The sequence below is a fragment of the Magnolia sinica genome, chromosome 2 (assembly GCF_029962835.1).
Source record: "Magnolia sinica isolate HGM2019 chromosome 2, MsV1, whole genome shotgun sequence".
Classification (NCBI taxonomy): domain Eukaryota; kingdom Viridiplantae; phylum Streptophyta; class Magnoliopsida; order Magnoliales; family Magnoliaceae; genus Magnolia; species Magnolia sinica.
The window spans coordinates 131,970,798-132,042,886 of NC_080574.1; the positions used below are offsets into that span (position 1 = coordinate 131,970,798).

A 72,089-nucleotide genomic window follows, 5' to 3' on the forward strand; every position below is an offset into this window, starting at 1 on the left:
TTTGGTTTTGGTTTTGATTTAGGTTATAGGTTACAGGTTTAGGTTAAGGTTTAGGGGAAGGTTATAGGTTTTGATTTAGGTTATAAGTTATATGTTTAGGTTTAGGTTATATGTTTAGGTTTAGGTTTTGATTTTGATTTAGGTTATAGGTTATAGGTTTAGGTTAAGGTTTAGGTTTAGGTTTAGGTTATAGGTTTTGGGATTTGAGAATGGGTTCGGGTTTAGGTTATAGGTTTTGGTTATAGGTTATAGGTTTAGGTTAAAGTTTAGGTTTAGGTTTAGGTTATAGGTTTTGGGATTTAAGAATGGGTTGGGGTGTAGGTTATAGGTTTTGGTTTTGGTTTAGGTTATAGGTTTTGGGATTTGAGAATGGGTTCGGATTTAGGTTATAAGTTTTAGTTTTGGTTTAGGTTTAGGTTATAGGTTTTTGGATTTGAGAATGAGTTATGGTTTAGGTTTAGGAAATCGGGTTCAAGTTCGGGATTGGGTTTAAGTTTGGGTTTTCAAGTTTGGGTTTAAGTTTAGGTTAGGGATTTGAGATTAGGATTAGATGTAGGTTTAGCTTTAGGGAATTGAGTTTAGGTTATAGGTTTAGGGAAATGTTAGGTTTAGGTTATAGGTTTTGGGATTTGGGAATAGTTTTAGGTTATAAGTATAGGTTTAGGTTAGGTTATAGGTTAAGGTTTAGGAATTTGAGTTTAGGCTATAAGTTTAGGTTTAGGTCTAGCTTTAGGTTTAGGGAATTGAGTTTAGGTTATAGGTTTAGGGAAGTGTTAGATTTAGGTTATAGGTTTTGGGATTTGAGAATAGTTTTAGGTTATAAGTATACGTTTAGGTTAGGTTATAAGTTAACGTTTAGGTATTTGAGTTTAGGTTATAGGATTAGGTTTAGGTTTAGGTTTAGGGATTTAAGTTTAGGTTATAGGTTTAGGTTTAGGTTTTAGGTTTAGGTTTAGGTTTATGTTTGGATTTTGGGATTTGAGAATGGGTTTGGGTTTAGGTTATAGGTTTTGGTTTTGGTTTAGGTTATAGGTTTTGGGATTTGATAATGGGTTCGGGTTTAAGTTATAGGTTTTGATTTAGGTTATCGGTTAATGGTTTAAGTTAAGGTTTAGGTTTAGGTTATAGGTTTTTGGATTTGAGAATGGGTTCGGGTTTAGGCTATAGGTTTTGGCTTTGGTTTAGGTTATAGGTTTTGGTTTAGGTTTATGTTATAGGTTATAGGTTTAGGTTTAGGTTTAAGTTAAGGTTATAGGATTTGAGAATGGGTTCGGGTTTAGGATATAGGTTTTGGTTTTGGTTTAGGTTATATGTTTTGATTTAGGTTATAGGTTATAGGTTTAGGTTTTAGGTTTTGGTTTTGGTTTTGATTTAGGTTATAGATTATAGGTTTAGGGAAAGGTAATAGGTTTTGATTTAGGTTATAGGTTATAGGTTTAGGTTTTAGGTTTAGGTTTTGGTTTTGATTTAGGTTATAGGTTATAGGTTTAGGTTAAGGTTTAGGTTTAGGTTATAGGTTTTGGGATTTGAGAATGGGTTCGGGTTTAGGTTATAGGTTATAGGTTTAGGTTAAGGTTTAGGTTTAGGTTATAGATTTTGGGATTTGAGAATGAGTTCGGGTTTAGGTTATAAGTTTTGGTTTTGGTTTAGGTTATAGGTTTTGGGATTTGAGAATGGGTTCAAGTTTCGGTTATAAGTTTTGGTTTTAATTTAGGTTTAAGTTATAGGTTTTTGGATTTGAGAATGAGTTATGGTTTAGGTTTAGGAAATCGGGTTCAAGTTCGGGATTGGGTTTAAGTTTGGGTTTTCAAGTTTAGGTTTAGGTTTAGGTTAGGAAGTTGAGATTATCATTAGGTGTAGGTTTAGCTTTAGGGAATTGAGTTTAGGTTATGGGTTTAGGGAAAGGTTAGGTTTAGGTTATAGGTTTTGGTTTCGGTTTAAGTTATAGGTTTTGGGATTTGATAATGGGTTCGGGTTTAGGTTATAGGTTTTAGTTTTGGTTTAGGTTATAGGTTTTGATTTAGGTTATAGGTTAACGGTTTAGGTTAAGGTTTAGGTTTAGGTTATAGGTTTTTGGATTTGAGAATGAGTTCGGATTTAGGTTATAGGTTTTGGTTTTGGTTTAGGTTTTAAGTTTTAGGTTTATGTTTAGGTTATAGGTTATAGGATTTGAGAATGGGTTCGGGTTTAGGATATAGGTTTTGACTAAATGGAGCCTAAGACTATAAATACGTTCAAATATAGAGTACAAAATTCATTCAATATTTTAAAAAATAAAAAAATAAGTGCCAACTTAGTTCAAAATTAGTTCACATAATCAAGACTCAACTTTGTAATGATCTTCTTCGCTTGATAGGTATTAGTTGGGGCCTTATTACCGGAAGGTAACACCTTCTTTAGTAGTTGAAGGAGCTTTGTAAACATTTTTTCACTCCATCCATGATTCACCTTTAATTTGAAAAGCTGTACAATGAAAGTCAGCATGGTGAAATCTTGGGCCCCAGGGTATAGCTCAGCTATTGCGTCTCATAGATTTGCTTCAAACTCATTAATTTTATTTTCTCCAAAGACGCCTTCAATTATAGGGGTCACGTTGGGCTCATCCTATACAACTTCATATAGGTTATTACCACCAAGTTCTTGAACGATCGCGTTATGAACCTCATTTAAGTTGAAGACACTATGGTATTGTTGGGAACTTGATTCACGTATAGTACACTTAGGTGATACATGCTCCCCATGCATGTTCCAAACCCTATAGCTTGGGTCGAATCCATTTTTCATTAGATGTATTTCCATATCATCATAAGAAACCGGAAAACGTGCACGTCTACAAGTGGTGCATGGATAAGGAATGAATTCTTTACCAGGAAGGTTTTCTTGTGCAAACTTTGAAAAACTTCTGATTCCAGAAAGAAAACGTGGGTCTGAGAAACTTAGTGTCATCCACTCCCTATTCATTATAGCCAAATCTTGATTAACCAACGGGTCCATTTTCAACCTGCACCTTACCAAAAATTAAAGTTAAAAATTAACCTAATGCACCATCCTCCTCAAAAGTTGGAAATGAAGTGTTATCAGATGATTGGACCCATACAGATATTATCTACCAAATATAATGTATTAAGGAGTTTGCAATCATTGTATTTTTACAATAAATTAATAATATAATTTATAAGTAAAATCTTAAACCACTTGCATAGATGAAAAGTCTCACATGCAATTCTAATATATCAAGCTAAATGATGGATCGTACCAGTTAAAGACTTCACCACACAAGAGCAATGAAATGCTTACAAAGACCTAGGATGAAGAAACCACATAAATATTAGCTCTATCCAAAATTTCTTCAACTCACATTAAGTTTTAATGGTGAATTACCACTGTTTCCTGTGCATCCAATCCATTCATATAATATTGACTCATCATGATGAAAAAAACTACCCAAAAATTGTATTATTCCGAGACTGAAGTAGACCATACGGTGTATATTTAGAATTTTTAGGTATAATTTTATAAGTGGCCAGACTAGGAGTTGAAACAGCCTAATTTTTCGAATAAAAGCTAAAAATATTTACCTCCAAGCTAGTAAAAGAAACCCAAGGTACCCAGGCGGGGTACCTAGGTATGTTCCAATTTTCTCTCTTCTTCCTTTCTCTTGCATCACACCCTTCTTTTCTTTTTCTTTTTTATATCAAGACTCATTATAACAGGCCAATAGTCTTACCATCTAGCGCAAACAAAAAATAAATCATCCGCAGTTATAGACACTGAGAGAGATTTCTTTTGAGGATTTTCATTTAAAAGGTTTATAACTCTGTAGGGGCCGTTTGGATGCCTTTTACTTCTGTAAAATGTAAAAAAGTCAAAGTAGGGCTGAAAGTCGGGTCAGATTGGTCAGGTGGATGCATCCTAATATTTTTGTTATTAAATTAATCCGTTATATTTCAATACCTGTCTTATTTTTTATACTTATGATTTTATTAATTATATATTCATTTATTTAAGTAAAAAAGCTTCATTTTTTCAAAACAAACAAGGTAAAATACAGGACAACTACTCCTTTAGAAGTTTTATTGTTTAGCATGCAATTTATTTGGGAGAGAGAAATCTGACATACTTTGTTAGCTCAAGTCATCTGAAATGGCATGGACCAATGAGACCCTATAAGGTCAAGAAGGGCTCATATATTTATAGATCGCCATTACAAGTAATTGGAAGACGGAGAGACTCAATATAATTACAGCACGCCTGAAGCCAAATCATTTTATATAACTGGTGATACAAGGAAGAAATCCGGATAGAAAATATTTAGAGTGGAGAATTATCAAAAAAATAAAATTCTTCCTATTAAGAATATCAATATTGAGACATAAGAATTTCATGTGCCTTCAAGAAAGACAATCCGCACTCAATTATAATTTATATATCAATCGGGTTCGGGCAACCTGATACCTCAACCTGAGCCAGACCCAGGTTTTATCAGGTTGGTGTTTATATACCCAAACTTGAGACCAAACCCAATACATCTTTCCCGAGCCCAACCTAATGTCAGGACTTTCAGCCCTTGTTACAAGAAAGTGAGTTAGGATGATGCAGCAGCCAATAAGTTCTCCGGCTACACTAAAGGGATGCCCTAAAACCCTCTCTTCATCGTTTTTTTTATATAATGTATTTTATATCTGGCAAGGCTTTAAATGGCACTGGTATAACCACGTGGCGGCTACTGGTTAGTGCCCTGTGAGGCAGACCATCTTGTACGTGTTTTGGACCACACCATAGGGAAACAGTAGTAATTGAATGTCCACCATTAAAAACCTCCAGCCCACTGTAATGTTAGGTTGACATCCGACTTGTTGATTAGGTCATAAGGATTTGATGAAGGGAAAAAACAAATATCAATTTGATCCAAAACTTTCAAGGCAGCCAAGTTTAATTATAATGGTGGGCATTCAATTAACATTGTTTCATGTCATATGGGTCACTTGAGATTTACACCAGTGTTTAAAAATCAGTTTTCAGGGCATCCTATTTGCAATGCATTTCTGGTATTATATTAGGTTTATACGGTTTCGCATTGGCCAATATGAACCATACTAGATAGGCCAATACGGTTCGCATTGGCCCTCAGCAGTAACCATCAACCCATTAGACGGGCCATACCTAAAAATCCCCTCAATACAAGCCCTCCCATTGCAGCAGTGGTCTGTATGCAGCTTTAATGGTGGGCATTCAATCACCACAGTGGTGAAATCCCGCGGCGTGCGTGTGTAGGGTGTGTGTGCGTGTGGCATGAGTGTGTGGGGGTGTGTGTGCGTATGTAAAAAAAAAATCACCACAGATTTCAGAAACACACACACACACACACACACAGAGAGAGAAACTTACCGTCCTTCTTTTTCTTCTCCTTCTTCTTCTCCTTCTTGCGGTGAAAGGGGGTTTTGACAATAGAGATAGGGGAATGCGGCCAATAGACAGGGAGAGAGGGTGAGGGAGAGCGGGAGATTGAGAGAGGACAAGGGAAAGAGAGAGGCTGAGTGCGAGAGAGAGATGGAGAGAGAGATGTAGAGATGGGTTTTCGTCTGCCTGCGCACGGGAGAAAATGACGGATGGAAGGTTTGGGGAGGGCGTTTTGGAAGCGGATTGTGTACCTAGTAACTCAATACGCTTAGCGTACTGACTAAACTCTGTGGGTCCCACAGTGATTCGTGAATTTTATCCACTTCGTCCATACATTTTAAAAGATAATTTTAGGTCTTTAGCCAAAAAATGAAGCATATCCAAAGCTCAAATGGACCACACCATCGAAAATAGTGTGAATTTAACATCTACCATTGAAAATTTCGTGGGGGCCACAGAAGTTTTAGATCAATATGATATTTGTGCTTTCACTTCTTCCATGTCTTTATGATATTATGAACAGGTTGGATGACAAATGAACATCACTGCGGGCCATAGAAATGTTTCAACGGTGGAAATCATTATTCCCACGGTTTCCTATGGTATGTATCCACTTGAGTTTTAGATATACCTCAATTTTCGTATCAACCACTAAAATGATCTGAAAAAATGGATGGACGGAGTGGATAAGACAATTGCATTCACAGTGGGCCCAATTGAGATTACTCAGTACGATAAGAGCGTACTACTCAGTACGCAATGCCATTTAGTCGTTTCTGAAGGGGCGCGTGATGGACGGCCCCTTTGGAGTTGAGTTTTAGGACCGTGGGGCCCACTGGATATGTATTTTATGTATCCACTCCGTCCATTAATTTTAAATTATTATTTTAAATGCTGATACAAAACATCAGTCAGATTGAATCTTTAAGGAAACCAAACAACATATTAACAGTAGATATTTAATTTTTATTATTTCTTATGGTGTGGTCCACTTAGACATTTAATTTATATAATTTTTCAGCTCACCTATTAAAATTATATATCAGAATTAATGGGTGGCTTAGATGACCCCATGGAGCCCCATAAGCACCATCTATGTTTAATACCGTTTAGGAGAGGAGTTACGCGTTAGCTACAGATCAGCTAGGATTTAGCTACGGATTAAATCCGTAGCTAAATTTGCTACGGATTTAATCTGTAGCTAAATGCTTTCAACTTCCATAGCCTTTGTTCGATTTTTTGGTAATGAAGCAGAGTATATAGCTTGTCATGAAGCCATGAGTCAGGCAATCTAGCTTCAGAGTTTTTTCTCTGGTTTACAGGTTGTGTAGATGATCCTGAAACCATTGAAAATCTATTGTGATAGTTCAGTTGCACTTAACATTCCCAACAACAACAAGTATTTATCGAAGTCAAAACATATTGACATTAAGTATCTTATTGTGAAGGAGAGAGTTCAGAATCGTCAGGTGTCTGTAGAACTCATCGGCACGAGACAGATGATAGCTGATCATCTCACTAAATGTCTTCCTATTTCACTCTTTAAGAAATATGTGACGTCTATGGAAGTCGTAGATCCCAGGGATGTATTTGAGTAGTGAGAGTTTTTAGTTTTGATCCGATTATGTACAAACATTTTAGATATCTCTTTTATATGCATTGATGATTCTGTTATTCAGTTTATATCTTCTTTCTCCTTCAGTGTGCACTTTCAGTTTTGAGTAAAGTAAGAATTTGGTTTATGTCTTGGTGACACGTTCAAATGGACCACTTGAAGATAGGTACGTGTGATCAAATTAGACGTACAATCTTCATACCACACCCCATATCCTTGATTCATATCGTTAAGGCTATTGGTATTCGTGACCGTGATTCATCGCACTTCGAAATATATAAATGTTGTGTTGACTACCATGATTCATTATTTGTAGTATTGATAGACCGGATCTAACAAGCGTTATTCATAATCATCTAACGGTATTGTTTTGAAATTCAGTAGGGCGCCCATTCAGAACTTTCAAAAGCAAATGCATTTTTAAAAATTGTTTTCACAATTAAAATAAAATGTTTCGTTTTCTTTTAAAGATCAGTATAGCCCAAGAAGGAGAATGTAAGACTCCTATCAGGTGAGTCACACATGATTATCGGTTCAGATCTAATCGTTGGATTATTCAGATTGAGCGATTCAGTGGACCCCATTTCAATTGTGATCATTGTAAATAGGTTTGAGGTGGGATGCTTAAATTGCGGTCTATATACTGAAACCTACAGTGTGGAGACCCTAGAAGGAGAAGTGCGATGGGTAAGCTTTTAACCCTCTTTCTTATAAATAGCTGTCTTGGTCCCCTCATCAACACAAGTGAGAAAATACTAGTCCCATTAAAGGTTTTCCTAAAGGTGTGAGATGCGGAAGATCAAGATTCCTGTTGGCGGAATGTCTTCCCAATTAGGTACGCTTTTAGATTATGGTTTTGAATTTCCATCGTTGATGCATATACGATCCGTCAATTACGCAGTACAAATATAACAATTTACACCCCGACTCATATCATTTTCTCACTCACTGGTCCATTTTGAAGAGGGAGGCTTGCTAGAATATGTTCAAACGAATTATTACAGGATATGTATGATGGCCCTTGGACTGGGGTCATGTTTCGTGTCTTCCCAAACAGTCCATCCAATAAGATGTGAAAACTATATGCCCACAAGTTCCAACATCAAACTCATGCATGGATTATAGCAAGTATGAATCTCAAAATGTAGATTTAATATTATTAAGCCTGTATCACCATCCAACGATACGGGTATGACATAAGAGATTTGATTGAATGGGACGGCAAGTTTCTACGAGAGATAGAATTAATTAATAAAAAATCATCCAATCAAATTCTACATAAGCCAACATCCAATCTACCTCCCAAACCTCAACGCATGAGTGATATCGAAACTTATTCATCCAATAGAAATAATAACATATCAATATCCCATCCGTACAAAAAATGGCCAACCAAGCTATTTATATATTTATCTACACTCAACAACGATTTCATAAAATGTGAGAACAAATGCTTTTGGCCAACTCAATCAAATGAAACATGATCATGACCGTCGATGTGGGGACACTCAATCCAACAAATGCCACCATCCCAATAGCCAAGCTTGGCCTAGTATTCATCAGCAGTGTCTGCAATAGCCCGACTGCCTCGCACACGTCCGAATCATAACACGTGTAATATCTCTTCTCCCACTCCATCCAATGGACAGGCGGCTCGTTATTCTTCTCCGCCATCTTCATCTCGTGTATTCGCTTCCGCAGAACGATCATGTCCTCATCCACCAATCTTCCTCCAAAACCCCAATCGTGACCGTTCTTTCGTGCAGCTGATGCTACGATGCGTAATCTCTTGGGGCAGGAAGGCCGAATAGGAGGAAGCTGGGGAAGGAAGGGCTGGTGGAGAAGCTTCTCAGAATAAAAGAAAGAAGTATTCATTATTAGAGAGAAGAAAGTGAGAAAGATAGATCAGATATCAAATTACGCAAGATTAGCTGATTGAGTTCCCTTTTATAAGGGGGTAGCGTGATCTGATAAAGAAACTTAAGAGAGAAGGATCGTTGCAAGAACGTGTTGTGCCACGTGTCATTTCTAACGCGGTTCTGTCATTTGGAACTCTTCCACTTCCACGTATCTTTCTCTGACAAAATACATTTATTAACTACCTTGAAACGCGACGCAACGGCAACTTGTCCCATGTGGTCGGTTCATATTATATTAGGTTTGCTGGCAGATGTGGACCTTTACACGCACCACACGTGCCAAGTGGCAATTGAGTGATTATCTTTTTCGGAAGCGGATTGGCTGGTGTACCGCACACCAGATATAGCTGGTGTAGGTACGCGTCATGCGAAGACGAGCCCTCGAGCTCCCAGTTGTACGAACGGTTCAAAGGAGATCAAAGTTACATGGGCGCTACAGTAATGTATTTATTATATCCACACCGTTCATCCATTTTTTGAGATCATTTTAGAGCATTATTCAAAAAATGAATTATATCCAAAAATCAACTGGACCACACCACATATAGCAGCGGGGATGATGATTGTCACTGTTAAATAATTCGTAGGGCTCACCGTAACTTTTATTTTCCATCTAATCTGTTTATAAGGTCACAAAGACTTGAATGAAGAGGAAAATTTTTTCATATTAATCAAACTTTTGCAACCCCTAAAAGGGTTTCATTGGTAGACCTTCGCTACCCCACTGCTTTTTGCAGTGTGGTCCAGTTGATAGTTAGATCTGTCTTATTTTTAAGATGTGCTTGCTGGGCGGTTTGGATATAACACATATCTCATGGGACTTACAGAACTTGCTGACGTGAATATATCAGTTATATATAGCTGGTTTGTGCTATACCACCTAATCTGCTTCCGGACGCGGATTTCCTGCGAAAGGCTATCGCAGCAAGTTCCTGTGCAAGGAAACTGGGTGGGGCCCACTGTGATGTTTTTGATCAATCCACCCCATCCAAACGTTTTTATAGCTCATTATAGGGTGTCTGATGAAAAATGAGTTAGATCCACAACTCAACTGAGTCACACAAGAGGGAAAATTGGGTAAAGAAATTTGTACCGTTGAAACCTTCCTGGGCACCATTCTGATGTCTATGGACCATCCAAACCGTTTATAAGGTCACTCTCGAGAGGATAAAGTGAAAGAACCAAAAAAAAATCTGATACAAAACTTTCATGTCCATAAGAATGTTTCAGCAGTGCTCACCGAATCCCCATTGTTTCCTCTCTTGTGGCTCACTTGAGTTTTGGATCCACCTAATTTTTGGTCACGTGTCCTAAAATGATTTACTAAAACGGATGAATGGAGTGTATTTCTCCAAAACATCACGGTGGCCCCACCTAGCATTCTTGCGCAGGAAGTTCCTGCGAAAGCCTTTCGCCGGAAATCCACGTCCTCCGCTACCTTATCTTACCGGCCTAAGGTGGTCCCACCAGTCTTCCGATAGGGTAGTTGAAATCTGTGTGGTTCCACACGTGTAAACGATCTGGTCATTGATGGAGTGCGCCCACTTAAAACATCTCTTTGCCCATAAAAGCAAAAAAGGGTAACGGATTGGCTACCGCCAGCACGGTGGCTGGTGGTTGGTGCTCTGTGGGCTCCACCCTGACATATGTGTTTCATCCATGCCGTTCATTCACTTTTACGGTCATTTTAATAGCTGATCTAAAATATGAGAGAGATAAAAATCTCAGGTGGACCACACCATAGGATAGCAGCAGTGATTGGATATCCACCATTAAAATCCTCCTAAGGCCCACTGTACTGTTTATTTGACATCCAATATGTTAATTAGGTCATACAGACCTAGATGAAGGTAAAAAACAAAGATTAGCTTGATCCAAAACTTTTGTGGCCCATAAAAAGCTTTTAATGATTGACGTTCATTCAACACTTTTTCCCGTCACGTGGTCTACTTGAGATAGGAATATAACTCATTTTTAGTCTCATATCATAAAATGATCTAGAAAACTAGATGGACGGAATAGATGAAATACATACATCATGTTGGGGCTCACAGAACACAGACCATCAGCCAGTGGCCAGAGGCAGGGGAGTTGCCAATACGTTTCCAGCAAAAACGCTCATTATACACACATAGCTAGCCTACATATAGCCTATATATATATATATATATATATATATGGGAAAAGGTACTATACGCTCGACCTTACCATGGCCTTCCGTAAGGTCGAGCGCTGTCCTATTGCTGGCCGTTAGATGGAGGTGGTTTGCATCCAACGGCTGTTGCTTTAACGCCTAATGAAGGAGAGAAACCGGTATCACCGGTTTCTTTGTAGCCGAATACGTACACGGCCATGTAAATAGGGCTTTTTTACCCCTTCGACGCAACCATCTCTCTCTCCCTGGATTTGGTCGAGCAACTACATCCCTGTGCAGCCGCCTTCACCCCTCTCTCTCTCCCTCTCTCTCTCCCCCTTTCTCTCTCTCTCCCTCAATCCCTACCATCACGCAGTGCAGACCTCAGATTGAGTGTTAAAGGTAAGGTCTCGGAATGGATCATGCACTGGCTCTGGATTCGGATCCGAGTTTGGTTCAAGTTCTGGGTCTGGGCATGGATCAAGCTCTGGTTCTGGCTTTGGCTCTGGATCCCGGCTTTGGACAGTGATTTGGGATGGATTTTTCTTACATTCCTCTTTTTCTTTTCTTTTCACTACAAGTGTTTGGCATGATGTTCTTGATAATCTCTTGTTGATAGTTTAAATGGTTGTCATTTACAATGTTTGTAGTCTCTGTTAAGATTTGTAATTCTTCATTGTATTAATGATGCTGATTATTAGATTTCTTTGATTTAGTTCTTTCTTGTCGATGATTCCATAATAGCTGAGAGGGATAGTGTTTATTATCATTTATGTCATGTTGATGTCAGCACCATTATAAAGACATATAAAAAAAGATGATCTTCATGTTGGGGCCCACCCTGTGCATGGATCAGATGATCTACAAGTGTGGCATGATGGTAGAAAAGATGGAGCTGCATGCCAGGCTACCATGAGGCTGGCTAGATGTAGGTGATCAGTTCTGGTAGTGGGGTTTTTTCTCTGGTAATAAGTGAAGCTGTGCTAGTATAGCATTGGCCATCTCTGTTTTACCAGCTGGAGTTATTTCAAGTCATTTCAATTGGCCATCCAAACGCACTACACATCTCGAATGCTAAGATATATGCCGTTTGTGTGATGTATATGTTTCTATGCTTAGTGGTTGGACGCAAGCACGAGTAATGTGCATTGTTGTAGCTGAGTATTGTGCACGATTAGCCAAGTAGGGCTAGGTCACACTAGGCCACTTTGCTGGACGGACTTAAAAGGCAAGACGGTCATGTTGATTTCTAGATTCCACTCAAGACAGGGATGGAAAACCAGTGCTCAGTGACCTGAATGACAAGCAACCTCGACTCCATGACTTGTTGATTGAAGCACGCTTACATATTTTTTTATAGGAAAAAAAAACTCTCTCAACATAAAGTTGAATTGCTCTGGCCTTGCATTAGAATTGAAGCAAGCAGCTTAGGCAGCGTTCAAACAGCGGAACATCCATGGGAGGGTAAATGCCTACAAAAAATAAGGTGTTACTTGTCAAAGGTTCACTGAGGGAAAACACAAGGCCAAAAACAAATAAAGCGCGAGAAGGAAACTGACCTGCGAAGATTACATCAATCATCCAGGTAGTAATAAGAGCCAGCAGATTTCTACTCCCTGTCCTTAGTGGAGTCCAACTTGTTAATTCATGGCCTATAATTAGTTGGGTCCCGCCTGAATGTAATATTCAGATGCTACACAAAACATGGGAGCAAGCGGTTAAAGCTCTTAAGCACGGTAGCGCAAGCACATGCATGCAAGTGTAACCAAGGAAACCCACGCTATCTATCCAAACCAATTACACAACATCTGTAAATAACCTTTGCATTTCCAGGCAACTCTGTCTAGAATTCAAGCCTGTGGCCTGATTCACTAAAACAAGAAAAGGCAAAAGCCTCATAGGACTCAAACTTAAATTGTCCTCATTTTATACTATTTAACACTATTTAAGATTCCAAAAAAGTATGAATATTGAGTATTTTTTTTCTAGGCCTATTTGGATTAGTACCTTGGATTTTCCGTTCTAATTTCTAACTTCGTGAATCTGGTCTTTTGTTGCAGGTTTCAAGTAAGAAACCATAGCACTCGGTTAATTAGCTTTGAGTTTTCATTTTCTTTTATGTAGTTGAACAGACATGTTTGTTATGTAGTATCGTCATTGTCTTTAGCCATTCTAGCCCGAGGACACTGACTATATCACCATCATTTGACTTGTAGAATACAAATGACCATATCGCTTGGGACTGGGAGTGATGAAGTGCAAGTGTAATTGATTGATAAACAACCCAATGGCAGTAGTGGAGGTGATTTGTGTGGGAGCCAGGATCTTGAAACACAACTCAAGCTTTATGGTACGGAGGCCAAAGAACTCAAGTGGGTTTTTCTTTTCTTCTTTTTTTCATTTTTTTCCTTTCTTTCTAGAAGACTCTGAAATGGCATTTGGTTGTTTTGTTTCTTTGAATTTGGCTCTCCAATGCTAGAAAACGCTAACTTTCATTTTGTGTTTTTAAATTCCTAGGGCCTCAACTGCAGAAATTCAAAGAACATACTTGTTGGAAGGTATATCTTCAAATTAACAATTCATCTCTTGTAATTGACAAGAATTTTGTTCTTTTAATTGGTTGGAAGTATCTAAATTTTAATTGGTTGGTTATTTGTTCCAATGCAAACTATGCAAAATTCCAAAAAATTCCAAAGAACACCCAATTCCACCAACAAATCCATCTCACCATTCAGCATTCTTGCCGGACATAGCATCAAGCCTTGTGTCACCCCATTTGCACACGTGCCACGTCCATGAGTGTAGGGAGACAGTTGCATTGCCTTAGCATGTAAGGCGTTGGCACATGTATCATTCAATTATAAGATAATTAACTGACACTCACCTGCCTCTATTTAGTAGTTGACTATGGTTGGACTATTCCAATTATCTGATCAGTTTGATGCAGCTGGATAAATTAATCTTTTATGCTGCTTATTGTTTTTGTAACTTATTATCTAGTTGTAATTTTGGAATGACAACAATCTATAATTTGTATCTGAATTGGGTTTTCTTTGGAATTTTTCATTGGAATTCTGATTTCATTTGGAATTTTAATTTCATTGTTGTATATTTTTTTAGTCTATTGATTGGGTTTTCTTCTATCTTCATTACTTCCGTTTTCTCTATCCCTTCTTCTTTCTTTTGGCAGATTAAACAGAGAAGAAAGGAAGGAAGAGTTAAAAAAGAATAAAAATAAACACTAAGTTGTCTACTCCCTATTTTTTGTTGTGGTTTTTCTTTCTTTTTTTTTGTGGATTATTTCCCTTTTTCTCAAGACCATCCTTACTGTCATGGGTTTGTAAGCCATGAAGTCTTTATATGTGTTAGCTTAGATGAGTTGATCAATCAGGGCATTTACTAGCAATGGTAAGAGACGTCACATTCTTATAATTTTTTTTCTTTTAAAAGCAGGAAATAGCTACGGATATTAGCCGTAGCCTTATTTCTAGACTCTGAACTATTACTAGCTTCAGCATATTGCTACGGATTTCGTTATACTTTTAGCTACACATATTATCCGTAGCTATGTACATTTCGCTACATGATACGTTGGGGGCCACCACTTTAAATTCCTAAACCATACATATTTTTAGAAATTTGATATTTTACCTCTGCTAAAATGGGTCCCATGTGATCGGGAATCAAATCCCAAAATTGGACAAGTTAAAGTTGTGCACAAAAGTTCTGTGCAAAAATTTATACATGCACATTAAGCATGCCCTACCTTACAGATTTTGGAGTGCATACATAGGACTACCAAGGTCACTTGACGAAACATCCAAAAGTTTCCCCATACGATCAGGAGGTACGCCCAAAAATGGTCGGACCCATTTCTCCACTGCACTTCCAGCACAGTTTCTCAAAAATTATTGTACAACTTTATAATATAAATTATATATTTTTACAACAATAAGTTTACAATGGTCTGAATACATTAAAAATAAATAAATAAATCCTCTATGCTCCACTCCTTGTTTAAGCATGCATGATGCATGGCGCAGACCACAGAGCATGTCATGATGCATGACCAAGCAATAGAACTGGGATCTTTGGCTTGTTGAGAGAGGCAAAGCGTTTTGTAAGTTTGAGGTTTCTTTGCTTGAATTACTTTGAGAGAGTCCACTCCCTATCTGCTCCAGATAACCTGATGGAAGTGAACAAAATAAAATCTCATTATTTCAGTACCAAATAAATCTAGGCATCAAACTAAAATGCACAAATCACATTTTGCAGTATGAAACTTTAAATTGCAACAGTCAAGTATACCTGCAAAATCCATGAAACAGTTTAAAAGTACCAAGTCTAACAGATTCTTGGAAAATTCGGTGACTCTCTTGTAGGCAAAGCAAAGTCTTAAAAAAAAAAAAAAAAAACATAAATTAAAAACCCAACCAACTCATTTGGAAAGATCTCAATTCCCTCTGAAATGTTGTTTTCATCCCATCAAGAAGAACACAGAACCAGAAAGAAAAAGAAAAAGAAATCCCAGATGTGGGAAGGGCTCCTTGCCTTAAGTGGGTTGCTATGATTTATCAACTAAACAGTACTGCTTTTAATTACAGCGGGTGGCTTTCAAAATGTTCTAGTAATTGGTGCTGATGCGCTTTCCTGATATGTAGATTGGAAAGATAGAGGTACTTGTATCCTCTTTGGTGATGCTGCTGGTGCAATATTAGTACAGGTACCTGGCTCTTTAACACCAAAGATGCATTTGTATGCACATGCAGTATTAACACAGGTACCTGGCTCTTTAACATTTCTTCCATCAAATATTATTTACTTTGATTTTGTTTTTCATATCCTTATCTCGTCCATGAAACTAGCTTCCAAAAATGATAATAATAATGTTAATAAAACTAAACTAAACTAAATAAGGTTTGAAACTTGAGTCAGGCCTGCTGCTACCATAAACATCCTGAAATGAAAGCTTTGTAGCTGTTTCAGTTAGAATTAGGATCCCAAATCTACCAATCTTCACCATCCCAAGAGATGTTCCAAACATAAAACCCTTGACCACTTAAAATGGAGGATATTAAGAATATAATTTAGTTGCCTTGGATAATTGAAAAGCCTGATCAGTCACTGAACATCTATATTGTTGCTGGCATTGTTGAACTAAAACCCATTAACCATGAACTTGTGGAAACGGTCAGCAAGATTGTTGCATTATCACTTTTTCATCCCAAATTTGCAGTGGGATAAGCTGGATAAATGTTAGAAGTAATGGATTGGGATTGTCTCATGGCTTTTATTTTAAAATGTGAGCAATCTGTCTATATGTGTGGACCTGATCAATACATAAACCTGCAATGTGTCATGTGGATGGGATGATAAACCTATCAATTCTCAGGAAATTAAAAAAATAAAAATAAAAAATCTCAACCTTATAACTAATTATTGCAATTCAGTTCATCTATGCATTCAAACTCAGCCTTATAAATTTCTTAATTCATTTCATAAGCAAGAAGGAAGTTATTAGAAAAAGAAATTTTCGCTGATGTAGTTGGCTTGCCTTTTAAGCCCGTCCGGCAAAGAGCCCTAGTGTGACCTGGCCCTACTTGGCTAATTGTGCACAATACTCAGCTACAACAATGCACATTACTCGTGATTGCATCCAACCACTAAGCATAGAAACATATCCATCACACAAACGGCCTATATCTTAGCATTCGGGATGTGTAGTGTGTTTGGATGGCCAATTGAAATGACTTGAAATAACTCCAGTTGGTAAAACAGAGATGGCCAATGCTGTGCTAGCACAGCTTCACTTATTACCAGAGAAAAAACCCCACTACCAGAACTGATCACCTACATCCAGCCAGCCTCATGGTAGCCTGGCATGCGGCTCCATCTTTTCTACCATCATGCCACACTTGTAGATCATCTGATCCATGCACAGGGAGGGCCCCAACATGAAGATCATCTTTTTTTATGTCTTTATAATGGTGCTGACATCAACATGACATAAATGATAATAAACACTATCCCTCTCAGCTAATATGGAATCATCGACAAGAAAGAACTAAATCAAAGAAATCTAATAATCAGCATCATTAATACAATGAAGAATTACAAATCGTAACAGAGACTACAAACACTGTAAATGACAACCATTTAAACTATCAACAAGAGATTATCAAGAACATTATGCCAAACACATGTAGTGAAAAGAAAAGAAAAAGTGGAATATAAGAAAAATCCGTCCCAAATCACTGCCCAAACCCAGGATCCAGAGCCAGAGCCAGAGCCAGAGCCAGAGCCGGATCTATGCCCAGACCCAGAACCTGAACCAAACTCGGATCCGAATCCAGAGCTAGAGCGTGATCCATGCCGAGACCTTACCTTTAACGCTCAATCTGAGGTCTGCACTGCGTGGTGGTAGAGAGAGAGAGAGAGAGAGGTGAAGGCGGCTGCACAGGGATGTAGCTGCTCGACCAAATCCAGGGAGAGAGAGAGATGGTTGCGTCGAAGGGGTGAAAAAGCCCTATTTACATGGCCGTGTACATATTCGGCTACAAAGAAACCGGTGATACCGGTTTCTCTCCTTCATTAGGCGTTAAAGTAACAACCGTTGGATGCAAACCGCCTCCATCTGATGGCCAGCAATAGGACAGCGCTCGACCTTACGGAATGCCATGGTAAGGTCGAGCGTATAGTACCTTTTCCCTATATATATATATATATATATATATATATATATATATATATATATAGAGGAACGCTCAGCTACGCACCGGTTCGCACATCATTATGTGCGAACCTTACTATCAACCGTCGGATAAGGTAGACGGTTTGGATGAAGGCGCTCTTAGCGCGAGCTTAAAAAAGCGAGTTTTCCTTCTCTTGCACGTCTCTTCACCCCCTCTCCGAAGGATGTGGCGAAAGCCTTTGCACATAAAATTCTTTCGCTGGGATGCTAGGTGGGTCCCACCAAGATGTTAATGATAAATCCATGCCGTCCATACATTTTTAAAAATAATTTTATGGTATAAACCCAAAAGTGGGGTAGATCAAATTCTCAAGTGAGCCACACAGTGTTGATTGAACTCTCACCAATAAAAACTTCCTGGGGCTACCAAATTTTTGGATCAAGTTGATATTTGCTTTTTTTCATCATTCAGGTTTGCATGACCTAATCTACAGGTTGGATGTCAAATAAATATCACAGTGGGCCCTAAAAAATATTTAACGGTGAGAATCATTATCACCGATGCTTCCTGCGATGTGATCCACTTGAGATTTGGATCTGCCTCAGTTTTGGGATAACGCCCTGAAATGATAAGGAAAAATGGATGGACGGGGTAGATTTCTCAAAAAGATCATGATTGGCCCCACTTAAATTTTCAACAAACTTTTGCGAGCAGGGGGTAGATTTGATTTCCCGTGAAAGCCTTTCGCAAGACGTTCCTGCGCAAGGATGCTGGGTGGGGCTCACCACCATGTTTTTGGGAAATATACTCCGTTCATCCGTTTATAGAGCTCATTTTAGGAAAATCGACCAAAAACGAGGTGGATCCAAAACTAAAGTGGGCCACACGAGAGGGAAAATTGGAGAAAGAAATACCTACCGTTAAAACCTTCCTAGGCTCTGCCTTGATGTTTATATGCCATCAAAACCGTTTATAAGGTGATTAACATTGGGATGAAGTGAAAATATAGAAAATTTATCCTAAAAAAAAGCTTTTATGATCATAAAAATGTTTCAACGATTCTCACTGAAACCCCACTGTTTCCTCTCATGTGGCCCAGTCGAGTCTTGGATCCACCTCATTTTTGTCGGTTATCCTAAAATTAGCTTGCAAAATGGATGAACGGAATATATTTTCCAAAAACATGGTGGTGGGCCCCACCCAACATCCTTGCCCGGGAACATCTTATGCCAAAGGCTTTCGAACGAAATCCGCGTCACCACAGAGGCTGACGCGGAATGGATACTGGCGTAGGTTGAGTAGCCAGAGTCGACTGGAGTGACGTCACTAAGTTCTGTGTGCCCCACATGATGTATGTGTTGTATCCCCACCGTCCATACATTTGGAGAGATCATTTTAGGATATTGACCAAAGAATGAGGTAGGTCCAAGGCTGAGGTGGACCCCACCATAGAAAACAGTGGTGAGAGTGACGTCTATTGTTGAAACCTTCAAAAGGTCCACCATCATTTTTATTTGAGATCCAATCTGTTCATGTGTTAACGCAGACATGAAAGAAGGGAAAACACATATTATCTTTATCGAGAGCTTTTGTAGCCCTTGGAACTTTTTAATGGCGGCGTCACTCTCCCCGCTACTTTCTGTGGTGGGGTCCACTAAATCTTGGGATCTGACTCATTCTTTGGATCATGCTCTAATATGATGTCCCCAAATGGATGGGTGGTGTAGATACAAAACATACATCATGGAGTGGCCCACAGAACTTGGTGACTTTCAGTTCGTCAGGGAGTCTGTGGACGCGTACCGCGTCCCACCTCTACCCATCCCTGGAACAGGAGGTAGCTTTGAGTGGCCACGGTAATGTTTTCTACGGTCTTATCCACACCGTCCATCCATTTTTTTTCATCATTTTAAGCTATTAGCTCAAAAATGTGACAGATCCAAGATAGATGTGGGCTACACAGTGAGGATTAAACTCTTACCGTTGAAAAATTCATGGTGGCCAAAGAAGTTTTGGATAGAGCTGATATTTGTGTTTTCTCTTCATCCATATCTATGTAAATTTATGAATAGGTTGGATGGCAAATATAAATCACGGTGGGCCCTAGAAAATTTTCAACGGTGAGAATTATTATCACCGCTGCTTCCTATGGTGTGGTCCACTTGAGCCTTCTATATATATATAAAATCGTGATGGATATAACACATAGATCATGATGGATCCCACGGAACTTGATGACGTCATCATGCTACTCAACCGGTCAGTAGCTAATCTGCGTGCGGTAATTTCTCGCCAAATCCGCACTAATCCTTTTACTCTCTCTCTCTATCTCACAAGATATAGAGGCTTTGAAAAGTATACTCGGGTTTTCATTTCTCATAAGTGGGCCCATGTTTAGAAATCCATGCACCTCCTGGCTCTTGTTTTAGCTTTTCCGCTTTAACTCTTTTGTCTGACTCTTTTTGTCTGTTTTAACTGTACCTACATTAGCCACATTCAAGTGTTTTTTTTTTTTTTTTTCACAGTATGACATTTTGAATTGAAAAAATATTTATTGGTCCTACTTTAATGACAAGGAATGTTCATCCATTCGAGTGCCTGCACATCAAGCATTGTACTGCCTTGAACATCATATGACTCTTCAAAATATGTCCTTAGCAACCTGACCGCTATGACCTATTGATTTCTCAAACATTACTTGAAACATTTCAAGATTTAAGTGCATAAATCCCACTGTTAAAAAAACTCTTGTTAACTAGAAGCAAAAACAGCAACAGCCTAGCACCACATCCATGGGTGCTAGGCCATGGACCCACCAAAACCAATGAACAAACTGTAATCCTCTAATATGTAAACCAATGAAAAGAAAAACAAAAAATGAAAATGACATCTGTAGATGCTTGACCTACTCTTTTTTTCTTCTTTTTTATCCTGCTCATGTTGGGGACGATTGAACACAACCTCTTCAATTTTCTTTTCCTACAAATTATAGATATTGCCCAAACATTAGAAAAAAAATTGATAATATTTGAAGCACACCAATATTTGAGAAAAATGTTATTTCAATTACATAAACAAACCTTTTAATAAGTTCTATGGAGAAAACAATGCTGTGCAAATTTATGTTCTACTTTTTTCATTTTATTACAGCCAAGAAAAATAAACGAAAGAAGTAAACTCATATAGCATCGACCACTCTAAGAAACTTCTCGATCGAAACCTAGATAAAAAAAATGTCATCAGATTTATAGAATTTATTTTACAATCAAACAGTTTTCTTAATTAAAAAAATTACAATGCTATAACGGGCACTTTCATAAAAAAAAATAGTATACCTTGTGCTCCATGCTCTATAACAGAAGTACGTGTATCACATAATGCTGGACAATTTCTTTTGTCATGCTTCTTTCCACGCTTACCACAACCATTGCATCTTCTTTGATCCTTTTTCTTTTTAAAACCCTTTTCCCTCTCGGATATCATTCTCTTTCCGGTTCCTTTCGTTTTGGCAGGTTTTGGATCATTGATTTTCATTTTCTTCTTTCTAGTTGGCTTCCTTGCTGGTTTTCTTATAATTTCAGTACATGGTTCCGACTCTATACTTCGAACATCCCTTAAAATGTCATACAACCTTTCCTTAGCCAAGAGATACCCTTGTTTTGAGGAAGACCCTTCATCGACAAGTAATCGGCAAATCTGAGATAAATCACTATGACGTAGTGAGATGGAATCATCACAATCTGGCTTGATTGATACCTTGTCGTTGTCGTGAATAGAACCTACTCTTGCATACCGTGTCCATCTCTTCAAAATGTAATACTCTGGCAATATAGGTATACGAACATGTCGAAGTACGCATAATATATGTCTACACGGTATACCTTCGAACTGAAATTTGAGACAACTACAATTAGCATGTTTTTTACTCACTTCATATCTAACCACTCGGTCGCAATCGTTTTCTTCCAAGCTTGCAACTTTGAATACATTATAGACATAAATATCATCATTTTCCCTTTCACCTTCTGCAACATAATCCAATCCTTCAAATAATTCATTCTGAAATTTATAAAATATCCTCCTCGTGTATGTCTCGCCCATTACTTTTTCCATTTCACATGGCGTTTTTAACTTTGGCTTACTACTTATCGTTTCATGATCTGCAGCAAGCTCGTTATGCCTTTGGCGAGCAAGTGCCCTATCAAATCGAACAATGAAATCTATAAATGAATTACGTTTCGAGATATAACTACGGAAGAATGCATTCATACTTTCACTGCGCTGGCTACTTGACATACCCGCGAAAAATACATGCCGTACAAATGCGGGTATCCATTTATGACGGACTGCATATATAGAGTTCAACCATACATTATCTTCCAAACCATTCTCTGTCATCAATTTTTCCCATGAATCTTCGAAATCTTCAGACGTTTGCGAATTCCATACACAATCATTGAATGGTCGAATAAATTCATCCCTATGTGCGATGGCTCCTAATTTCTCAGGTACCTTCTGCATTATATGCCAAATACAATACCGATGGAATGTATTTGGAAATACAATAGAAATGGCCTTCGTCATTGCTGGATCTTGATATGTTATTATGGCTTTAGGTGACTTTCCTTGCATCGCTTTACGCTACGACTCAAACAACCAAATAAAAGATTCAGTGGTTTCCTCGTGTATGAAACCACATCGAAGAGTAATAGACTGCCCATGATGATTTACTCCCGTAAATGGAGCAAATATCAAACCATACCGGTTGGTATTATAAGTAGTGTCAAAGACTATAACATCACCAAAATATTTGTACGACTGACGTGCAATATGATCGGCCCAAAAACAATGTAATAAGCTATTTTCTTCGTCAACTTTCACTTCATATTCAAATGTTAGATGCAACTCTTTCATTTCTTCAAAATGTTCGTACAACATCTGAGCATCACGACCCTTGGATTTCTGTCTCTTATCCCTTTCATAATTTGTCAAGTCTTTTTCAGTGCAACCTATATTTTCGTACCCACCCAACTGTGCTGAAAGAACGGCCATTGTTTGTGTCGTCTTAATGTTGGATGCTTGGAAGTCGTCTTGTAAGCTTCTCTGCGTTTTCGTCACCATACGATGGGAGTTTAATAGATGCTTCTTACGAGGTGTGGCCAGGTCATGACTATGCACCTCAATGAATTTTTTAACTATGTATTTAGAAATGGATTTTTGAAACGCCACAATCATAACGGCAGGACAGTTATCTCTTGTTTCACCCCTTCTCCTTTTTAGTTGGCCTTTTTTCTTTTGTGCCTTCTGATCTGTATTTCCCTCTCTCGCATATACAAATCTTTTCCAAACTATCAATCTATTTTTCTTCAAGTTTAATTCATCTTCCATTTCACTACTGCTATCATCCATCTTACTTTCGCTAGCATACTTGCAAGAGCATTTCCTAACACTAAAACCAGCACATCTTGCATAGTTATTGTAAAATTCATAGGCCTCTTCCAATGAAGAGAATATAGTTTTCCCTACAATTGGTTTTTTAGATTCTTCTACTTCAGGAATCCATTCACTTCTAGAAACAGTTCCTTCACATGATTCAGTTGCCTTAATGGGATCCTCTCCATCGGCATTCATTTGTTAATAGTAGTACGACCTACAAAAAAAATTGATGCTTTCTCATAGGCATTGTCCAAGTCCAATATGAGGAATAGAAAATAGCAAAAGTACTGCACAGAACAATAATTTCATTCTAAGCAGCCTTTGAGAGTGACTCATATGAACTAAAAAAGAAATTACATGTTGACATATGTTAGGGGATTCGCGGGAGTAGAGATTTAGGATAACATTAGTCACAATTGTGTCAATGTAGTACACATTTTCAAGATCCAGGCCACTCATCAGGTAGGTCCCACTATCAACAGTCCCTGGACCAGAAAAAAAACCCCATCAACTGTACTAGCATGTACATTGAATAGCCTATTAGTCCATTTTTTTTTGTTACAACTAGGGCTTGATTTTGGGTAAGGTGTTATTCATGGTGGACCCATCTAATGAGTGGAACGGATCTCTTCCTAGACTACCATGACTCCCACATGTGCTGAAAATAACATCTTCAACTCTCTCATATTTAAAATCTTATATCACTTCACTTGTAATTAATTCAATCTCATTGCCTATGCTAAATAGATTATTATTATAATTATTCATTGATACACATTGCTTTTTTTGGATATGTTTTTTTAAGGCAATGTTATAAATTTTTTTCCTTATAAGTTTATCTACTTAAGTTTGGTTTTTTCAATTAAAAGGAGAAGGAAAAACTTTTTTGTTCAATTTCATGATATCTCTTTAAATCTGATTGTTTCTGATTAAGTTTCTTTTAAAAATATATATATATATATATATTTTTACACATTGCAGAAATTGGAATATCAAAACTCTAACCAGATTTAGCTTTCCCAAATCTAGGAAGCCCTAACCGATCCAAAACAATAGAGAATGGGGAAGAGAGAGAGAGAGAGAGAGAGAGAGAGAGAGAGAGAGAGAGAGAGAGAGAGAGAGAGAGAGAGAGACCAGATTCTGGGAGAACGGAAGAACGACACAATTAGAAAGCTGTCACGGATGTCGAGCCAAGAGAGAGAGAGGTGTATGGTGTTTTTGATAGGGTGGGTTTGAGAGAAGATTTTCTCTTCGGATAGAGAGAGAGTATGAGAGGGGGGCATAATCTAAAGAATGAGTCAGATCCCAAGATCTAGTGGACCCCACCACAGAAAATAGAGGGGAGAGTGACACCTGCCATTAAAAATTTCCGAGGGCCACAAAAGCTCTCGATCAAGATAATATTTGTGTTTTCCCTTCTTTCATGTATGCGTTAACACATGAACAGATTGGATCTCAAATAAAAATGATGGTGGACCTTTTGAAGGTTTCAACAGTGGCGCCACTCTCACCACTGTTTTCTATGGTGGGGTCCACCCCAGCCTTGGATCTACCTCATTCTTTGGACCATATCCTAAAATGATCTCTCCAAATGTATGGATGGTGGGGATACAACACATACATCATGTGGGGCACACAGAACTTGGTGACGTCACTCCAGTAGCGACTCTGGCTACTCAACCTCTGCCAGTATCCATTCCGCGTCAGCCTCTGTGGTGACGCGGATTTCGTGCGAAAGCCTTTGGCATAAGATGTTCCCGGGCAAGGATGTTGGGTGGGGCCCACCACCATGTTTTTGGAAAATATATTCCGTTCATCCATTTTGCAAGCTAATTTTAGGATAACCGACAAAAAATGAGGTGGATCCAAGACTCGACTGGGCCACACGAGAGGAAACAGTGGGGTTTCAGTGAGAACCGTTGAAACATTTTTATAATCATAAAAGCTTTTTTTAAGGATAAATTTTCTATATTTTCACTTCATCCCTATGTTAATCACCTTATAAACGGTTTTGATGGCATATAAACATCAAGGCAGAGCCTAGGAAGGTTTTAACGGTAGGTATTTCTTTCTCCAATTTTCCCTCTCGTGTGGCCCACTTTAGTTTTGGATCCACCTCGTTTTTGGTCGATTTTCCTAAAATGAGCTCTATAAACGGATGAATGGAGTATATTTCCCAAAAACATGGTGGTGAGCCCCACCCAGCATCTTTGTGCAGGAACGTCTTGCGAAAGGCTTTCACGGGAAATCAAATCTAACCCCTAATTACGCTCGCAATTTGTAAACTTTGTTGAAAATTTAGGTGGGGCCAACCATGATCTTTTTGAGAAATCTACCCCGTCCATCCATTTTTCCTTATCATTTCAGGGCATTATCCCAAAACTGAGGCAAATCCAAATCTCAAGTGGATCACATCGCAGGAAGCATCGGTGATAATGATTCTCACCGTTAAATATTTTTTAGGGCCCACTGTGATATTTATTTGACATCCAACCTATAGATTAGGTCATGCAAACCTGAATGATAAAAAAAAAAAGCAAATATCAACTTGATCCAAAAATTCGATAGCCCCAGGAAGTTTTTATTGGTGAGAGTTCAATCAACACTGTGTGGCTCACTTGAGAATTTGATCTACCTCAGTTTTGGGTTCATACCATAAAATTATTTTTAAAAATGTATGAATGGCATGGATTTATCATTAACATCTTGGTGGGACCCACCTAGCATTCCAGCGAAAGAATTTTATGTGAAAAGGCTTTCGCCGCATCCTTCGGAGACGGGGTGAAGAGACGTGCGAGAGAAGGAAACTCGCTTTTTTAAGCTCGCGCTAAGAGCGCCTTCATCCAAACCGTCTACCTTATCCGACGGTTGATAGGAAGGTTCGCACATAATAACGTGCGAACCGGTGCGTAGCTGAGCGTTCCTCTCTCTCTCTCTCTATATATATATATATATATATATATATATATATATATATATATATATGTCCCGGTCTCTTACGCACCATGCCGCATCGACCTTAAATGAGAGCTCCTTCTTCCGTTGTTAGATCCCCTCATCGACCGGGATTTAACAGCCATGCGCAAGAGAGAGTCTCCCGAAGGAGGACTCGCGCGGCACTTTTTCCGGCGAGAATTTTTTTTGCGGTTTGGCTAGTGACGCTGCCATCAGCTGTGGTCGGTACTATGTGGACCCATGATGTATTTGTTTTATCCATGCCGTCCATCCATTTTGAAAGATAATTTTGTAATATTATCCCAAAAATTAGATACATATAAATCACATGTGGACCACACCATGGGAAAACAGTTTTGATTGAATTTCCGTCATTAAAAACCTCCCAGGATGACGCGGTTTGGCTGGGGACGCTGCCATCAGCTGTGGTTAGTGCTATGTGGACCCATGATGTATATGTTTTATCTATGCCGTCCATCCATTTTGAAAGATAATTTTATGATATTATTCCAAAAATTAGGTATATCTAAATCACATGTGGAACATACCATGGGAAAACAGTTTTGATTCAATTTCTGTCATTAAAAACCTCCTAGGGTGATGCGGTTTGGCTGGTGACGCTGCCATCAGCTGTGGTCGGTGCTCTGTGGACCCCATGATGTATAAGTTATTCACGTCGTCCATCCATTTTAAAAGATAATTTTATGACATTGTCCCAAAAATTAGGTATATCTAAATCACATGTGGACCACACCATGGGAAAACAATTTTGATTGAATTTTCGCCATTAAAAACCTCTTAGGGCCCACTATAATGGCTATTTGACATCTAACCTGTTGATGATGTCATACAAACTTGGATGAAGGGAAATAATATATATCAGCTTGATCTAAAACTTTGTGGCCCCCAAGAAGTTTTTAAAGGTGGGCGTTCAATTAACACTGTGCGGTCCATTTGAGATTTGGATCAACCTCATTTTTAGGCTCATACCAAAAAATGATTTGAAAGAATGGGTGGACGGCATGGATAAAACACTAACATCACGATGGGCCCCACAGAGCCCTACCGTTCGGGCGGGGTTAGGACGCAATCCGCCTCCGGAAAGGATGCGTGCGCAAGGATGGGGATGGGAATCTGACAGGCGGACGCGGATTTCCTGCGAAAGCCTTTGGTAGTAAGTTCCTGCGCTGGGAACATAGGTGGGCCCACCGTCATGTTGTTCAGGAATCCACTCTGTTCATCCGTTTTCTGAAATAATTTCAGGAGATTAGACCAAAATTGAACACGATCCAAGACTCAAGTGGGCCGTACTAAAGGAAAATGTATTTAGGGAAATTTCTACTGTTGAAACCTACCTGGGTTAAACATTGATGTTTACATGCCATCCATAGCGTTAATAACGTCATTCCTACTGGGATGAACTGAAAACACAAATATTAGCATGATTCAAAACTTATGTCGCCCCACGAATATTTCAACTGTGGATGTTTACTTATCAAGTTTTCGGCCCATTTGAGCATTGTATACGGTTCATTTTTGGTCTCATGTCCTAAAATGAACTCACAAAATTGATGGACGGTGAGGATTTCTCACAAACATCCCAGTGGCCCAACTGCGTTCCCAGCGCAGGAACTTCCAACGGTAGGCTTTCGTAGGAAATCTGCGTCCTTGACAGGCTGGCTATTGAAGTGACGTCACCTACTTCTGTGGGCCCACCATGTTGTATGTGTTGTATCAACACCGTCCATACATTTGGAGAGATCATTTTAGAGCATGGCCCAAAGAATGAGGCAGATCCAAGGCTGGGGTGGAACCCCACCACAGAAAACAGTGATGAGAGTGACACCCACCGTTGAAACCTTTTGAAGTTCCACTATGATGTTTATTTGAGATCCCACATGTTCATGTGTTAAAGCAGACATGAAAGAAGGAAAACGCAAATATTTGACTCAAGGAAAACTATCACGGCCATTAGAACGTTTTGACGGTGGGTGTCACTCTTCCCACTGTTTTTTGTGGTGGGGTCCTCTCAAGCTTTGGATCTGATTCATTTTTTGGATCATGTCTTAATATGATCTCTCCAAATTGATGGACGGTGTAGATAAAAAACATACACTATGGCATGGCCCACAACATTGAGAGACGCCACTTCATTAGAAACCCGTCGGATGCCGAGAAAGATGTCATGCGAGCCCTCCTTCAAGGATACTCTCTCTCCTCACGGTGCTTGAATCCCAGCCGATAGGAGGATCTAACGGACCATATGGAAGCTCGTATTTAAGCATGGTGCGCAGGAGACCGGGACTCATATATATGTGTGTGTGTGTATATATATATATATATATATATATATATATAATTTAAAATTTCTTTATTAATTTATAATAAATATTATTCAATATTTTATTTCCATTGAAAAATTTCCATCATCTTCCAAGAAAAATCTTCAAACATGAAGAGCTATCCTTGTGAGATGTGATCTGATTATCAGGTTTTCAAATTGGACACGCCAATGGGTGCCGTACATGCCCACATGTGGGCCCATGTGTCGTAATATGTATAGCGCGTGTGAGATTTGATCTTTCCACTAAAGGGTGGTTGCGCTGTTTAGATCTCTGGAATGAAAATGTCGCCGTTTCACACCTCAGGTGGGCCAGAAGCGGATTGGCTAGTGTACCACACACCACCGATCTAGCTGATGTGTGTACGTGTCGTGCGAAGACAGGAAACGGATTGGCTACTCCCCTGCAGCCAGCCCGGTGGCTGATGGTCGGTGCTCTGTGGGCCCCACCATGATGAATGTGTTTCATCCATTCTGTTCATCCATTTTTATATATCATTTTAGGTTTTGATTCCAAAAAATGAGAGGGTATAAATCTCAGGTGGACCACACCACAGGAAAACAAATAGTGATTTGATATCCACCATTAAAATCCTCCTAAGGCCCACTGTACAGTTTATTTGACATCCCGTCTGTTGATTAGGTCATACAGACCCAGATGAAGGGAAAAACAAATATCATCTTGATCCTAAACTTTTATGGCCCCCAAAAAGTTTTTAATGGTTGACATTCATTCAACACTGTTTCCTGTAATATGGTTCAGTTTAGATTGGGATATATCTCATTTTTTGCCTCGTACCATAAAATGATCTATAAAAATAGATGGACGGCATGGATGAAAGACATACATCATGGTGGGGCCCACAGAGCACCGTCCACCAGCCATTGGCTGGTGGCATGGGGAGTAGCCAATCCGTTCCCGTGAAGACAAGCGCTGACGCTCGGAGCTGTACGAACGGTTGAAAGCAGATGAATCAGTGGGGCATGTGCACGACTCGGTAGGACCCACCGATTCAAACACCTCGAGTCACCCTTGACACGGCCAAGTCTGGCCAATTCACCTACAACTCGTGTGAGTCCCAACTTGACTCGAGACCAGATGAGTCAATCACCAGACCATGATCGCACTTACACGAGTTTTGAATGTTTAGAATTCAAAGTGTATAAGGTTAAGCCCAACCCGTTGACAGAACTATGTCCTAAACCCTAATAGGCTTGCCAAGATAGATTCCAAGGGTTAGGTATGTCAATGCCCGTTGAATAATCTTAATTCCAATTTCAGTAAATTTCCTCCATTTGAGTAGTTAGAGTAATCAAATAAGTGTTGGTTAGGTTAGTGGTTCATCTAAAGTGGGGATCATCATTTGGTTATTTCGATTTTAATTGTATTGATCATCATCTACAATTTCTTAGTGATGGAGTATCAAACATCACACTACTGAGAGTAGTAAATTCTTTTCCTGCTTAGTAATGCAAGCATGTTTGATTGGGGAGATCCATATCTATAAATGCTGGCCTATTGCCTCGAGTAGGATTTATATCCATGGGTGCAAATTGGGTGGGTGGAAAGAACACGGATTACTGCCTGATAAAGCCTTTTGCAGGAACTTGTGATATTTGTGAGAAATACACCTTGTTTATCTATTTTGTGACATTAGCAAAAAATTAGGTAAATCCAAAACTCAAGGTCCCGCTAAAACCTCCCTGAAATCCACCATGATGTTTATATACCATCCATACTGTTTATATGGTCACTAGATGGGTTGGATTTCTTACAAATATCATAATAGACCCAACCTAGCTTCCTGGAGTAGGAACGCTTTCGCACAGGCAATCCACATCCGACAGGAAGTGGGTCTGGACCCACAAGTTCGCCTCTAAATAGTAAATGGTTTGGATCTTGGGATCTCAAAATCAACCCGTCGCAGTCAATTTTGGCCATCCCATGGTGGACATGACTTGGACCCAACCGAAACTAGACCTAACCTAAACCCAAAAGGACATGACTTAGAGCCATCCGTGGCTGGAAATCCCAAATGACAGGACATTACTAAACCCATCCTAAGTTGCAAATCCAAAAAAGGCAGGGCCAGTTCTAAACCCATCTCATGTAGGAAATTCAAGAAAGTAAGTTGAGTTTCCGATAAATTAAGTAGAAATTTCCTTTTCAAGAACCGTATGATCTTAATTAAATCTCATTTAATTTAAAACTCCCAATTTATAAACTCAACTGAACCTTGACCCATCATATAAATGAATTTATTTTTTCTTTTTTCCTTCGCTTATTTGAACCCAACCCAAATTTTAATGGGTTTCTCCTTATTTGTGATCTGATTATTAAATGGGCCATGATCTAAGACCCTCCAATCTGACACATTTGCAACCCCATCCATCTGGTGCTCCTACTCGCTCCTTCCATGTTGAAGAGGGAGGCTTGCTAGAATAGGATATGTATTAGTCTCCTTGGATTGGGCCATGTTTTATGTTTGAATCTGGATCCTCTTGCCACAAACAAGGCACTCATATTTTTCTACATCTTGATAGGTCCATGCTATGGCACTAACATCTCTACCACAAATGTGGTGCGTGATGATGTGACCCAATCAGATTTGAGCAAATAAGAGTTTTCTGTTTATGGTAAGCAAGTGATTTGAATTCTTTTTATTTATATTTCCAGAAATATTGATCCATTCAGAAACCTATACACACCATAAATTTAGCCAAAGATAACCTCATTCAAGTGGAGAGAGAATTCGCCAGCAAGTAAAAATCTCATGAGTTGTTTGAGTACTGGTCCAGCCTATACGAATGATAGTACAGGCAGGATATACAACACTTTAAAACAAGTGTCTTAAATCCAACCACGTATGACAAGAGATGAAGCCCATTCTATAGGTGCCTTCCAATTAAATCTTGCCACGTATGAAAGTTCAATACTCAAATTTCAACTCAAAATTATTATTGAAACTTATTCATCCAATTAAAATAATAAGTTATCAATATTCCATCCATACAAAAAATATGGACAACCTATTTTTATATTCATGTAGAGTCACCTACACTTTCATGAAAGGTGAAAACAAATGTTCTTGGCAAACTCAATAAAATAAAATATGATCATGACCGTCGATGTCGGGACACTCAATGCAACAAGTGCCATCGTCCCAATAGCCAAGCTTGGCCTAGTATTCATCAACACTGTCTGTAATAGCCCGACCGCTTCGCACACGTCCGAATCGTAACACGTGTAATATCTCTTCTCCCACTCCATCCAATGGAGAGGCGGCTCGTTATTCGTCTCTGCCATCTTCGTCTCATGTATACGCTGCCGCAGGACGATCATGTCCTCATCCACCGATCGGCCTCCAAAACCCCAATCGTGGCCGTTGTTTGGTGCAGCTGATGCTGTGATCCGCAATCTCTTAGGACGGAAAGGAAGAATAGGAGGAAGGTATGGATGGAAGGGCTGAGGAAGAAGCTTATAAGAAGAAAAGGAAGGAGTATTCATCATTAGAGAGAAGAAAGTCAGGAAGATATCAGGTATTAAGTTACGCAAGAAGATGGGTTGATTGAGTTCGCTTTTATAAGCCAGGGTCTCTGACAAAGAAACTTAAGAGAGAAGGCTCGTGGCAAAGACGCGTTGGGCTACGTATCCTTTCTCCGCGGTTCTGTCTTTTAAAGATTACTGTTCCAAGTGGCGCAATTGGGTAGTGCCACGTGGCTTACTTTATTCGCCCGGATCGACCTAGGTCGCCGGATCCCGTGGTAGCCACATATTTACGGCATTATCCCGGAAAGCAGATCCAAAGCTTATATAGATCATACCACATAAAACGTTCATGATTGAATCTCCACCATTAGAAACGTCATGGCCCTGGAACCTGTTAGTAAGTTTTTAATGATCGATTACCACCGTTTTCTATATTATGGTCCACCTGAGATTGCGATCTGCTTCTTTTTTCAAAAATAAAAATAAAAATTACCTAGTAAAATAAATTTTCAAAATGTATAGACCGCGTGTATATAAGCCAGATAGAGCAAGGTGGGCCCCACAGTAAGGGATCCATCCAAGCAGCGCACCACCTTTTCACTATAATAGTCTACCCAAGGGGTGCGAAAGTATTTGGAAGACTCTTTGATGTCTACCTTGATTTATTTATTTTATCCGCTCTGTCCATCCATTCTCTCAAATAATTTTAGTGCTTGAGCCCGAAAATAAATCATATGAAATGCTCAAATGGACCACACCATAGGAAACAGTTGATTTGAACATTTACTATTGAAAATTTCTTAGGGCCATAGAAATTTTGGATCAAGCTTATATTTGTGTTTACTGTTCATCCATGTCTTTATGATCTCATTAACGGGTTGGATGACAAATAAACATCACCGTGGGCTTTAGCAAGGTTTTACTACCAAAAAACTGGAAAAAGGCTACAGATAAAAACTGTAGCTAAAATGCTTCAATTTTAAGGTCAACTCCTTAAATTAGATGAAAAAATGGGTGGACGAAAGATGGGCCCAACTGAGTTTACTCAGTTCGATAAGAGCATACTGAGTTACTCAGTAGGCAATCCGATTTCAAAGTATTCCTTCTCCCAAGTGGAAGCGGATTTGCTGACGTACAACACAGCAGCTATCTAGCTGATGTTACATCAACCTTAGCAAGTTCTGTGGGTCCTATAATAAGGTATGTGTTATATCCAAACCGCACATCTAATTGGAGATATAATTATAAAGGTTGAGAATAAAAATAACACTCCAAAAAGTAGGGGAGGATTGAGCGTCTACTGTTAAAACCCTTTGGGCATCGCCAAAGTTTTAGATCAATATGATATTTGTTTTTCCTCTTCATCCATGTCTTTTTGACCTCATGAACCCATTGAATGGAAAATAGACGTTATATTGGGTCCTCCAAATGTTTTAATGGTGAAAATCATTATCCCACTGCTATTTGTGAGGTGGTCCAGTTGAGCTTTGGATATCATTCATTTTTTAGCTCATGACCTAAAATGATCTAGAAAAATGGATAAACGGTATGGATATGATAAATACATCAGATTTCCTTTTGAACCGTTGTGTCAGCACTCGTCTTCGCATGACACGTACCCACATCAGCTATGTTGCTGGTGTGTGGTACACCAGCCAATCCACTTCCGTCCCAAGTAGTCGGCATATACTGTACTTAGGCGCTGACCTTACAAGCTCCACACATGCCAATTAGCTGGCAAGGTGGTCCCTACTTGTAAGATAGATATAGAAAAAAAAAATAAAAAAATAAAAAAATAGCACAGGTCATTTGTCATTAGGGCCAGATGGGTACGTTGAATTTGGACCGTCCGCAAAATTTGGGACCGCACTTCCATTATTTTCAAATGGGCAGGCTCATAAGGTCACGACAGTGTATACATATAAATGGATAAAATGTTCAACGTCAGTTGGCAAATCAATACACTTGCCTGTAAATGTAACTGTGGGGCCCAAATCTTTTTATTTAGATTTTTCTCCTTTTGCTTGCTGTTTTCAAAGTCGAGTGGCCGTTTGGGTGGAGGTAAAGGGTGATAATGTATGGTAAAAATGATGATTTCTGCCATCTGTTCAATAGACACAAAATTTCTCTTCAAAGAAGAATGAGCAAATTTCTACCTCTGTTCAAAACAAAACTCTGTGGGCCCATTATGATATATATATATATATATATATATATATATATATATAGACACACACACACACACACACACACACACACACACACAACATTTATTTATATTTTCAAATCACACCATTCACTATATAAGCACTAATTAATTAAATTTGATGAATTAGAATTGATTAAATCAGCTCATGTGAGCTTGATCAATTATATCTTCAATTTTATCATTGAAAACATGGTAAAATTGGAACATTTGGATTTCTTAAACCATATATATGCTTACTTTTGGTGAAATTTTAGACCATAAATTCCTACATCGAGTACTATGACTTGGTTTGTCAGTTTGAAAAAATGGGTGAGCACATGGGAGCAACCAAAAACATAGATGTTATTGTTATTGTTCTTGTTTTTTTTTTTTTTTTTTTTTAATTTTTTTATGGGCTACGATAGACTCATAGTAATCTATTATGATTAATGCATAAGTTGGTTGTTGTTAAAGTCCTTTCATACACATTAATATGCCATCCTCTAAAATGGGTGCCTTACAAGCCCACATGTGGCCCCATGTGTTGTAATATAGCGTGTGTGAGATTTGATCTTTCCATTAAGGGTAGCTGCGCAGTTTAGATCACTGGAATAAAAATGTCGCTGTTTCACACCTCAGGTGGGCCGGAAGCAACAAATTGGTTGGTGTACCACACACCACCGATCTAGCTAGTATATGTACATGTCGTGTGAAGACAAGTGCTGATGCTCAGAGCACAGGTTTTGAATGGATTGGGCCAGGCCCAACAATTTGGGCCCATTTAGAATTCAAACTTCATACAGTTAAGCTCAACCCATCATCATCATTTTGACTAATTGACGCAGGGATGAATGTGTACTACAAGAAAAAACGGACAAAGGCTACGGCTAAAAACCTTTTGCTACGGATCGGTCGCTATTGGTGGGGTAGGTAAAGGTGAAAAACCTATGGCTACGGATTATATCCGTAGCAGTAGATATCAATCGCTACAGACAAAAGCCATAGCTATAATTTCTGCAGCGAAATGTAGCTATAGCTATAGATTGAATCCGTAGCAATAGATATCAATAGCTACAGATAAAGCTTGTAGCTATAATTTCTGTAGTGAAATGTACCTATGGCTACAGATAATAGCTACGGTTTTCAGAACAGTAGTTACGGCTAAAATCCGTAGCTAATTTTTGAAAAATTAAAAAAAAAATTATAATAATGATGCCTGTTTCCATTGCAAAACTTGCTGTGATTAATAACTCATCTAAGCTTAATGTTGATAGGAATAGTACATAAAATGCAATATGATGAGGTCGATCATCGTCTTCCTCAAGGATAACTACTTTAAATCCACGGAGCTTCTTTGAACTCCTCACAGAAACTTCTCAAATCTATGAGGAAAGAAAGTAGGAAAATAGAAATAAATTCTAATAAATTCAAAATTTACTCTATGATTGAAATAAACGAGTTCATAACCGTTTAAATCAGAATTACAAGCAATAAGAGAGAAATCAGAAACAAACTATAACTAAAACTCCTTAAAATTCGTAACTTACTATCAATAGTAAATTTACTTTTATAGTAAGTGTTCTATGTAACTTAACCACGTTATTCTCCTAATTATTCTAAGGACTTTTCATGTTAGACACAACTCTTAAAGCCCAATGGATGAAGAGTTATAATCAAACTAAAACTTACTATTTATAATAAAAACGGAACTAAACATGGAATTCGATCATCGATATGATAGAATCTCACAAATTTGGCATGGGCAACTTAGCATAGCTAGGTTGGTTGACTAAAGTAGCTCGTCCTACTCTAAAATCATATATGGTACGTCGAGTAACTCATTCTGGTTTGCGAGATATGCCTGTTTTAAGGTTCTGACGGTCTTGATGACTTCTGCTTCTGATCGAGCCTTCTTTGATCCATCTTGGACATGAAAGTATCTGCGACCTGCTCTACATCACTAATTGGGCTTAATGCCCATTGAATAATCTTAATTCCAATTTCGATAACACTTGTCTGTTGAATCCTGATCGTTGGATGTCTTTCACATGAACCGTCTGATCAATTTCCTCCATTCGAGGAGTTTAAGTAATCAAAGGAGTGTTGGTTAGGGCTATAGCTCGAGTTTACCATTGGAGCTTGGCTTGTTTACCAAATTTTTTGAGTCGAGCTCAAGGCGAGCTAGTGGATCGAGTCGAAGTGAGCTTACCTTGAGTCAAGTCGAGCTCGCTTCCTACTTGACCCAACCCAGTACCTAATCTGCACCCGACTTAACCCAACAACCCAACCAAAACCATAACCGACCAAACTCTCAAATCAAATATTCAATTAATAGTATATATAATATTAGATAAAGTCATAGAGGTACCTTATTGTTGGTGTAGAGAGAGAGAGAGAGAGAGAGGTTGTGGAGCTCGGGCGCGGCGAGTTGGGCGAGAGAGAGAGAGAGAGAGAGTTTGTGGAGCTTGAGCGCGGCGAGTTGGGCGAGAGAGAGAGAGAGAGAGAGAGAGAGAGAGAGAGAGAGAGAGAGGTTGTGGAGCTCGAGCGCCGCGAGTTGGGCGAGAGAGAGAGAGAGAGGTTGTGGAGCTCGAGCGCGGCAAGTTGGGTGAGAGAGAGAGAGAGAGAGGTTGTGGAGCTCGGGCGCGGCAAGTTGGGCAATGAAGGGAAATTGTATGAAAGGTACGGACAGTACAGTAGGATTTAAGTTTTAACTTTTTTATTTTTAAATATAATATATATATAATATAATATAATATAATATAATGTAATGTAATATATATTCGAGTTGAGCCGAGCTTAAGCTTGAGCTTCGAGTCGAGCCAAGTTCGAGTCGAGTCAAGATCCACTATGATCGAACTTGGCTTGTTTTCAAAGTAAGTTGGGTTATATGAAGCTGGGCTCACGTTGAGGGTCAAATATTGCATATTAGACCCCAATTACTATATGGATTTATGAACATGACACTGCTTAATGGTTTATTTTAATCGTGTTTGTAACGCAAGGTGAATCTAGGAGCGTGGATTGAAAAGGCCACTAAAAGCATGGATTTAACGCTCTAAAATCACCAAGGCATTGGACGAGACTCGATGGGACCAAGATCGAGGATTTACACGCCAGATATCCGAGAAATCGGGAAACTGAAGCTCAAGTGGCCCGAAAGACGTCCAGAATGCAAGATTACAGGGTTTCCAATATCCGTTCGGCTCGAAACTTCATACATGGTCTGAGGGCCATAAATTAACCGTACATATCAAATTTTAGCCATCGGATCATTGTAGAAGTGGCCCAATGGACAGATCAGGCCATAAACCATCGATTTTGGGCCCACCTGATATCTGGAACTGCCTCAAATTTGAGGTCAACGCCTTAACTGGGGAGACTAAATGAATGGATGGATTGGATTGATCATAAACATCACAAAGGACCCCACCTTGCATGATGTGGGCACTGTGTACAAGTGTTCTCATATGCACCGACCTTGGACCCGTCTCTTCTTCAAAAAAATAGTAATTTCCTTCTCAGTTGCTGCAAACGGACGAACAGGGGGTCTCTGTGTGATCCTTGTGGGTCCACAACGTCCATCACACCAATGATCAGGACCGTCCATACCCTCCAGAGGTGGGGAAAAACCCTCGCCTAGCTTTCTTCTTGGTCCCATGTATGCACTCAGGCAATCTTCACCGTAAATCGTAGGATGGACGGTAGCGAGCGAAATCCTGTAGGCCACATTAATATGAGCCAAAATAATCCATTCCAGAATGGTTTTCCACAAGGAGTCGAATGGACGGAATGGATTTCTCCATATGTATCGATCATGGCCCCAACAACCACGATAGAAGACACATGGCGAAGGCTCTATTTCGTAATAGGGAGTTGCGATCAACCCTTGTGGCCCACCATCACAAACTAAAGGTCCAATCTGAAGCGTCTATTAGGAACCCAAGGATCCTCTCACCCAAACCTAGGTGGCAGAATGGCAGAATTTAATAAAGATCGGTTTTAAACCGTCTAAACAAGACAACCGACGGTGAAGTAAAAAGCTCTGCGGGCCTCATCAACAGAAGATCAAAAATACACTTTCCTGACTGAAATTTCGAGGATAAGACAATGGACGGAGTGGATTTCCAGAAACGTCAGTTGAAGTGGGCCCCACCAATAACTCAGCGCAAGAGGAGTGCGTAAATTATGATTATACACGTTCCGATTTTCCATCGACTTTAACAGAAAAGGAAACATCTCTCCACCACCCCTGGCAGCTATAAAAGTTGGAGAGAGCAAGAGCAATGGGGGTCGGCGAAAGAGATCAGATTCAAGGAGGAGGCTTGACTTGGGAGGCCGTCAAACAGAGAGCAAGTTTCTTATTTTGTTTTGCTTTATTGTCTTTTATTATGAGTTTTGAGAGATCTAGCCTTCCCATGTCAGGCTAAACCTCTTAGTTAGGACTAAGAGGTAAAGCTTGTATCATGATGGGAGACTTTTTGTTATGCCCTTTTGTTTAGATTGAACTGACATTGATTTTAGTTTAATTAATACGAATACTTTCAATTTTTAATGGTTTGTTGTGACTGAAATTATAATAGATCTGCAATGGCTTTCAGTATTTCTTTTTCCTTTTTATGTTCATGACGTCAGGAAGCCCTGTTGTTCACCATCGTCTCCTGGGTATAGTCGGATGACGGTATCTTTCCTAACCTTCATACATTGTTGATTAGTTGTTAATTAGTTTAATTATGTTGTTTACTTTGTCTCTTCGGCATGGTTTGGTGATGGAATCCATTCTAATTCATATACCTTTCATCTCTTGAAAACTATATCAAGTAAGTTCAGTTTGATTTCCATGATTACATTCTTCAAATAGATGCAGATGGGACTCTAAGTCTAGTTGAGTTTTTAATGCAGACATATGATTTCTTTGATCTCTACAAGTGGATCCTCTGAATCCCTAGTTTCCCTCCTCTAAATTTCTTAAGTTTTATATTAATATTTCACAATTATTCCTCAAATTACAACTCAATTTAGATTTCATCTCATTCTAGTTATAGTTCTAGTTAGTTTCAGACAACGTACAGATATCAGTCCCTTGGGATTAGACCTCAGTCTTACCGAGTTTATTACTACATCACAACCCTATACTTGGGGAGTGAACAGCTCACCTCAAGTCGCCGTTCAAGCAGAGCTAGATCGAGCAGAGCTGAGCAAGCTAGCTTGGCTCATGTACAACCCTAGTGTTGGTTGGGTTTGTGATCCATCTAAAGTGGGGATCATCATTTGGTTGTTTTAATTTTACTTGTATTGATCATCATCTACAATTTCTTAGTGATGGAGTATCAAACATCACACTACTGAGAGTACTAAATTCTTTTCCCACTCGGTAATGGAAGCATATTGGCTTAGGGAGATCCATATCTATAACTGCCGGCCTATCGACTTTCAGTAGGATTTATATCCATGGGTGCAAATTGGGTGGATTGAAGTAACGCGGATTACTTGACAAAGGCTTTTGTAGGAACTTGTGATGTTTGTGAGAAATAAACTGTCTATATGTTTTGCCATATTATTTTAGGACATGGACAAAAAATTAGACAGATCCAAAATTCAATTTGATCGCACACAAAACCTCATTGGTGTTTATATGCCATCCATACCATTCATAAGGTCACTCATACTGGGATTGGTGAAATGAAAATACAAAAATATTAGCATGATCTAAAATTTCTGTTACCTTATGAATGTTTCAATGGTGGACATTCAATCCTCACCATTTCCTGTCGTGCAGTTCACTTGAGTTTTTTATCGACATTATTTTTGAGCCCATGTCCTAAAAGGATATGGAAAAATGGATAGATGGGGTGAATTTCTCACAAATATCATAATAGACCCAACCTAGCTTCCAGGAGCAGGAATGCTTTGGCAAGGGCAATCCACATCTGACAAGAAGTGGGTCTGGGCCCACAAGTTCCTCTCAAAATAGTAAATGGTTTGGATCTTGGGGTGTCAAAATCAACCCGACTCTGTCAATTTTGGCCATCCCAGACTGGACATGACTTGGACCCATCCGACACTGGACCTAACCTAAACCCAAAAGGAGACAGATGACTTAGACCCAACCGAGGCTGGAAATCCCAAAAGGCAGAACATTACTAAACCCATCCTAAATTGCAAATCCAAAAAAAGCAGGGCGAGTCTAAACCCATCTTATGTAAGAAATTCAAGAAAGTAAGTTGAGTTTCTGAGAAATTAAGTAGAAATTTCCTTTCCAAGAACCATACGCTCTTAATTAAATCTCAATTAATTTAAAACTCACACTTAATAAACTCAACTAAACCTTGACCCATCTGATAAATGAATTTATTTTTTCTTTTTTCCTTCTCTTATTTGTACCCAACTCAAATTTTAACGGGTCCTTATTTGTGACCTGATTATTAAATGGGCCATGATCTAAGCCCCCCAATCTGACACATTTGCAACCCCATCCATATCGTGCTCCTACTGGCTCCTTCCATCTTGAAGAGGGAGGCTTGCTAGAATAGGATATGTATTAATCTCCTTGGATTGGGCTATGTTTTATGTTTGAATCCGGATCCTCTTGCCACAAACAAGGCACTCATATTTTCCTACATCTTGGTAGGTCTACGCTATCACTAACATTATCAACATTTCTACATCAAATGTAGTGCGTGATGATGTGCATGGCCCAATCAAATTCCAACAAATAAGAGTTTTTTTTTTGGTTTAGCGGAAGATCTGACTTCTTTTTATCAAGTACTGGTCCAGCTTGTACGGATGATAGTACAGGCAGGATATACAGCACTTTAGGAAATGGGGCCCACTCTACAACTGCCGTCCAATAAAATCTTGCCACATATGACAAGTTCAGTACCCAAATTTCAACCCAAAATTATTATTAAAACTTATTCATCCAATCAAAATAATAAGGTATCAATATTCCATCCATATAAAAAATATGGACAACCTATTTTTGTATTTATGTAGAGTCACCTACACTTTCATGAAAGGTGAAAACAAATGTTCTTGGCAAACTCAATAAAATAAAATATGATCATGACCGTCGATGTCGGGACACTCAATGCAACAAGTGCCATCGTCCCAATAGCCAAGCTTGGCCTAGTATTCATCAACACTGTCTGTAATAGCCCGACCGCTTCGCACACGTCCGAATCGTAACACGTGTAATATCTCTTCTCCCACTCCATCCAATGGAGAGGCGGCTCGTTATTCATCTCTGCCATCTTCATATCATGTATACGCTGCCGCAGGACGATCATGTCCTCATCCACCGATCGGCCTCCAAAACCCCAATCGTGGCCGTTGTTTGGTGCAGCTGATGCTGTGATCCGCAATCTCTTAGGGCGGAAAGGAAGAATAGGAGGAAGGTATGGATGGAAGGGCTGAGGAAGAAGCTTATAAGAAGAAAAGGAAGGAGTATTCATCTTTAGAAAGAGGAAACTGAGGAAGGTATCAGGTATGAGATTACGCAAGAAGATGGGTTGATTGAGTGCCCTTCTATAAGCGAGGGTCTCTGAGAAAGAAACTTAAGAACGAAGTCGCGTGGCAAAGACGCGTTGTGCCACGTATCCTCTCTCCGCGGTTCCGTCTTTTAAAGATTACTGTTCCAAGTGGCGGAATTGGGTAGTGCCACGTGGCCTTATTTATTTATTTATTTTCACTCGGATCCACCGAGGACGGCGGATCCCGTGGGGGCACTGTAATGTTTGTTCCTTGCATCTACGGTGGATCGTAGCACATAAAACAGTAGTGATTGAATACGAATCCTCGCCATTGGATACTTCATGGGCCCCAGAACCTGTTGATAAGGTCACAAAGAGCTGGATGCGGAGACTGTACAAATACAAATATCAGCTTGATCTAAAACTTTCTTGGCCCACGGTAAATTTTCTGGGGGATCTAAAACTTTCAAGGTGTGTTTGGGAATCACATAGGTATGAGCTGTGAAACCTTCTTAAAATCAACCCCGCAAGGGTTTTTATTGTCTTGCTTTGGTTTCGTGTACTTAGTGGTCGGTGGTGTTCTTTGGACTCCACCATGATGTTTGTGTTTTATCCATGCCATCCATCCATTTTAAAATATGATTTTTGGGCTTCATCCCAAAAACGAAATAGATATAAATCTAAGGTGGACCATACCATGGGAAAACAGTAATGATTGAATAACACCATTAAAAACTTCCTATGGCCAACTGTGCAGTCCACTTGAGATTTGGATCAAACTCTTTTTTGGTCTCATACCACAGAAGAATGGGTGGATAGCACGGATGAAACACATACATTATGGTGGGGCCCATAGAGCACACCGACCGGTAGTAGCAAGATAAGTAGCCAATCGGTTTCCCATGGAGTGGATGGCCTCATTCCATGTAATTAGGAGACAATCTCTAGCACAATGTAATCATTACATTTTGGTAATTCCATCCCACTTGTACCCATCTAATCCCATGCTCCAAACACCTCTTTAATGATCTATTATTTCTCGTATCATGGTCCACCTGAGATTGTGATCTGCTTATTTTTTAGATTATCCTGTAAAATGAGTTTTCAAAATGTATAGACGGCATGGATATAAGCCACATAGATCGAGGTGGGTCCACTGAAAGGGATCCCACCCAAGAAGCGCACCACCTTTACAGTATAATAGTCTCTCCCGTGTGGTCGGCGAATACGTGACCTTCACGCAAAAGCCTTATGCAGTAAGGCACTGCGGAACTGAGGTGGACCGACCGTGATGTTTGTGAGAAGTTTCGGTTTCATGAGCTCATTTTAAGACATGAGTCCGAAAATAAGCGGTATTCAATATTTGGGCCGGATCTAACGTTCACAATTGAAATATTTGTAGGGCCATGGAAGTTTTGAATCAGGCTAATATTTATGTCTTCGGTGATCTCAGCAGGAATGAGTTGTTTTTAAAGGTGTGGATGCCATGTAAATATCACCGTGGACTCAGGGAGGTTTCAACGGTAGGAATTTCTCTACCCATGTTTCCTTTAGTGCGACCGACTTGAGTTTTGGATCTTGATCAATTTTGATCTCAGGTACTAAAATGGTCTCGTAAAATGGATGATCGGAGTGGATTTCTCACAAACATCACTTTGGGATCAAATTTGGTTTCCAACGCAGGAATTTCCTGCCAAACGCCGTCCCAGGAAATCTGCCTCCGTACTTAGGCGCTGACCTTCCAAACACCACACATGCTAAACTGGCAATTGAGTAGTTATCTTAGTGGTGGTCCCTACTTGGAAGATAGATATAGAAAAAAGAAAAAAAAATAGCACACAGGTCGTTTGTCGTTAGGGCCAGATGGGTACGTTGAATTTGGACCGTCCGTAAAATTTGGAACCGCCCATCCATTATTTTCATATGGGGAGGTTCATCACGTCGTGATGGTGTCTACCTATAAACGGCTAAAATGTTCAACACAGTTGGCAAATTGATACACGTGCTTCCTGTAAATGTACCTGTGGGGCCCAAATTTCTTTATTTAAAATGTTCTCCCTTTGATTGCTGCTTTGAAAGTGGAGAGGCGGTTTGGGAGGAGGTAAATGGTGATAATGTATGGTAAAAATGATAATTTCTGCCACCTGTTCAATAGACACCAAATTTCACTTCAAAGAAGAATGGGTAAAATTCTACTTCTGTTCAAAACAAAACTATGTGGGTCCATCATGATATATATGTTAATATATCTGCACCATTTATTTATATTTTCAAATCACACTATTCGTTATATAAACACTAATTAATCAAATTCAGCAAATTAGAATTGATTAAATCAGCGCATGTGCGCTTGACCAATTATATCTTCAATTTTACCATTGAAAACATAGTAAAATTGGAACATTTGGATATCTTAAACCATCTACTTACTTTCGGCGAAATTTTAGACCATAAATTCCTACATCCAGTACTATGACTTGGTAGGTCAATTTGAAAAAATGGGTGAGGACATATGAGCACCCAAAAACATAGATGTTATTGTTTTTTTTTTTTAATTTATTATTATTATTATTATTATTTTATATAATATGGCCTTTGATATACTCATAGTAATCTACTGTGATTAATGCATTAGTTGGTTGTTGTTAAAGTCCCTTAATATACCTTAATATGCCATCTTCTAAAAGCTCAAGCTTTTAGAGAAGTGATTGTTTGACATTAGAGCGGAAGGTCAAGTGTTTGAATCTTGGGACTAGCTGTAATATATTCTGCCCTCCACTCTTATCCATTCCCTTGCTTAGTATGGTATCAGACATGATGGCACAGTAATATTTACTTTGGATGAAGATTTATGGGGACAAAGATTAATCTACATCACATATTTCTTGATCTGGACATGTGGCCGAACGGTCCAAGATGATGTCAGTTAGTGGGGCATGGGCTCAACTCAGTAGGATTTGCTGCTTCAAACACTACGAGTCGCCCTTGACACAGCTGAGTCAGGCCAATTCACCTACAAATCGGGTGAGTCCCAACTCAACTTGAGACTGGATAGTCAATCACTGAGTTTTGAATGGGTTGGACCAGGCCCGTCAATTTAGGCTTGTTTATAATTCAAAATTTATATGGTTAGGGCCAACTCATTGACAGAACTATGGCCTAAACCCTATTAACAGGCTTGGCAAGGGTTAGGGATGGAAATGGGCCAAATTGAGCTGGGCCATTGTTAATATTTTAACTAATTGGGCCGAATGCCCATTCAATAATCTTAACAATGAATTCCCATCATCGGATGTTTTTCATATGAACCATCGGATAAATGTCCTCAAGTCGAGGAGTTAAGTAATCAAATGAGTGTTGGTTGGGTTCATGGTCCATCTAAAGTGGGGATCACCAGTTGGATGGTTCAATTTCAGTTACTTGTATTCATCATCTATAATTTCACTCTGCCAAGAGTAGTAAATTCTTTTATTTCTTAGCAATGCAAGCATAATGGCTTGGGGAGATCCATATCTATAAACGCAGCATATTGCCTTAGGAAGGATTCATATACATGGATGCAAATTGGTAGGGTCCACCCAACATGTAATTGGACTCAGCCTGACAAGGAAGGGTTGCAAATTGCCTACAAAAGCGTTTGGCACGAATTTCTTGCGATGGGAAGTTAGTTGGACCCACCGTGATGTTTCTTGCGATGGGAAGTTAGTTGGACCCACCGTGATGTTTATGAGAAATTCATGAGAAAATTTTAAAAAAAAAAAAAAACCAAAAAAGGCAGATTCAAAACTTAAATGGGCCACATGACAAGAAAAAGTGGACAGATAAATGCCTCCCACTGAAAACTCGCTAGGGTCTACCGTGATGTTTATATGACATCCATGCCGTTTATAAGGTACCACCATGATGATACCAACCATACCGTTCATAAGGTCATTCCTACTGGATGAACTGCAAACATAAAATATTAGCCTAATCCAAGACTTTATGACTCCATAAATGTTGGACATTCAACCCTCATTGTTTACCGTCATGTAGCCTACTTGAGTTTTTTATTTATCTAATTTTGTAGGCCCATGTCTTAAAATAATCTGACAAAATGGATGAATCGAGTAGATTTCTCACGAACATCACAATAGGCTCCACCTAACTTATCGGATCAGGAAGTTTCTACAAAAGGCTTTCCTGGGCAATCCAGATTCGACACTAAGTAGGTCTTGGGTCACAAGTTTAAGTCAAAATGGTAAATGATTTGGATCTTGGGATCTCGAAATCAACCCGACTCATTCAATGACTCTGACCAAACCCAAGCTGGACCCAACCTAAACCCAAGAATAGCTAATTAACTCTTGGTTAATTAATTAGTACTATCTAAGGCAAAGTTATATAGATTATGAACCCCTTGCATGAGATCTAAGAGCTACTACTAAACCCATCATCAGTTGGAAATTCAAAAAAGGTAAAGGCCAATCCCAAACCCATCCTTAAAGTTGTAGATTAATTTAAAAAAAGGCAGGGCCAATAGTACTAAACCAATCCTAAGTTTGGAAATTCAAACAGGCAGGGCCATTACTAAACCCATACTAAATTGGAAAACCCAAAAAGGCAGGTCCAGTTCTATAACCCATCTTGACTTAGGTTGAGTTTCCAAGAATATTACATAGAAACTTCCTTTCTAAAAACTATATGCTTTTGAATCTTAGTAGGAGACTTTGATATTTCCCTTTATCTCTTGTATCTTCTTCCTTTGATTTTTTCTGTACACTGAGTAAAATACAGTAGAAAATTTATTTACCAAACTCCTTGTTTTTATCTTCTCTAATTATTATTTTTGAAATCTCATTTGATTTAAACCTTGACACCAACAAGATATTTGGAACACTAAATTGGAAATTAATAAACTCAACTGATTCTTGACCCATGAAATAAATGTGGGAAAATTCTCATCCGATTATTAAATGGGTCAGATCTAGGACCCCTCAAAGTGACTCAATCCAGCACATTTGCACCCCAATTCATATGGTGCTCCCGCTCACTCCGTCCATTTTGAAAAGGGTTGCTTGTTAGAATAAGTTCAAAAGAATTATTATCTTTCTCAGATTAGGGCAATTTATTTTTTATATTTTTGCAACAATTAGATTCTATAAGAAAACAGTATACTCCTTAACTTTCAACCCACATGAAGAGAAAATTTGCAGAGTACGTACAAATTTAAAATGTTTATTAGGGAATAGCCCTACCTTTATTGCAATACATGGCGGCTTTAACTACGAACGCGCGGTTACTCTTAAAAAATTTTAAGAGCTTACCGTCTAATCAAATCATACATAAAATAAACTAGTAATCAATCCATGTCCCAAATCTCAACTCAAAATTATTATTAAAATTTATTCATCCAGTTAAAATAATAAGGTATTAATATTCCATCCATACAAAAATATGGACAACCTATTAATTTTTATATTTACGTAGAGTCACCTACACTTTCATAAAAGGTGAAAACAAATGGTCTTGGCAAACTCAATAAAATGAAAGATGATCATGACCGTTGATGTGGGGATACTCAAAGCAACAAGTGCCACCGTACCAATAGCCAAGCTTGGCCTGGTATTCATCAACAGTGTCTGCAATAGCCCGACCGCCTCGCACACGTCCGAATCGTAACACGTGTAATATCTCTTCTCCCACTCCATCCAATGGAGAGGCGGCTCGTAATTCATCTCTTCCATCTTCATCTCATGTATACGCTGCCGCAGGACGATCATGTCCTCATCCACCGATCGGCCTCCAAAACCCCAATCGTGGCCGTTGTTTCGTGCAGCTGATGCTGTGATCCGCAATCTCTTAGGGCGGAAAGGAAGAATAGGAGAAAGGTTTGAATGAAATGGCTGAGGAAGAAGCTTATAAGAAGGAAAGGAAAGAATATTCATCCTTAGAGAGAGGAAACTGAGGAAGATATCAGGAATTAGTTACGCAAGAAGATAGCTTGATTCAAAGCCTTTTATAAGCGAGGGTCTCCGGCAAAGAAACCTAAGGGAGAAGTCGCGTGGCAAAGACGCGTTCTGCCACGTGTCCTTTCTCCGCGGTTCTCTGTCTTTAAGATTACTGTTCCAAGTGGCGTAACTGCGCAGTGCCACGTGGTCTCGCTTTTTTAACAGAATCCGGCTCCCCATGGAAACCGTTTCCAGGAAACGTATCGGCTACTAACCCTGGCACTAGCCAACATGTGTTTGTTTCATCCATACCGTCCACCTGTTCTTTCGTATCATTTTAAGGTACGAGCGCAAAAATGAAATTGATCTAAATCTTAAGTGGACCGCACAGTGTTGATTGAACGTCCACCATTAAAAACTTTGTAGGGCTACAAAAGTTTTTGATCAGGATATATATATATATATATATATATATATATATATATATATATATATATATATATATATAATCCCTTCATCCAAGTCTGTGTAACCTAATTAACCGTTTAGATGTCGAATAACCATTACAGTGGGCTCCAAGAGGTTTTAATGGTGAACATTCAATGGAAACTGTTTTCCCACGGTGTGGTCCGCTGAGATTTACATCTACGTCATTTTTAGGATCAAGATCTAAATTTATATTTCAAAATGGATGGACGGAATGGATAAAACACATGCATCATGTGGGTCCACATAGCACCGATCACTAACCACGTGGCTGGTGGCAGCGTCACTTGCCAAACCGCGTCCGCTCCCCATCCGGCGCAAAGGCATTCGGTTTGCTGGCACATGCGGACCTTACACGCACCACACGTACTAAGCTAGTAATTGAGAGGTTATCGTAGCGGCGAATTCGGATAGTCGGTGCTGCGCATGGGAAATTTTAATGCCGTCGCTACTCATTAGTACACGTCATATCCAATGACTCCAGCTTACAAGATGCCGATCGTCATTTCCACGTTGCTTCCAGGTTCCATCATGATTTGTGCTAGATCTACACCGTTCGTTAATTTTTTTCAGATAATCGTATAACATGAACCGAAAATGGAGGTACATCCAAAGTGGTGATGCCAAAAATTAAGAAGATCCAATTATCAAGCGGACAATAATTTAGGAAAAAGTGGTGATTGGACATCCTACCATTAAAAACTTCTTATGGCTTACCTTAAATTTTCGATAGCTTTTATAAGTTGACGTAAGCCTAAGTGAATAGAAAAAACAAATATCAGCTTGATTTTAAAAAAATAAAATAAAATTGTATCAGTAATGGTCAATTATCACTGCTTCCCATGTTATGGTCCACCTGATAATTGGATTGGCTTCATTTTTTTAATAATTCCATAAAATAATACGTTAATGATACGTTAAAACAGATGGACAGAGTGGATACATAATACAGACGTCACGGTAAGGGCTGCACCGACCGGGATGAGGTGGGGTCTCACTGATTCGGCTCTAGTGGTGCAGCACATGCCAGGTTAAAGCAAAAAATCTGGAAGAGTTGACATGGACCCATCATAACGATATGTATCAGATTCACTCTATCCATTTCTCAATACCATATTTTTTAATTAGGAGACAAAAAGTAGGCAGATCCAAAGCTCAACGGTAGTTGTTCAATCTCTACTGCTTTCTATGGTGTGGTCCACTTGAGTTTTGGATGTTCTTCATTTTTGGGTTCATAATCCAGAATAATGAACGGTATAGATCTAAAATATAAATTATTGTGGAGCTTAAAGAAATTTCACAAGTTAAAAATCATGTTGGTAGCAAGCAATCTATTTGAGAGAGACGTCTAGCTTATCTTATTAGCTGGATTCATGGTCAATGACTTGGACCAATGAGAATCGATAGCACTAGGTTTGCGTATGCTTTCAACACAGACCATCAGCTGCACTCCTTAATGTAGTGGGATAAGGGTGGTCCCTACCTTGAAGAAAAATATAGTAAAAAAAATTAAAAATTTAGTGCTAGTCATTTGTAATACTAGCCAGATGGGTACATTGAATGTGGACCGTCGGCTAAAAGACCATCCATTCTTTTCATATGGGGGTGGCCCATCAGATGAGTGGACTAGCCTGTTATATTTTTATTCGGTGACCTTCATGATAGGTTCTACCCTATGAATGACTTAGATGTTGAACATTGTTTTAAAGTTGGTACATGTGCTGCGTGTAAATGTGCGTGTGAGCCACCAAACCTTTTTATTCACCTTCATCTCCCTTTGATTACTACTTCCAAAGCTCTTTATGCCGTGGATTTTCTTCAGCTCAACAGCCCTTTATTTATGCATGTGTGCAATGTACCTGTGTGTAATTGTAAGCATTTTTAAAAAAAAAAGATTTTATTGTAAATTTAACAATTTTTAATGAAAAAATAAAAAAATTTATAGTCACAAAATCGATGTAGGACGTGCAATAGGTATATTTCTAGCATGGTTGGACTAAAAGAAGGTGAACTGTAAGGGCGTGTTTGGATTTACGTTTTGGTTGTATTGTATTGTATTCCGATACTGTTCATGTATACATCGGGCGATATTCAGAATACATCTAGGGGAAACCTACTACTAACCAATGTTTGGATAGGAAGTATTGTCGTTCCATGTATACCATTTTTAGTACAGAGCAATGTTTGGAAACGACATATAAGGGGCACACGTTGTATATACATATAGATATGGTAGTCTGTGTACTATGAGGCATATTTATACATAAGAATGTGCATATTATCTCAGGCGGCCCCAGTCTTGTTCCTGTGACTAATCACGTTGGTGGACATGAATGATGACCGTACAGCCTCGTGAATGTGTGATCGGTGTATCCAACTCCACATGAATGTCTATGAGAAACATAAAAACCTGCATACCAGAGACCACCAGCCATTTGGAAGTATCCTGACCGTTCATCGAATATCAGTTACTTTGATTGACCACTTTAACGGCCTTGATGTTACATCCACTGTCACAAATTCACGAAGAATATATTATCCTCATCATACGAACCTTTTTTAGGGTGAAGATCAAATATCAGTCAATATATTTCATGGGACAATGCAAATTTAAAAATAAAAGATTTACTAACATATTTCACCCTAGATTACCATGTGAATGTGTGATCGGTGTATCCAACCCCACTTGAATGTCTCTGAGAAAGCAGTCCCACCAGCATACCAAAGACCCCAACCATCATGTTTTACAAATAAACAAAACAAGAAAACATGAAAGAAAAAGGTAAAAAAATAACAGCAAAGTGTTTCAGCCCAATCAGCCCTACATATACTAGAACCGACAAAATAACCTAATACCGGCATAAAAAATCAACAACCCAAGCAGCATACGAAGAAGTTGAGCCATGCAAGAGTCCTCTCCAACTTCAGCAACAGGCACCCTCTCAGTCCTGCCATCCTCCCGGACATTCCTGGTGCCGATTTGAGTCCAAACCGTGAGAGCTGGTACACAATTGCCACTTTCCATTGTTGAGTGGCGATGAGATGCATAAGCAACCCCACTTCCAGTTGTATGCCGCACCATTCGATCGGGAAAAGTTGCCTAAATGATATAGAAAACAGTAAAAAATTCTGACAACCCAATAGAAGGATATGATGCATTCGTCACTGCATTCGACTAACAAAAATTCAGACAAAATGTACTAATAAAAAATCCCTTAAACCTGATACTCATTCCAGGCTTTCGTAGCATCTTCATAAGTCGTGAACGACTTGTGTCTACAACCACTAAATCCGTTAACTTGAGCATTGCATGCATCCCATGTGGCATAAATCCCAGGATTCCTCCCCACAAAAACCACATAGTACTTTTGTTTCATTCCGTTGCAAGAGTAAACGAATGCCTTAATCAGGTATGATATCTGAAAGTAAATGACAAAAAAAGAAAATAATTGAAAAAAAAAAACAAAAAGAAAAATTTCATCGTTCTTTTGCCTCTATTTGTAATATGTAATCTACATATTACCAGATTTTCAAAGATGATGGCACCAAATTTCATTTCGTTGGGAAACAGGATGCAAATAGATCCCCACAGCTACCTTTGCAAATAAAATGAATTGTTCAAGTCAACAACCTCGCACATAATAGAAAAGCCATTGACAACATTGTTAAATCTCCTTACCACCTGGATAAATTTGCAAACACAGTCGAGCTTCAGACCTTTCACTGATCTCAGGACCCTGATTTGAAAAATAACCTGTCAAGTTTAATGCAACTGAAGACTGTATCAGTCCATAATGAAATATTCACATTGACATTCATGATTAAAAGCTTCTCAAAAGCAGAATTATTACCAGTATTACTTTAATTTTTTATACAATATGATGAAGTAAACTAGGTGATTTACACGAAAACAGAAAACTGTATCAGTCCTATATTGACTCTCCCTCAGCAGAGCGTTGTATATTTCAAAAGTTAAATGAGGGAGGTAAAGAGAATAGCAAATAAAAACGTGCCAGCAATCCATCTGAGACAGTTAAATTTCTACTTGCTGGATACTGAAGACCATTACCAAAAATTGAAAATGAAAAAGATATCCTCTGCATTCTATTGCACAATATAGAATTCAAAGTGTAACTAAGAAGCAACTCTGGAACTTTCACTGAACTATAGTGATCATTAACCCTACACTTGCACATGCTCTCTGTACTGATTGCGTACAGATCATAAATCTGACAGATATGTGTAATTACAGTAACAACTAGACTAATAAAATTCAGCTGGAATATGAACTTTCACAGTAGCCTTTACAGTATCAGGAAATGTCGATATATCAATTAAAAGATTTCCCAAAAGTAGAGACATGCATTACCAGTAACAATCCGATATAACTGTAAGGGAGGAGCGTCTTAATCCACACCGGTTACCCATGAGAGAGAGATATCAGTATAGCTTTCAGAACAGTAAGTAGCCACACGAATGTACATCATAGATGGTTAAAAAAGCATGATATTGGCATTTCAGGTTAGTGACATAAAATCAGTAAGCCAGAATAGTAATCACTGTCCCGATCATTGTCTGACTCCAGTGACACAAGAACCAGACTGAAATGTATCTCCACTATCAAAAAAAGATGGATAGATTGGTAGAAAAGATGTAGTAAGTCCAGAGTTTCAACCTGTAAGTAGTATCATTAGTTTCAACATGCAAGTAGCATCAACATTACAAGGGTAACAGCAAGCACATAATTAAGATAATATCAGTCCATCTAGTACAACATATGTATCATCCAAACAGTTAGTGTCACGCCCCAAACCCGAAAATCGAATTCACAGGAATTTCGATCGCCGAATCTGGTGCCGACAGCCTCCGTAGTACCCCATTCTCGGCTCCTAGCGTCCATACGCCAGATTCCGATCCTACGATCCTACGAGGATTTTTTTTGTTTAATTCGCAATAAGCATAACCACAAGATTACCCAATTCACAAAGGCAACATCATCATCACATATCTACTAATATAATCAGTTGAGTACAATGCTAGAAAGAAATACATAAATAAAAACCAAGCTCCAGAAGATCCCGCACGCTCCAAGCTCAACATTGCTACAACCTAACATCACCTGCATGCATCTATCGTGCATAAGCTTATAGAAAGCTTAGAGGGTGGTGTAAGTGTGTGTACAAGATAAGTGCCAAGTATTCAACATAATGACATCATCATATAATACAGAAATACCGGTAATCTATAAATCATACAATATCGAAATAAGCAGAAATATTGATAAGATCATGAATTATCAGAGTAAGCAGGAATATTGACAAGATCATACGATGACAGAGTAAGCGAAAATACGGACAAGTCCATGAGTCAATCAATGTCAGAATACGCAATATAGAACAACTATGCAAATGAGGAATCATAGATAACCAAATATCAGATGCAAAGGATGCAATACAATATACATTCCTGATGAGTAACACAAATAGCGTCAGCCGTACCTAGACCATATAAATGCAGAGACACAATAGCCCAAAATGTTGTATGCGGCGAATGTTATGCAATATGCGGTGCGAATGGAATGACCATACTGGAGTGTGAAGTCGGGATGATAGTACGTAGTATAGCTGGCTATGGGGTCTATCACAAGGGACTTCTATCCAAACCAGTCTCATACCTAAATTTAGATAGTCAGACTCAATGTGGTAAACTACTGATCTCAGGTTAGTCGCGTGCCCCAATCGAAATCCTGGCCATTGCGAAGGCATACGTAACAAATAAGTGCGCACCACCAACCCGAGTGGATAGTGAATGAATGAATGAATGCATGAATGGGTATGAAACTCCTACTCACTAAATCCACATATCAGTACAGTTCATCTCTGGGATCATTACCGGGTTTAGTACACTTCAAATGGCACTGCCGCTCTCCTAGCCGCACAGTCCAAGTGAGCGTAAGAAACCTCACTATCCGCCTGACCAATAGTCTACCAATACCTATCCGGCATGTCGATAACGGACCCATTCACGAGCTGGTCAAACTTAGCCTAGTCTTGCCCCCTACCCTCGGGCGGGTAAGGCCACACCCCCTCCCAACCGACCACGACACAGTGGGAGACGCGGCCTCCTGGTATTCGGCACTTAGGCGCTCATATATTCACTCAGTCTTGACATTGGGGCGTCTCTTGGCCTTGGAGGTTTAGAAATTTTCACCCAGGGACATTTATGGCACCCGTATGCTAGAACCAAATATTTCTGGTGTCCCATTTGGCCATCCACGATATGCCTGTGGAGGCCACAGCCCTGATGTCGCTAGGGCGTACAGTAATCATAATGCGAGATACATGAGTCATACAATCCAATCATGCATCAATCCTGCGCATACCGCGTGCTCATGTGAGATAACCTCCACCTATCAGGGAGTCTCATAACAACATGCTCAATGACATATGCAATGATCAACCACATCTCATAACAAACATGCAGATGATGCGTATGGGCATGTATCATGATGCTATGCTGTCACATACTCATAATCGGTATCAACAACCGGCATCGACAATTGACCTCGACAATGTGGACATTTAACCAACATTGCCCCCAAGGAATAGCCCACATAGAGCCAAACATATAATGGGCCCACGGCCTCACACAAAGGCCTGATATTCAACACAATGGGCCTTACTCAAGGGCCACATATACGCAACAGGCGGGCCCTGCTCATGGGCCTCAAATACATGGCATGTGGGCCCTACACATGGGTCTCGAATACATCAAATGGGCCATGCATCGTGGGCCATGAATACATCACAATGGGCCTTTCTCATGGGCCTAACATACATCATAATGGGCTCCATAGCCTGGTCCTCAAATGCATCCCAATGGGCCTCATCGCATAGGCCTCATATACATCATATTAGGCCTTAAACACGGCCTGAATGCACATCACAACGGTCCTCAAATACGGGCCGCATATACATCGCATTGGACCTCAACAATCGTCCTCGATATTCGGCCTCAATAATCGGTACCGATAATCAACATCTATAATCAACACTGACAATCAGCATCGATAATCGGCACCGACAACCAGCATATATAAACAAGGCAGGGTCCATTGATAGATAACCAATCAACAATAATGTAAAGATCGGCTCTCGGCCGTGGTTATATCAATCCGATAGTACGAAGCCATCTATCTATGACGAATGGGGCCACTTATTTGGATTAACCCATAAAGAGAATGGCCTAACAAGGCCTAAGGAAAGGTCACAATGAAGACATCTAACCGTCATTGCCCATCAATGAGCCATCTAACCAACATTGTTCCTAATGAGTGACCTATATAGGGCCAAACATATAGTGGGCCCATGGCCTCATATACAATCACGATGGGCCTCATTTACGTCACATCGGCCTTATCATATAGGCCAACATACATCACTTGGGCCTCATACAAGAGCTACATACACATCACTATGGACCGCATCACATGGTCCTAATACACGTCACGGTGGGCTACATCTCCTGGTCTACACAATGGGCCAATATACATCAAGTGGGTTTCATCAATGGGCTGCACTAATGGGCCTCATATACATTAAGTGGGTTGTATCAATGGGCCGGACTAATGAGTCTCATAGATGGGCTACAAATATAACAAAGTGGGCCTCATCACATAAGCCTCATATACAATCACATTAGTCCTCACACAAGGCCATATGTAACATCATAATGGTCCCCATAAACGGGCCGCATGTACATTACAATGGACCATATCCCATGGGCCCCGAACATATCGTAATGGGCCACATCCCATGGGCCTCGGATACACCACATCAGGCCTTGCCATCTGGGCCGGAAATACATCACAATGGGACACAACCCATGGGCCTTAATACACGATGGGTGGGCCCTACACATGGGCCTAATATACATCACAGGTGTGCCCTGCTCATGAGCCTCATATACAACAAGTTGGGCCTATCAATGGGCCCTAGGGAGAGTGACAATGTGGATATTTAACCAACATTAATCTTACAATATGGACGTCAAACCATCATTGCTCCTAAGGCACGACCCGCCATAAATATTATTACACAAACTATGGTGAAATCACACATTACAATGGACCTTACGTACATCCTGTTGGGCCACGAGCCAAGGGCCCCAAATACATCAAATGGGCCGCATCGCATGGGCCTCATATATAATCAAGGTAGGCCTCAACAACGGGCCACAAATACATCAAGATGGGTCTAATCACATCCCAAAAAGGATCATTTGGACCATACCGCAAATAGCAATGGAGGTAATAATTTTCATGGGTAAATAATTCACAGGGCCCACTATAGAGTTTATTTTCCAACCAACCTAGTCATAAGGTCATAAAGACCTGGATTAAGAGGGAAAACAATTCCCCATTGATCCAGAACTTTCGTGACCCAAATGGGTTTCAATGATAGACGTTCAATCCTCCACTAATTTTTGTGGTGTGGACCACCTGATCAAGGGTTGGTCACATCACGGTGTGGCCTGTCGTGATGTATTTGAAATCCAACCTATTCACAAGTTAACATAGTGATAAATTAAGTGAAAATAAATATCAGTTTAATTTGAAACTACTATGGCCCTTAGGAGTTTGAATGGTGGATGTCACTATCCACTATTTAAATGGTGGGGTCCACTTGAACTTTAGATCTGACTCATCCTTATACTCATGCCCTAAAATGGTATCTCAAAATGTTTGGATGGTAAGGATATATCATGTACATCATGGTAGGCCCCACCGTCCAAACAGTGGACGGTGTAAAGATACATACATCAATGTGGGGCCTTGCAAGTTTGCTGCCGTCAAAGGGGTAGCAACGATATAGCTCTTGTACGTGCAGCTTGCTGCACAAGAAGGGCAGAGGTGGGTCCCACGTAGGGCCCACCCTCATGTATATATGTAATATGTATATGTAATATTATATTATAATATATATATATATATATATCATATGATAATATATTATAATATATTAATATTATTTTCATTATATACCACGTCCAGGCCCTGGACGGCCTGGACATACACATACACCATGGTAGCCCCACACGTGGGGCTGGGTCCCACCGTCCAGGGACGGTGGACGGTGTGGATAGAAACACGTACATCATTGGGTCCCACGTGGGGCCCACCAAAATGTTTATTTTTCCATCCAATCCGTTGATAATGTCACACGGACCTGGATTGAAGGGAAAAAAACCAATTTCATAATGATCCAAGGCCTCTGTGAGAACCAGAAAGGGTTTCAATGGCAGCTGCTCAATCCCACTATTTCCTGCCGTGTGGGTCATCTGAGATCCGGATGAGGCAGATCTTTGGAGGGGGCCCACTTTAAGCAGGGGCCCACATAATGAACAGTTGGAATGACATACACACATCATGGTGGGGCCCACGAGTGGGACCCTGTCCTACCCGTCCGCCCATAGCGCAGGACGCCTGCGCTTGTCCTCAGCTCTGACAACAGCAGCTGCTGCTTATAATTTTAAAAAAAAAAAAATCATTTTCTTGCAGTTTTTCATATATGCGGCCAACATAAGGTAGATCCACACCACTCATTGCATTCCATGGCCCGATACGGACTAAAGAAGTCCAATATTCAAAGTATTTCAGTGTATAAGACCATCGACGTAGGTTTCAATGGTAAAAATCACCATTTAATATGCTATAGCCCATCAGAACCTCGGATTAGCTCCATTTTTTGGCTCAACGCTTAGAATGAGGTAGGCAAGGGGATGGACGGCTTGGATTGAAAATATATATCAATGGGGGGGCCTACACAAGTGGCCCACCCAAATCCTTTTTTTTTCTCACTGGCGTTGGTGCATCCACTGTCAGCTCACACTTTACCGTGAAGCCCATCCAGCGTCCAGGGACGCTGGACGGCTGTATATAACACATTTAAGGTGGGCCCCACCCATAAACGTGCTACTAGGGTAGGCCACCAAATGTTTGGATGGTGTGCATAAGACACACATCAAGGTGAGGTCCATTTGATGAACAGTTTGGACATCTCACAACACATTAAGTGGGCCACACAATCACACCTTCACACACAAAACAAATGAAAAAGAGAGGGAGAGAGAGAGAGAGAGAGAGAAGCACCCACATCATAAAAATGGAAAAATCTACCCTAAAGATGCACCCACCTTCCTTCTTTTTCCTCTGTAATGCTCCAAAGCTCCAATGAGGCTCCTTCAACGGTGGAGATGGACTTCTAATGGTTGGATTGAAGGGGATCTAAGGTGAATGTGGCTAGAAATGGGAGGGCTACCATGGACGTTTTCACCTTCTCTCTTGCTAGGGGAGAAAATGAAGAAGAAGAAGAGAGAGAGAGAGAGAGAGAGAGAGTAATTAATTCATGTAAGGCCATAAATGCTAGGGTTGACTCATGGGAAAAATAAATGTCATAATTGCTTGTAAGCATTTATTACTTGGCATGGGGTGATGACATCACCCCATGATAACCTAGGAAATGATGTCATTGTGATATGTGGGCCCCACAAATGTGTGGTCCATAGCTATTACAATGCGCGAGTTACATCTCATGATCTAAGCGTTGCATTAACGGACGAGATACCGGCGTTGGAATCGCGGCGTCGGCGCGGTCGCAATGGTATAAGTCTCGGGTCGAGCCGACTTAGATATACGGGACACATCTCAGGGTCGTGCGCAAATACCGATAACCGACCGTGGGTCACCGAAATTCAACCAGGATGACCGACGAAGCCTACGGAATAGTACGGGCTAAGATATGGGTCTTACAGTTAGCAGTACTACACCAGCAGTATATGTATCATCCAAAGCAGATAAGAAGTGACCAAATCCTAACCGACGCATGACAGACTCGGGAAAAAAAAGTTAATACATCAAACCATCCAAGCAAACTATTAATGACCACAAAAAGATAAAAAGTCATCTGATATGAACCACGTGCCACATTCTCATTCTGCGACACAACGAGGGAGGATCACTTTTTCTATCCATTCATTCCTGTGTTCATTACCCATCTTTATAAAATACCCAGCACTGACTACTTCAGTCTGCAAGAACCTTGCAGTACGGAGTTGGTCTTCATGAGAAAGACCATCCACCTCTTCTAGGAGACCCAGCAATCGCTGTACGTGCGTCATTATTTTTCTCTGACCCAATGTAATGGTCAGGTTGTTAACGGTTTCAGCCACTTCCCCCATCTTTTCGCCAATATGTTCACTCGGCCTGCTCCTCCGCCCACAGCTTATCTCACTCCCCTCTGTGCGGCTATGACGAGAACCTGAAGTGGCTTCTATTGGGCTAGTGTGAGCACGTTTTATCCGATTTAAGAAGGATCCATCACCACCTCGAAGTAGGGGAGGGGGCTTCCGGTCTTCCTCGTCAGAGGATGACAAACGTACTGTCTGGGAAGCCCCCTCATCCTACTCATTGTCAGAGTCGAACTCGTCACGGCCTCGCCTTTTGCCTGATATCGGACAAGAATATGCCGTACTAGTAAATTCACCGTGGGCACAGTCATTGCCAAATATGAACGCGTGGTCGTCCCATCTTTCAATATGTTTGCCTCACACCCGTTCAGCGTAGGGGTGTGTTTGTACACACAAAAATAATGTTTTCATCAAATTTGTAAAATTAAATTATACAAAGTTGAAGAGTATTTATATGTGAAGATCATACCGCAATGTATCCATCTCATACATCCTCTGTAGCAAGAACCATCTTGTTCTGATCGTCCCATCCAAAACCCGAGCCGTTGAGCATGTCCTTTATTGCCCAGTACAGCCTCTTTAGGGTCCGTAAGCGATTCGAAATATGACGGTTCTCTAGAAAAATGTCACAAGTATCATAGATTACTTTAATCGTGGCCTTGTACGCTTCGGGTTTAAACCCGATGTCACTTTTAAGTCCTAGGCTCACTTGTTCCACTAACCCATCAACCAAAGCGTTATCCATGGTGTCTATCCATTGTAGTCTACTACCTTTACGTGGACCGCTTACACTACGCCTTGGTTGGGATATACCTCTCGAGGATGGCCCTTTGCGGGAGGGTGTATGTTTTTTCGTAGGAGTTCCAATTACTACGGTTGTTGAATTCGAGCACTGGTTTGAAGCAACACCCTTCTTTGAAAGTGATGACTCCACCTTTTTCTTTCTCGAGTCCTTGACAGTGCTCCTTAGAAAATTCATAGATCATACAAGAAGAAAATGTAAATAGAGATATAACAGCTACAGTCAAGTAATGCAGTATACTGATGACTCATAGGCAAACATAATGACATTTAACACGAACATTAAAGATAATATCCCAAGCTTGGTGAAATTATATGAAAATATTTTCGCTTTCGACTAAGCGGATCATTACATAAATTAGTTAATATAAGTACGTTGTCTTATGCGTGGAAGGCTGTCATTCCACATTCTATCAGCAATCTCGTCTCTCTTCCTAGTCCACTTATCACGTGCACGATCCGTCAACCGAGCGAACGCTTGTCCTTCATCTACTGAGGTTACATTTATAGGGAATGGCACAACATCCTCTGCACTGTCCCCACTGTCCTCAACTACCTCAGTAAGTCCTTCATCACCACTCATGCAAATGAAATTATGAAGGACACAGCAAGCTATAACAATTTTCACTTGCGTTATAAACTTGAACTGAAGAAGAGTACGTAGAATAGGGAAGCAATTTTTTAAAATGTCAAATGAACGCTTTATGACATTTCGCAACTGTGCATGACGACAATTGAAAAGTTTCTTTTTATTGGCAGGCTTCCTTCCAATATGAAACTCGTTCAAGTGATATCGGATACCTCGATAGGGTGCCATAAAGCCAGGCGCATATGCATATCCAGCGTCAACAACATAATATTTTCCTACACAATTGCAAGATATGTTTCAGATATCTATCACACATAATTACATATAGAAAGAACAATCATCCCTTATATGCAATTACCATGTGGAATAAGCAAATAGTCAGGGCGACAGGTGAGTGCATTTTGTAACACACGAGCATCGGATGCGGATCCATCCCAACCAGCAAGCACATATACAAATTTCATATCAAAAGTACATGCGGCCAGAACATTTTGTAACAGATATCCCTTTCTATTTCTGAAAGTGGAGCTTTTTTCCTTAGGCAAATAAGCCGAGATATGAGTACCATCTATGGCCCCGATGCAATCCTACAATCAGAAGTGTGGCATATGATCAGTTCGAACATTAACTATCAACTTATAAGTTAGGAATTTCTATAACATATATTCCAGTTTACCTGAAAATATGAACTCTACAAAGGATTATTGAAAATTACCATGTGAAAATATATTCCAACCCCGATATAGACTGATTATGGCATTCGGCACTCTGCTAAAGTGTCTACTCACTGTCTCACCAGATTATGTAAAACGATGACCAATCACACGATTACATACGTTATGTCCAACAGTGTGAAGAAACATTATAACCTGCTCCTCCATACTGCATCTCCTGCTATCGAAAAGTAATTCTCAATCCCCCAACAGGGAACATAATTCAAAAAACTTGTCCCTACCCATCCTCAGCTGCGCAAGACACTCAGTATCACTTTTACGTATAATTCGACTTATGAACCTATCCCTCTCAATGTGGCTATCATTGGGTTTAGCTTTTATACAGTAACGGCGATAGTATTCAGCCACTCCCATTATAGTTACTGCGGCTGCAATGGTGGTTATGGCAACGGCTATTTTACTCTCACACCAATCACTGCCAGATGATCTATCATCGGAACATTCCGAGCTTTTGGAAGCCATGACAATTTTAAGGGAACTGAAAAAATGATCTGATTGACAATGATAAGAAAAGGTAAATTTAAATAGTATATAAACCTTTTATGTTCAGATTGCATAAGAATTGATCAATACATGCTGCTTCTCACTAGGATATGCATGATCATCACTGAACAGAGTTGATACATCTCATCTGATAACAGGAAAATTAGAAGATGTACAAGAAGATATAAATAACAGATTAAAAACTTGTTTCTAACATCAGTTCTTTTAAAAAACTTGTTGATCCGTATTGAAACAAAGAAACTGTAACTTCTTTCGAAGAAGATATACACAAAGTGTGAAAGAGTACATGAATCACTTAGTTCTTTAATCAGTCAATGAAGATATTAGAATACATTGTAATAATAGCAGATAACAGCTGAAGAAGAAGATGTAGTAACATGGAATTCATTATAACTGCTAAAACCACATAATGCAGCCTTATCAGTTATTTTATAATCCTCTGTTTATATTTTACTTTCTGCTGAGCAGTATTGAAATTCAATAACTGTTTACATCAAGTGATTCATATACACAAAGTTAGAAAGAGTAGATGTAACACTTGGTTCCACTAAATCAGTTAATGAAGATATTAGAATAAACATTTTAACAACAGAAAGTTTTCAAAACCCTCAATCTCAGAATGCAACATGAAACATGTAAAGGTTAGATTGGCAGATGATGAGTATGTAGAGTATGCAATTAGAGTACATAATTGAACAACTGTTTAACGCCCTGAAAATCGGGGGTCGAGCAGGTACCCAACTCCCGAGTTCCAACGCATCACTTATGCAATATATTTAATGATGGTTGAATGTTGTCTGTATTAGTGCATAAAACATGAATGAGATTAAGCCAAAACAGCAAAACATAATTCAAGAACAATTGTAGTACGCAAGCGGAAGACTGAAACGAATATGTATAACTTTATAAACCAATATAGGTCCCCAAAGTATGTATGCGTTGCCAGGTCAATAATTACAAGTACTATTTCAAGATACAATTTTTTAAAAAATAAAGTGATAGTCCACAAGTATGACCCTGAAGCCCCGTCGTTCAGAGCGGTCTATATAAACCCGCCTGAATACTGCATATATGAGAAAGCATCCTCATCGTCTGCGAAGTCCGTCTCTACCTCATCAATCGGGTCTCCATCTGCAACTAAGATAGAGTTTGGTTGGTGTTTAAAACACTGTCCCGTAACGTGGGAGTGAGTAATCAACTCAGTAGAACAATAAAGCAAAGGTTAACATGTTCTTAATTCAATCAAGCAGTAATGATAAAACAATACAATCAAACATCCCTAAGTACTCTGATTAATGCAAGAATGGTATGCATAAATGATGCATGCCCTCGCCTGCACTCCCTCTGCGATCTTCATATAATGGTCGCGCATGTCAATCACTTCACATGCTCTCTACTCAACGCCAAATGGCACATACAGTGCGGTGCATAAGCATGATTACCAAATTCTTATTAGTCCTTTTCATATAGTAGGATTGGGAAGCTAAGGTACCTCCCTTATATCAATTTCCAAACAATGATCCATTCTAAGGTCGTCAGTCCTAGCAAATCTAATACGATGTTGCGGTTCTAGGTCGCTGCAAAGGGCTCGTCGCCTTATCAGTGCAGACCTAATTTATACTCTAATTGCTATGGAAAGACTCATTGCCTCTGCGCATTCTTAGAGTATGTTCGAGGTCGCTACGAATGGCTCATCACCTAGACGTAGGCCGACAGCTCGAATACAGTGTCTCATACCACCGTATTCGGCTCACGAGTCTGGGTTACTCACCGGTCACTACGGGGAGGCTCGTCACCCCAGCGTAGGCCGACAGCTGGACTACGGTGTCCCATACCACTATTCCGAGCTCATGAGTCTTAGCGGATCAAGGTACCAAGGTTAAAGGGATTTTCACTGGTGAGTTTGGTACTTAGATTCAAGCAGTAGCGTCCATACATGGTGAACATACATCGGGTCAATCGGGTTACTTGACGAGCTCGACTAGTAGAGCACACCTCGAGTTTATTGATATGAAGGGCGTAAGCACTTCGTGTGGCCTAACCACTGCCGACAACCAAAATATGACTCGAGTTCATCGAACGCGTCTTATGTGGCGAAAACAACCTCAACCACCTAATCGAGATCTGTTACCGATTGCCTGGACTAAGTCATAGTCTCAATCACACTCAGTTGCAGTTTATATATCACATATGATATGCATAGCAGCGTTACACAACAGTTTAACCATTTCAAGCATTTAGCATTTCATGAAACACATAGTACACATGTTATCTTACCTAGGCATTACTCCATAAATCACATAGTATGAAGACAGGTTACATAAAGGAAACTATAGTTATAGAGAAGAGGATTGAGAATCCTATCTCAACACCCTCATTTCAAATATTTAAACAAGCATTTCCTCATACAGGTATTTTATCAAACACTTACACTACACATCACATACATAGATTAATTTACTTAAAACGTATATTATAGTAAATCCTTTCACATACGAGTTACAAAAGATACAACGATCATATATTACCAAACATCCATCATAACAGGTACTAATCATAATTCCATATTTATTCAGACATTTAAACAAATACTTAGTCTACACACTTCAACATACATGACGTATGTTGGTTATAATAGGTGTTAGGGCAAACCCTTTCACTACGGAGTTGTCACATATACAACAACCATATATCCACGACGGATAATCATGGCAAGCGCGAATCCAAATTCCATACTCATTCAATCATATCAACAACACAAGAATACACTATATTCAACATAGTTCATATATATGTGTAAAGTGCGGGAAACATCGTGTCTAAGCATGTGATAGCAATTTAAGTCAGTTATAAATCCTTAACTGACATTGAAAACCTTGAAAACTATAACCTAAACATTTATAGTCCGCACCTTCCGCCGGTAAACATGTGACCGATTTGTTTTAGACACTTAGCCTTTGTCAACGGCGGATTGACGACCTACAGTATGAAATAGGTTAGCTATTCCATTACTTACAATATTTGAAACCCTATAACAGGTTAAGGTTAGGTTTTCTTACCTAAGAACGGAATTAGAATCGCCCGTATAGCGATACAGATAGGGTGGCTACGTGCATGGAGCAACGGGATCGAATCCCAGGATGAAGTCTCCAACTCTCACTCTCACTTTCTCTCTTTTTCCTTTCCTTTTCCTTTTCTCTCTCCCTTAGGGTTTAAAAATTCGTATGAAATATTAGAGAGGGGGTTTAAGGCCCAAATATAGGCCCAAGTTTGATGAAAATGGCCCCAGGGCCAAGGTATACTTAGGTTATATCCAAAGGGTGTCTGTTTCAGCCCAACGGAGCACTTCTGGTGGCCCCTTTTTTGCGTGCGGTCGGACTTAAGCTCCCTGACATTGGATCTAGGTCAGGCTGAGTTTTCGCTTCGATCGGGTTTACAGATCGACCGTGGCGGACCAGTTTCAGTTCAACAGTCACGGGCGCTCGATCAGGGCCACAAGTGCATTGCCATGTATGAGACATTTTCCTGATCCGAGGGTATATTTGGGTCAGATTCTGATGGTGTGAATCCTTATATTTGGCCCGCCAGCGACACGACTCAGATTACTTAAATTCGAATTTTATTTCTAAAGATATTCAGGTTTCTCATATACTTTGTTCCGGGCTCAAGTTGTGCATTTCTAGACACAATTAAGACTTAATTTCTGAGGGGGTTGTCAAGTCCAGTAATGCGGTCATAGCCGTATGGTTTCGGGGTAATCGGACTTTCGACGTGCGGTCCAGGTCCGATACGGAGTTTCGGTATGCTCCCGAGAGCAAACGGGTTTAAGGATGCATTCTAGATTTTAGGGTAATGTAGCGTCAATGATTCTGCATGATTTGGGTCTTGCAGATCATATTTAAAGTGATTAGTACCAATTTCATAAGTACTCTAGTTTAGCACTTGCTAATATTAACCTAATTTCTAAAGGTCTCGGTCCTAGGTGATTTCTGTCTGAGGTGGTACTCGGGTCCCTGTACAGATTTTTTCGAGATGTTACAAGCTGGTTACTCAATATGTTATTCATACCAACATTTTTTAGATGAAGGTTTTCATACCCCTGAAATATAAGAAACACAAAGTTTCAACAGCAAATTTCACAACAGATTGAAAGGGAATAGTTTTGTAGACCTTTAACCAAGAAAGATACATCAAACATGCACGACAGCAGATGTAGCAAATTTAGGGAGTCATAAATCTGAAATCCACACACTTGTTCATGCATTCAGTTACTTTATGTCAATATTTAGAAAATTTTTACTTGTTGTTTTCTGAATGAAACAGAAAAACACCTCAATAACCACCATGTTTCTATAATATAGGGCATATCCACATGATAAAATGATTTGTCGGTACAGACACCACCTTTATATGGCATTCTAGAAACAAAAGGTTGTGATGTACCCATCCTCTCCATATTACCAGTGTGCAGCTGAATCTTAATCCAAAACCGATATTGAGGTATGTCAGGAGATGATTGCCCCACCATCATCCGGAAACACCGACGAAATGGGTAATAGACTGTATACGGTCATGGTGTATACACCTGACCGTATAGAAGTAGAAGCTGATCACTGTAAAGATGGTTGGATGAATCCATGGCTGATTTCCAAAGGAGTCATGTGCATACCTGAACGAAATGCTCTGCGCAATAGGTCTGAGAAGCACGGCCACCCGCTTTTGGAAGAGGAAGTTGATAGCGAGGAACTGTACACGCTGAAGATGTAGTCTGTCTAGGAGAGGTGAAAATCTGAGTTCATATCGGACATGCAGAGTCACGGTGCTGCTATTCGGAGACGAAGGAGTAGACATTCATGTTCTCCGAACGGACTGTTTGAAATGGTTGCAAACCGTCTTATTTCGATCTTCAATATGCTCTAGCACGGAGACGTGTTTGATGCTGAAAAGCCGTCATTGCTGTACAATCCCATCGATGAAATAAAGTGGCTCTCAGACGTATTCGCGCGCGTGGTATGCGTCACACATCCGTTCGTATCCAAACGCGGGACATGTCCCATCAACACCCTTAATATGATACAATCCGCTCACTCACGTGAATCCAAACACGCCCTAAATTGGTTATAACTTTTGATCTGGGTATTGTTATGGGCGCGCAACCTATCAATCTTTACTGTAACCGGCCATCCGAGGTGAACCGACACACAGTGGGTTGCGTCTGTTCATTTCGTTTGAAAATAAGTGCTTTCAACTCAAAATGAAATTTTAAGGAAAAAAATTACTATTTTTAGTAATTTTGATTTTTAATAATTTCTTATTTTAAAATTTTTAGATTTTCTTTCTTTTTAGAAATAACTTCTAATCATACTAAAAATCTTCTAGCAAAAGCTTATTTGGATTTTTTATTTTTAAAAATTAGGCTTTAGAAAGTTTTATTAGAATTGGGATTTTTATTAGAGTTAGAATTTTACGAAATTTGATTTAATTTTTTTTCTTTATCAATGATGTAATATAGACACATAAAGAGGACACAATTGTTAATCAATTTATTTTCAAATTTATTAGAATTTATTTTTCTTTTTCTTTTTTTCCCTCATGGATTCGAAGAATATCTATGAGGAGTCCAAAGAAGCTCCGTGGATTCAGAGTAGTTATCCCTGAGGAAGACGGTGATCGGCCCCATCACGTCCATTCCGACGTCATATTTAAATTTTAAAAATTATTTATTAATATATAATAAATATTATTTAATATTTTATTTTAAGTGAAATTTCCGTTGACAATAATATCACAAGAAAAACCTTAGAAGTCTTAAATTAAAAAGTACCATATTGAATGAGTTTTGTCACCATATGCTTGAGACCTCCTTCGGATTGCATACCATTGGGTCCACTGCAAATGTATGTGGTTTATCCTTGCAACCCATCCGTTTTTCCAACTTATTTTGGGGTTGACCCCAAAATTAAAGCACATCCAAAGCTCAAGTGGACCACACCATAAAAAACAAAGGGAATAATAATTTCCACAACTGAAAACTACGTAAGGCCAAATGATATTTATTTACCATCCAACCTGTTCATAAGATCACACATACACAACATAGGAAACAGTGGAAATAATGATTTCCATCCTTGAAACCTTCCTATGGTCCACGATGATGTTTATAAATTTGTCATCCAACCTATTCATAAGATCACATAGACATGGATGGAAAAAAAAACACACAAATATCATCTTGATCTAGTAACATTATGGCCCCTGGGATTTTATAATGGTAGACGTTCAATTCACACTGCCTCCTATGGTGCAGTCCACTTGAACTTTGGATATGCTTCATTTTTTAGCTCAAACCCTAATAAAATTATCTGGTAAATGTTGTACCTTATTTTTTATGGAAATCCATTTGGAAAGCACATGTGTTACATCAAAAGAATAATATAGCATGTTAAATATCTTTAAGAATACTTGGACTTATTTTTACCAAATCACGGCTGATAAAATGATAAAAGAGAGAGAGATAGTGGCTGAGAGGTATTTAAAAGTAAACCAAGTAATCGAGAGGCATCTAAGAGGCTCGATCGAGATGCATCCAAAAGTAGACCGAGCAGCTAAGAAGCGTACGGAAGTGAACTAAATAGTTGAGAGATGTACGGAAGCAGAACAAATGGATGAGAGATGTACAAAAGTGAACTAAGCGACAAAGAGGTGTTCATAAGCAAAACGAATAGAGGGAAGCGTATCAAGAAAGGCAAAAGGAACTGGAAGACCACATGGCAATGGTTCAACTGTCATAACTAACATATTAAAGAGAGAAACATTTAGAAGAATTGATATTAGATGTCATCAGATGGTTGGTAAAAATGACATCGGCCATTGTTCTTCTTTTGTCAGCTAGAGGAAGAATTAGTTACAACAAAACTTTATAATTAAATAGTAGAGTAAAAAACATAACAATCTCACACCAATCAAACTAAACAAATCTATCAACTTACTTTATCTTAGTTTATCTTAAGAGTAGCAGTAATCATGTAGTGGTAATTCTTGGCTATAATATTTAATTATAATTCAAGTATGTGGTCATATGCTGGATTTATTCTTTATCTAATATCAAACAGTTCTTTCGAGAGACATGTTCTTGGCAGTCCCTCTTAATAACCGATTGTGAGCTTTTTCTTTTGTTTGATTTGTACTGGTATCTCTTAAAAATCTTTTCTTATGGAAGACATAAAGTAACTCATCTTTGAAAGAAGACCTCACATTTCAATTACTAAACATGCAATATGCTTCCCTTTGGAATGTGTTATTTGATTGTTAGGTTTTCAAATTGGACACACCAATCGGGGCTGTATATATCCACATATGAGCCCATGTGTAGTAATAAATTTCTCTCCCCTCAACGCTTCCTATTTTTTGAAAATAGTCACTTCAACGATCTTCAATAGTTATACGAGTTTCCAAAGTATGAACAAGACGGATGTTTGTTGTTCCAACCATTCAACATGTGTAAGATTTGAGCTATCTAAACTTTTTAGATCTTCGTGAATAAAAATGCTGCGGTTTCATACCACAGGTGGGCAACAGCCCAAAACAACTGAATGGCTAGATAAAATGGACAAAAATACAATACAGTCCGCTAAAAGATCTGAGCATATAAAGAAAGGCTTGGATTTGACAGTATTTGCAAGTGTATCCCCATGTGGAAGTGTACAGCTGTACGCGCAATGTGTATAACATACTCCGGAAACGGATTGGCTACTCCCAGTGCCACTAGCCAATGGCTGGTGGTCGGTGCTCTGTGGGCCCCACCATGTTGAGAGAGATGTCTAGCTTATCTTATTAGCTGGAGTCATGGACAATGACTTGGACCAATGAGAATCAATAGCACTAGATTTCCGTATGCCTTCTACACAGACCATCTGCACTCCTTAATGTAGTGGCATAAGGGTGGTCCCTACCTTGAAGATAAATACATTCAAAAGAAAAAAAAAAAAACAACTAGTGCTAGTCATAATAGCCAGGTGGGTACCTTGAATGTGGACCGTTGGCTAAAAGACCATCCACTCTTTTCATATGGGGTGGCCCATCAGATGAGTGGACTAGCCTGTTTTTTTTTTAAAATAAATAAATTCGGTGACCTTTATGATAGGTTCTAACCTATGAATGACCTAGATGTTGAACATAGTTTTAAAGTTGGTACATGTGCTGCATGTAAATGTGCGTGTGAGCTGCCAAACCTTTTTATTCACGTTCACCTTTGATTACTACTTCGAAAGCTCTTTATGCCAGGGATTTTCTTCACCTCAACACCCCTTTTTTCATGCATGTGTGCAATGTACGTGGGTGGTTGTCAGCATTTTTTATTTTTTTTTTAGGATTTTACTGTGAATTTAATACTTTTTTAGGATTTCAGCTCAAAATGAAATTTTAAAGAAAAAATTATTATTTTTAGTAATTTTGATTTTTAATAATTTCTATTTTTAAACTTTTAGATTTTCTTCTTTTTTATAAATAACTTGTAATCATACTAGCGCTCCTCTAGCAAAAGTTTATTTAGAATTTTTATTTTTAAAAAATAGGCTTTGGAAAGTTTTGCTAAAATTATTATGTCTATTAGAGTTATAATTTTACTAATTTTAGTTATTACGAATTTTGGTTTTTTTTTTTTTTCTTTATCAATGATGTAATATGGACACATAAAGGGAAGATAATTATCAATCAATTTATTAGAATTTATTTCTATTTTTTATTTTTTTTCTCATGGATTCGAGGAAAATCTATGAGGAGTCCAAAGAAGCTCTATGGATTCAAAGTAGTTACCCCTGATGAAGACGATCATTCCTACGTCATATTTAAATTTTAAAAATTATTTATTAATTTATAATAAATATTATTTAATATTTTATTTTCAGATAAATTTCCGCACATTGATAATAATATCACAAGAAAAACCTCATAATCTCTTTTAAAAGTACTATATTGAATGAGTTTTGTCACCATATGCTTGAGACCTCCTTTGCCCTGTGTACCATTGGGTCCACTACAAACGTATGCGCTTTATCCCTACAATTCTTCCAGTTTTCCAACTTATTTTTGAGGTTGACACCGAAATTAATGCACATCCAAAGCTCAAGTGGACCACACCATAAAAAACAAAAGGAATAATAATTTCCATAGTTGAAACCTACCTAAGGCCAGGTGATATTTCTTTACCACCCAACCTGTTTATAAGATCACACATACACACCATAGGAAATAATGGAAATAATGATTTCCACCCTTGAAACCTTCCTATGGCCCACGACGATGCTTATAAAATTGTCATCCAATCTGTTCATAAGATCACACAGACATGGATGAAAAAACACAAATATCATCTTGATCTAGTAACACTGTGGCCCCCAGGATTTTTTAACGATGGATGTTCAATTCACACCGCCTCATATGATGCGGTCCACTTGAACTTTGGATATGATTCATTTTTTAGCTCAAGCCCTAATAAAATTATCAAGTAAATACTGTACCATATCTTTTTTTTACTGTTCTTGGGAAATCTATTTGGAAAGCACGTGTTACATCAAGGAAAAGATATAGCATGTTAAAGATTTTTAAGAATACTTGAACTTCTTTTTACTAAATCACGGCTGGTAGGATGATAAGAGAGGAAGCGACTAAAATGTATTCAAAAGTAAACCAAGTGGTTGAGAGGCATCTAGGAGGCGCGATTGAGATGTGTCCAAAAGTAGATCGAGCAGCTGAGAGGCGTACGAAAGTGAATCAAACAATTAAGAGTACATAAACGGAACGAATGGATGAGAGATATATAGAAGTGAACCAAGTGACAAAGAGGCGTTCAGAAGTATAATGGATAGAGGGAAACGTATCAAGAAAGACAGAAGGATCCGGAAGACCACATGGCAATGGTTCAACTGCCATAATTAGCATATTAAATAGAGAAACATCTAGAAGAACTAATATTACATGTCATCAGACGATTGGTAAAATGATGCGGCTAATGTATGGCCGATGAATGAGTAGTAACTGAAGCAGAGCCTAATTGACAAAAGAAGAACGATCACAAAAGGAAAACATAACAAGAGAATGATTTAAAGGGAGACCCTTCCACTAGTGTAACTGCTTGGAGTAATAAAAGAATCATATGGAA

At 39.2% G+C, this 72,089-nt stretch overlaps 6 protein-coding genes and 2 long non-coding RNA genes across 8 annotated transcripts; 1 reads left to right on the plus strand and 7 right to left on the minus strand.

Annotated features, from left to right (window-relative positions):
* Positions 1-8,311: 8,311 nt before the first annotated feature.
* LOC131230610 (uncharacterized) lies at positions 8,312-8,943 on the minus strand. The gene has a single exon (XM_058226510.1). It carries the CDS (start codon positions 8,888-8,890, stop codon positions 8,447-8,449), a length of 444 nt encoding a protein of 147 aa, XP_058082493.1. The 5' UTR covers positions 8,891-8,943; the 3' UTR covers positions 8,312-8,446.
* Positions 8,944-13,377: 4,434 nt separating this feature from the next.
* LOC131230621 (uncharacterized) lies at positions 13,378-14,326 on the plus strand. The gene is made up of 3 exons (XR_009164046.1): positions 13,378-13,440; positions 13,586-13,626; positions 14,259-14,326. It is a non-coding gene; the product is annotated as an uncharacterized LOC131230621 (long non-coding RNA).
* Positions 14,327-14,876: 550 nt separating this feature from the next.
* LOC131230628 (uncharacterized) lies at positions 14,877-15,593 on the minus strand. The gene is made up of 2 exons (XR_009164047.1): positions 15,377-15,593; positions 14,877-15,254 (listed from the first exon to the last, which is right to left on the minus strand). It is a non-coding gene; the product is annotated as an uncharacterized LOC131230628 (long non-coding RNA).
* A 4,933-nt stretch (positions 15,594-20,526) lies between these two features.
* Positions 20,527-22,351, minus strand: LOC131230636 (protein FAR1-RELATED SEQUENCE 5-like). Its single transcript, XM_058226529.1, has 2 exons — positions 21,096-22,351; positions 20,527-20,739 (listed from the first exon to the last, which is right to left on the minus strand). Exons 1-2 carry the CDS (start codon positions 22,342-22,344, stop codon positions 20,726-20,728), a joined length of 1,263 nt encoding a protein of 420 aa, XP_058082512.1. The 5' UTR covers positions 22,345-22,351; the 3' UTR covers positions 20,527-20,725.
* Positions 22,352-22,401: 50 nt separating this feature from the next.
* On the minus strand, positions 22,402-23,391 carry LOC131227924 (protein FAR1-RELATED SEQUENCE 5-like). The gene has a single exon (XM_058223757.1). The coding sequence runs from the start codon at positions 23,389-23,391 to the stop codon at positions 22,402-22,404; it is 990 nt and encodes a 329-aa protein (XP_058079740.1).
* An 8,043-nt stretch (positions 23,392-31,434) lies between these two features.
* Positions 31,435-32,055, minus strand: LOC131230644 (uncharacterized). Its single transcript, XM_058226536.1, has one exon. It carries the CDS (start codon positions 32,001-32,003, stop codon positions 31,557-31,559), a length of 447 nt encoding a protein of 148 aa, XP_058082519.1. The 5' UTR covers positions 32,004-32,055; the 3' UTR covers positions 31,435-31,556.
* Positions 32,056-41,053: 8,998 nt separating this feature from the next.
* Positions 41,054-41,648, minus strand: LOC131230651 (uncharacterized). The gene has a single exon (XM_058226550.1). The coding sequence runs from the start codon at positions 41,619-41,621 to the stop codon at positions 41,178-41,180; it is 444 nt and encodes a 147-aa protein (XP_058082533.1). The 5' UTR covers positions 41,622-41,648; the 3' UTR covers positions 41,054-41,177.
* A 5,351-nt stretch (positions 41,649-46,999) lies between these two features.
* On the minus strand, positions 47,000-47,619 carry LOC131230660 (uncharacterized). The gene has a single exon (XM_058226561.1). It carries the CDS (start codon positions 47,564-47,566, stop codon positions 47,123-47,125), a length of 444 nt encoding a protein of 147 aa, XP_058082544.1. The 5' UTR covers positions 47,567-47,619; the 3' UTR covers positions 47,000-47,122.
* Positions 47,620-72,089: the final 24,470 nt, after the last annotated feature.

Bases quoted from the DNA above. Each gene is read 5' to 3' on its own strand.
- LOC131230644 (XM_058226536.1), bottom strand. From the start codon at position 32,003: ATGATGAATACTCCTTCCTTTTCTTCTTATAAGCTTCTTCCTCAGCCC.
- LOC131230636 (XM_058226529.1), bottom strand. From the start codon at position 22,344: ATGACGAAGGCCATTTCTATTGTATTTCCAAATACATTCCATCGGTAT.
- LOC131230610 (XM_058226510.1), bottom strand. From the start codon at position 8,890: ATGAATACTTCTTTCTTTTATTCTGAGAAGCTTCTCCACCAGCCCTTC.
- LOC131230660 (XM_058226561.1), bottom strand. From the start codon at position 47,566: ATGAATATTCTTTCCTTTCCTTCTTATAAGCTTCTTCCTCAGCCATTT.
- LOC131227924 (XM_058223757.1), bottom strand. From the start codon at position 23,391: ATGAATGCCGATGGAGAGGATCCCATTAAGGCAACTGAATCATGTGAA.
- LOC131230651 (XM_058226550.1), bottom strand. From the start codon at position 41,621: ATGAATACTCCTTCCTTTTCTTCTTATAAGCTTCTTCCTCAGCCCTTC.